A 72089-nucleotide genomic window follows, 5' to 3' on the forward strand; every position below is an offset into this window, starting at 1 on the left:
TCCGTTCCAGAGACTTTTGATTTCCAGATCGCAAGGTCTTCAGCAGAGATACAGGCACTCAAACGTACGAACTGCCCCTTCCATTTCACAGAAATAGTAAATCGTGTCTTTACCATGTCTGATACGACGAATATAGTCCATCTATTTAAGAACATAGGTTCAGGACTGTTAAGCACCGTTCAGATGGTTCTCTGAGTTATACCAAACTTTATACACTCTGTGTTTGGAAGCATTTTTGGAGGACATTTTAGTCACAGCTCCTGTTGGAATGGATACCGGCTCCTCCACTGACAACCCAGGCCTTGGACGGCGCACAGGCTGCCTCACCATTGGCTGCAGGCAGTATAGAAAATCATCTGTGCTCAATTGACGTAATCTGTGAGGTGTTACAGGGATCGTCGCAGGCAACAGTAATGTTGCGTCTACCAGCCAGGACTCATAAACAATTGGCTCATTTGGTGCTGGAAGAAATTCTTTAAACAAACTAAAATTGAAACTCAAAAACAAATTGACACGTTTATGGACTTGCATGGCTTTCAGACGCTTGTAGTAGTTGGAACTATACATACCAATATATTAGAGCTATAGCTTGAGTGACAATTTCCTTTTTCATTTTTAAAGATTTTTAGAATTTTAAAAACATCGTATTAGCATGATTACTATTTTTTTACTATAGTTATTTCCGTGCCAATGCCTAGTCAGCCTAGTAGTACGTTTAGAATTTGAATTCTGTTGTCCAGTCGGTGGAGGGGTAGGTGTTAAATTCTATATGGATACCCTAATATAAGCTCAGGTAACAGCCTCCCTCCGCACAGCACCACCTGTGCCCGTTCTCTCCCTTGCTGTCCCCGTGTCTCTCTGCCCGTTTTTTCCTTCTGCTCCCCTCGCGGCCCCCGTGTCTCTCTGGCCGTTTTGCCTTTTGTTGCTTAGCTGCCCCTACATTTCTGTGACCTTTTTGCCCTTTCTTGGGACCTTTCGGCCTCTGTGCCACTCGTTTCCCCCCGTTTTTTTTTTACCTTTCTGCCCTTTCTTGTGAGCTTTCTGCCTCTGTGCCACTCGTTTCCCCCTGTTTTTTGTGACCTTTCTCCCTTTCTTGGGACCTTTTTGCCTCCTGTGCCACTCGTTTCCTCCCGTTTTTTTGTGACCTTTTTTGCCCTTTCTTGTGAGCTTTCTGCCTCTGTGCCACTCGTTTCTCCCTGTTTTTTATGACCTCTTCTGCTCTTTCTTGGGACCTTTCCTCCTCTGTGCCACTCATTTCCCCCTGTATTCTTGTGACCTTTTGCCTTCTGTTTCCTTCATCGCCCCTCGCCCCTCACTCCATCGTTTTCACAGTAGTCTCACCGCCATGAAAACTGTGGCAGTGAGGAAACTCGTAATATGCTTTGTGGTGCTGCAGCGGCACCACCAGCATTATTGCGGGCCTCAGACCTCTGCAGGACCTCTAGGGATCTGTGATCCCTGTCGGTAGCAGCGACAGGTAAAACAAGTGTGTTCAGACGCCAGCTTCAAAGTACCGACGGATAGAGCGGTGCTTCACTCTACTCCTGAGCCACTGCCAGGTGGGGTGAGGTCTTCACTTCTTACAAGCTATGTGAACGACATAATCTGTAAGAAAAAGACAAGACTCTTCACCTGGAGACTGCAGGTGATCTCAGTACTTGTCTGTGAACTTTGTTTCTTAGTTGTCACTTATTATTTCTTTTATACTTGCAGTAGCATTTATTTGTTGTAAGGTCCTGAAGAAAGCAAGGACAACTGTGTCCACGTATTGCTGAAACATGTCGACCTGGTTCCATTTCTAGACAGCGCATTTTTCAAACTGTCTTAACAAATTTTTAATATTGGCGGAGTGAGTATCATCCGAATAAAATCTGTTCTATGCTCCCTCATCCAATTTTAAACACACCTTTTTATTTTATTTTTTTCACGTACAGGTTTTTCTGCACTGCACTCACCCAGTCACACCATACTCTACCACTCACCAGTCTCAAGGAGTGGTATACCATACTATTGTTTTTTTCAGTGGAAGAGATCTATTAACATCTTGGTCTCTTTCTGTCTGAAAAAAACACATCTGTATAGATGGTTTTGGAAAAATCCCAGATGATGAAGGGCAGTTCCGAGTGGTGACTGATGGGCATCTCTGACCATCTATCAGGTTGTCATTGAATACCATTTTTAATAGGTCAGCATAGGGGTCGTTTGTTGTTTGTCTGTTTTTCGCACAATTCAACATTGTCACCTGAGGGATAGCGGAGGTGTCTGATGCCTGCCCTAAGGGTAGACGGAGAGATAGCTCAACTATGAGCCTGAACATATAATTTATGCCTAACCAGTGCCATGCCACTTCCTCCTTTAGCAAACACCTCTATGATCATTTTCTCTCTTTTTTAAAAGATTTAATTAATTTTCCATGCACTTTAACACCGGCAAGTGCAACAGAGTAACACTGCCTAACACAAAAATAGAGAAGAAAGGTCAAGAGGAGATGAGATGAGCAGCCAATTAGACCAAAAATCTAGGAACTCCCCCGCTTCAAGCCACAGCATGTATATCCACCTGCGCCCATATTTGCCTTAAATATTTCCTTGCAGGATTCCTCTTAGCAACAGACAGCTCTAACCCATAAATATACAGTAACTGCTTAAACCAACTAATCAGAACAATGTTGCGCAACTAGGATCCTAGCCATTAAAATAATTACAAAAGCAATACATTTAAAGCCCGAGGGAACTCCCCCAATGTTCCAAGAATAATCGGCAGAGCAGATAGTGAAATAAGACTTCGAATAATCTTGGAGATCTCATCACAAACCTCTTGCCAGTAATGATGCAATGCCCTACACTAGAAAACAGTATGCAAAGTGACTGCCCCCTGCTCACCACATCAATAACATTCTGAGTTAGTCCTATAACCCCAATTAAATAGTCAGTTCGGAGTATAGTAAATATCCTGAAGAATCTTAAAATGATGGATCTTCATCTGAGATAAATTTACAAATCGATTATTCAGCTGGTTTGATTCCTTGACTGTGTCAGTGCCCACTTATAATAATTTACGAGTCTATTTAGAGTATATCGTAGATACATTATCTGGCTGGTTCAGCATTAGTAATATGTAAAATTGACTAATCCTCCCTTTACTGTGAGCGCTGCACAGTAGTTCAACACACGGTGTACAATTCAGAATCCTAACTTGATTGTGCTATTGTGCTGCGTATTGAAAAAGTGGACAGATTAGCTTTTACAGTGGCAGAAGCACCGTCCACAGAATGGTTAATCCATGGCCATATAACTCTACTGGTCACAACTTTCCAATTCCAGAATATGAAGAAATGGGTAGGGAATTCATCAAGGAATCTTGGAATTACCATACAGATTTCGAGTCAGGAGTGGGGATCTAGAAGTGTTTCTAAGTGGTATAAACTGTGAGAACACTTTGCGTGGATCTCTCATATGCCCAAATATAAGGCTGCACAGGGCCTGTAATGGTTCATTTGCTAACTTATCCTGCCACTTGAGGGGTGCCCCGGCAGCCGTGATTACTCAAGTGTTCAGGCTACTTTTGAATGGGAGTTACTTGATTCTGAACAATCAAGGTTGTTGTGGGATGCTTCTGGGCATCGCATATCTGGTAACCGTGAGCTCCAGGGTTGCTTGCTGTATGCAAGTATTGTTTCCACCAACACATACAGTCAGGGAGGTACTGTTATGGCCTTCACTAAATGTTTCTTTAATATGGTTTGATACTTAGAGCAGAATGAAGGCCATGCTTCTACAGAAGACCGTGCCCTTAATATCCGTTTCAGAGACTTTTGATTTCCAGATCGCAAGGTCTTCAGCAGAGATACAGGCACTCAAACGTACGAACTGCCCCTTCCATTTCACAGAAATAGTAAATCGTGTCTTTACCATGTCTGATACGACGAATATAGTCCATCTATTTAAGAACATAGGTTCAGGACTGTTAAGCACCGTTCAGATGGTTCTCTGAGTTATACCAAACTTTATACACTCTGTGTTTGGAAGCATTTTTGGAGGACATTTTAGTCACAGCTCCTGTTGGAATGGATACCGGCTCCTCCACTGACAACCCAGGCCTTGGACGGCGCACAGGCTGCCTCACCATTGGCTGCAGGCAGTATAGAAAATCATCTGTGCTCAATTGACGTAATCTGTGAGGTGTTACAGGGATCGTCGCAGGCAACAGTAATGTTGCGTCTACCAGCCAGGACTCATAAACAATTGGCTCATTTGGTGCTAAAAGAAATTCTTTAAACAAACTAAAATTGAAACTCAAAAACAAATTGACACTTTTATGGACTTGCATGGCTTTCAGACGCTTGTAGTAGTTGGAACTATACATACCAATATATTAGAGCTATAGCTTGAGTGACAATTTCCTTTTTCATTTTTAAAGATTTTTAGAATTTTAAAAACATCGTATTAGCATGATTACTATTTTTTTACTATAGTTATTTCCGTGCCAATGCCTAGTCAGCCTAGTAGTACGTTTAGAATTTGAATTCTGTTGTCCAGTCGGTGGAGGGGTAGGTGTTAAATTCTATATGGATACCCTAATATAGTCTCAGGTAACAGCCTCCCTCCGCACAGCACCACCTGTGCCCGTTCTCTCCATTGCTGTCCCCGTGTCTCCCTGCCCGTTTTTTCCTTCTGCTCCCCTCGCAGCCCCCGTGTCTCTCTGGCCGTTTTGCCTTCTGTTGCTTAGCTGCCCCTACATTTCTGTGACCTTTTTGCCCTTTCTTGGGACCTTTCGGCCTCTGTGCCACTCGTTTCCCCCCGTTTTTTAGGTCTCGCCTAGACGAAAGCAAAAGCGAAGCTTTTGCTGTCTATGCGAGACAACTTATGTTGCCACTTTTCTGGGAATGGTGTGGACATCAGACTGTGACGAGCCTGTCCTGGAGATTGCAGCTCGTGAGCGCGCACGTCGCGTCGCCCTGCCTGCCATTCGCATTCACACAAAGGCTCCCGCACGCATGCGCACATACACACACTGCATACACACACGCACCCCCCTTTAACAGACACACGCGCAGACAGACACACGCACGCACAGACACACTACAACAGACACACGCGCACACCCCACCCCCACTCACCCCTCCTCCTCCGCAACACACTCACCTGTTCTGGCGGACCGGGACTCGATCAGGAGCCTACCACAGACACACGCGCACACCCCACCCCCACTCACACCTCCTCCTCCGCAACACACTCACCTGTTCTGGCGGACCGGGACTCGATCAGGAGCCCGAGGGCTCCTCGGACAGTGGCTTCTCTCTCGTCTCGCGCCGCGATGGGGGCAGGACTTCCGGTTGGGGCCGCGCTGCGATTGGCCGGCTGCCCAACCGCTTCCGGGTCGCCGCAGGCAGCGCGGCGGCCCGGCGGGAACTTGATGAAACTCCCTGGGCTGCGGTGGTGAATAGAAATTCAGCTGCGTGGCTGTGTCTATGGTGGTTTTGCGACTCCGCAAAGAATAGACTGCTGTAGAGCGATCTGGAGGACCTGGGCGTCAGAGAGCCCACAGACTCTCCTTTTGGTACCAGGAAGGAACCGAGACTCTGCAACAGTGCAAATGCCGAAGTGTGGTCGGGCTGTAATTGCAGGTACGGGGCTACAACTGCTTTAGCAGTGATCACTCGGTGCAGGACTGCAGCTACGAAAGTTGTGGCCGCTTGTTTTTAATCTAATGCACTTTTTTGATTGAATAATGGCTGTATGTTGCACAATTCATGCCCTAACAAGCCTGTGCGTGCCTCCATGGAGTAGGCCGAAGAGCACTTTCCTTTTAACTCCTTGCAGGGGCAGGTTGTGACAAGCGATATCCACGCTTCTTTTTTGTAGCAAGGAATTGGTTCTTCCTGCAGATATGAATGCAAGCCTGGCAGCAAGACATCAACTCTCTCTCCCACCAACCCCCCACCGCAGCCCCCCTTGCTACATTTTGTCCGTCCACCCTCGTGCAGCAGTCCTTGGTGAGTTACTGGGATGTGCTGCACACGTGTATTTATCATTCATGAACAGTTGTGGCATCTGATCCTGAGAACAATGGGAGAGGGTCAGTCCGTGTAGAAGCAGAGGCACACACGTAGCTCAAAAGAACAATTGTTAGCCTGTCACATGCAACTAACTGTATATTATAATGTGTAATGCACATACCTTAAATGATAAAAATGTTTTGTTCAGCTGGGAAAGCTCAGTCGGTTAATGCTATCACTTCAGACTTCTCTTTGAATAGTAAGAGGGTCAGCCTTTTTTGTTTTTTTTGTTTTTGAATTTTATATAGCGCAAACTAGTTCTGCAGGACATGAGACTATGCCTGACATGGTGGGTTCACACTTTTGTATGCTCACAGGCTGGCAGTGTTGGGATAGAGCTTTCGTTTTAGCTCTCCAGAGGTAACATTGTGGGACCAGGTGCAAAATGTATTTTTAAGATAAGCTTGCAGTTTTGTGCTATCGCTGAAGGCTGGGAGGTTGGGGAAGTAGTGTCTGGGGCGTCCTTTAAACAAGCATTTGCAATGCAGTAGGTCTCCCTTTTGCGAGAGTTTAAGCTATTAGCATTGTAAATGACAATGCCTTTTGTTTTAAATACCAAAGCATAAATAAAAGGCATTGCCGTTTACAATGCCAATAGCTCAAACTCGCGTAAATGCGAGACCTATTGCATTGCAAATGCTTGTTTTTTTACCTTTCTGCTCTTTCTTGTGAGCTTTCTGCCTCTGTGCCACTCGTTTCCCCCTGTTTTTTGTGACCTTCCTCCCTTTCTTGGGACCTTTTTGCCTCCTGTGCCACTCGTTTCCTCCCGTTTTTTTGTGACCTTTCTGCCCTTTCTTGTGAGCTTTCTGCCTCTGTGCCACTCGTTTCTCCCCGTTTTTTATGACCTCTTCTGCTCTTTCTTGGGACCTTTCCTCCTCTGTGCCACTCATTTCCCCCTGTATTCTTGTGACCTTTTGCCTTCTGTTTCCTTTGTTGCCCCTCGCCCCTCACTCCATCGTTTTCACAGTAGTCTCACCGCCATGAAAACTGTGGCAGTGAGGAAACTCGTAATATGCTTTGTGGTGCTGCAGCGGCACCACCAGCATTATTGCGGGCCTCAGACCTCTGCAGGACCTCTAGGGATCTGTGATCCCTGTCGGTAGCAGCGACAGGTAAAACAAGTGTGTTCAGACGCCAGCTTCAAAGTACCGACGGATAGAGCGGTGCTTCACTCTACTCCTGAGCCACTGCCAGGTGGGGTGAGGTCTTCACTTCTTACAAGCTATGTGAACGACATAATCTGTAAGAAAAAGACAAGACTCTTCACCTGGAGACTGCAGGTGATCTCAGTACTTGTCTGTGAACTTTGTTTCTTAGTTGTCACTTATTATTTCTTTTATACTTGCAGTAGCATTTATTTGTTGTAAGGTCCTGAAGAAAGCAAGGACAACTGTGTCCACGTATTGCTGAAACATGTTGACCTGGTTCCATTTCTAGACAGCGCATTTTTCAAACTGTCTTAAAAAATTTTTAATACTGGCGGAGTGAGTATCATCCGAATAAAATCTGTTCTATGCTCCCTCATCCAATTTTAAACACACCTTTTTTATTTTATTTTTTCACGTACAGGTTTTTCTGCACTGCACTCACCCAGTCACACCATACTCTACCACTCACCAGTCTCAAGGAGTGGTATACCATACTATTGTTTTTTACAGTGGAAGAGATCTATTAACATCTTGGTCTCTTTCTGTCTGAAAAAAACACATCTGTATAGATGGTTTTGGAAAAATCCCAGATGATGAAGGGCAGTTCCGAGTGGTGACTGATGGGCATCTCTGACCATCTATCAGGTTGTCATTGAATACCATTTTTTATAGGTCAGCATAGGGGTCGTTTGTTGTTTGTCTGTTTTTCGCACAATTGAACATTGTCACCTGAGGGATAGCGGAGGTGTCTGATGCCTGCCCTAAGGGTAGACGGAGAGATAGCTCAACTATGAGCCTGAACATATAATTTATGCCTAACCAGTGCCATGCCACTTCCTCCTTTAGCAAACACCTCTATGATCATTTTCTCTCTTTTTTAAAAGATTCAATTAATTTTCCATGCACTTTAACACCGGCAAGTGCAACAGAGTAACACTGCCTAACACAAAAATAGAGAAGAAAGGTCAAGAGGAGATGAGATGAGCAGCCAATTAGACCAAAAATCTAGGAACTCCCCCGCTTCCAGCCACAGCATGTATATCCACCTGCGCCCATATTTGCCTTAAATATTTCCTTGCAGGATTCCTCTTAGCAACAGACAGCTCTAACCCATAAATATCCAGTAACTGCTTAAACCAACTAATCAGAACAATGTTGCGCAACCAGGATCCTAGCCATTAAAATAATTACAAAAGCAATACCTTTAAAGCCCGAGGGAACTCCCCCAATGTTCCAAGAATAATCGGCAGAGCAGATAGTGAAATAAGACTTCGAATAATCTTGGAGATCTCATCACAAACCTCTTGCCAGTAATGATGCAATGCCCTACACTAGAAAACAGTATGCAAAGTGACTGCCCCCTGCTCACCACATCAATAACATTCTGAGTTAGTCCTATAACCCCAATTAAATAGTCAGTTCGGAGTATAGTAAATATCCTGAAGAATCTTAAAATGATGGATCTTCATCTGAGATAAATTTACAAATCGATTATTCAGCTGGTTTGATTCCTTGACTGTGTCAGTGCCCACTTATAACAATTTACGAGTCTATTTAGAGTATATCGTAGATACATTATCTGGCTGGTTCAGCATTAGTAATATGTAAAATTGACTAATCCTCCCTTTACTGTGAGCGCTGCACAGTAGTTCAACACACGGTGTACAATTCAGCATCCTAACTTGATTGTGCTATTGTGCTGCGTATTGAAAAAGTGGACAGATTAGCTTTTACAGTGGCAGAAGCACCGTCCACAGAATGGTTAATCCATGGCCATATAACTCTACTGGTCACAACTTTCCAATTCCAGAATATGAAGAAATGGGTAGGGAATTCATCAAGGAATCTTGAAATTACCATACAGATTTCGAGTCAGGAGTGGGGATCTAGAAGTGTTTCTAAGTGGTGTAAACTGTGAGAACACTTTGCGTGGATCTCTCATATGCCCAAATATAAGGCTGCACAGGGCCTGTAATGGTTCATTTGCTAACTTATCCTGCCACTTGAGGGGTGCCCCGGCAGCTGTGATTACTCAAGTGTTCAGGCTACTTTTGAATGGGAGTTACTTGATTCTGAACAATCAAGGTTGTTGTGGGATGCTTCTGGGCATCGCATATCTGGTAACCGTGAGCTCCAGGGTTGCTTGCTGTATGCAAGTATTGTTTCTGTTGGACTTGGCCCGCAGGGCAGGTTCACCCCTAGACTTTTTGCCTTATGTGTGACCCTGTGTCAGTGATTTTTGGGTCTCTGCGCACTTTCCCCTGAGTCCCAGAGTGAAAGTGCGTGCGTGTAGTATGGCTGGCCTGCCCTCCCATAGGAATGCATGGGGAATGTGTGTATCCCTGGTAGTTTCTGATGCGTGGGGAGTACAGGCTCGAGTTTGGTATGCTTAAACTCGTGAGAGTGAATGCTGCTAGATGGTGTCTGCGGCATGTATGTGTCTAGTTGGGAAGTGCTACTTCTGGACATTGAGATATGTGTGCAGTGAGGGTGCTGGAGCGTGATTGGCTGGAGCTGGCTGGCATGCCAGGCTCCAGGACGTCTAGATGGGTTTGCCCGGTGGTGAGTGGGAGATTAGCATGAGTGATGTGTGGGAGGAGTGTACCTGGGTCCTGGATGGGCTGGGTTTTCCCCACACAATGCTGGCTCCGCCCCCCTGTGGTGTGTCTAACGACCCTAGCCTCCCCAGTGAATGAAATGGGTGGTTGGGCCATCAAGAGTGCTCCAGAACCAGCTGCGACTGGTTTTCCCCCCACCCTGCACATTGTAACAAAGGATTTACTGTATAAAAAGGGGCTGTGTCCCCTTGGAAAATGTTCTACCTTTGGATCCTGCCAGAGGGGGCTGTGGCTGCTGCTGGGGCCAGAGGACCGCCACTTGGGGAGTCTCCCTGCCTGGAGACCCAGTGTGCTGGCTCTTGGCCCAGCCCTGCCCCCCCTGCCCCTTGAAAGGACTTTTGCTGGGCTTGTTGGCCCCTAGCGCCTGGGAGCGCTTTTGATTGCTGGTTAGCGCTTAAGAGCGCTTTATTGTGCCTGCAGCGCTTGGTAGCGCTGTGGTCACCCCTCTAGCGCTGGGAGCGCTTGGTCTGCAGAGGCCGGTGCCCACCCGGCATTGTCCGCCCCGAGCGAGGGCCACCGCGCTCCTTAATTGAATTGGAGGCCGGTGCCCACCCGGCATTGTCCCCGGATCACCGCCGCAGCCCAGGAGTGTGCTGCCCCCGCCGGGCCGCCGCCCTGCCTACCGCGACCCGGAAGTGCTGGGTCGGCGGGCCAATCGCTGCGCGGCCCGGGAGAAGCCGACCGGAAGTCCCGCCCCGCTGCCGCGACCCGGAAGTCAGGCAGGCCGGGGGCAAGACAGAGAGGCAACCGGAAGCGGACGGGAGGCCACCCCGCGCTCCGGTGGAAAGAGAAGCCGGCGTCTTCCCGTTTTCCTCCCCAGGCTCCCAAAGAGAGGGAGAGCCCAGGGAGGAGTATCCAGAGAGCCCCGAGGAGTGGGAGCTCTCGAAGAGCAGAGCCTGCCACGTCGTGCCTGGGACACCGGGACGAGAGGAGAGGAGCCCCGCCCGCAGCCCAGCTGATCAGCCGGTGAGTGCGAGGGCGGGTTCCGTGTGTCCTGCGAGTGGCCCCAGTGAGGGAGGGCCGCTCCCCTGAGAGGAGCCCGTTCAGCATTCCTTTTTAGCCACGAGGTGCCCCGGGGGCACCAGTTGAGTTAGAGCCCAGCGAGGCTCTTGGCAAGCTTCATCCCTTTGGGTCCCCAGAGAGGGGGACCCCACAGCCCAGCGAGGCTGCACCCTTTTGTTGCTGGAGCCCTGAGAGGCTCAGCAGCACCCTTTTGTTTAAGAGCCTGAGAGAGGTTCGCCCGTGCCATAGTGGTGGTTCTTTGAGCCCAGAGAGGCTCCAACGTTGCCCTAACTTTCCCTGCTCCAGTTGCCCAGCACTTTGTGGGCAACTGCCACGTTTAGGCCCTGACATTGGGACACCGGGACAGTCACAGGTGGTGACTTGTGAGTTTGGCGCAATTGTATTTTCTCTGCACCTCTGAATGTATTGTTTATGCGTCATGTGCCTTTACACCTCTGAATGTTACTGCATCATGTGTTTTGCTTTTACACCCCTACAGGTAGTGTGACATGTAGGTGGTTGTTTTCTCCCTAGTACAGGTGGTGCTAGTGAGGTCCTGTTACCAGTGATTACTGGTTGTATGCTCTACTTTTTATAGTGTGTGCTATTTGTGAGAAGTTGGCCCGATATGCAACGTTCGCTATTCTAGCGACCGCTATGTATCGTTCCAACGACCCTTATGGTGTTTGGTTGTAAGTCAACCTATAGACCAGCTATCCTAGTAGCGTGGATACGAGCAGTCTAAGGCTAAAGACTCGAGAGGGCGCGTTAAGCCAGCTGTTTACCACACATGTACCCCTTGAACACCCAGTGAAAGGACACCACACAAGTGTTATGAAAATAAACAGTATATTTATTAAGAATCACAACAGCCCTGTACTCTTTATGAGGACAGGGTACTAAGCACAAACCAAATCTCTTTAGCAAATACTTCAAGTGCACAATTAAAACAAGTGTCCGAGGACACGGAAAGTTTAAGGTCTCGGGCGGACCCGATAAGGCAAGTCGGAAGCGAGGGACTCGGGACCCTAGAGTAAAGAGGCTATGCAGGCACCGAAATGCCGAGTTACCTAGCCACGAGGGCTGCGGCTGCACAAGTCTTACAGGCGTCGGGGTCTTCGCTGACGAGCCAGGAGCCGGAAGAAAAGGAGTTGCTGGCCGGCGACCAGTGATGAATAGTTCGTAGAGATCCAAGCCTGGATCAGAGATTGTTGATACCTGAAAGCAGAGGGGACCAAGTTCGTACTACTAGCCAGTAGTCAGAGGGTACCAGGAGGGCACCGGTTGGCCGTCACCTCGACCAGGTGAGTGGGCGACGCTAGGCTCTGCAGTCTCACGGACCAGGAGGCGTTGTCGGCGACCACGGTGGAGGTGCGAGCTGTCCCACGAAGGATGATGCTGTCGGCGTCGCTGGGCCCAGGATGGGGCAACAAGCCTTGGCAAATCTCAGGGCCACGTGGTGGGCCTAAGATGGCGTCTTGAGTGGACCAGGAGGGTCCGGGGTGCTTCTCGAAAAGGTGGAAGCAAAGGCCAGTCTAGAGCAACCAGACCAGCAGTGTTGATTTCCGGATGTCGTCACAGAAGGGCACAAGCCAGCGGCTAGTGACCAGACAACGTGCTGAGCAGCGAGCAGAAGGGCCCCACGCAGATCGTGGAGATGCTGGGAGACTGCACTTCGGTGCTGGAGCGGCTCAGGGTCGGGGCTTCTCGGACCCCAGAGCACTCACCAGGGAATTGCTTCGATGGTCGTGCTGGTTAAGAGCGTGCAGGTTCTGATGATGGCCGGTCCCTCGAGGTCTCGTCGCACCCACCGATCACAGCTGAGCTGATGACGTGGGTAGAGGTCAGAGGTGCCAGGGAAGCCGGTTCTCGTCGAGCTGGGCCGTCGGATTCCTTGAGGAAGGACTTACAGCAAACCGCAGAGTTCTTAGATGGTGCCCGCTGATGCAGGGTGACTACTCCTTAGTCACAAGGGAGAAATCTTGAGAAGAGTCTTGAATGTCCTTTCGTAGAAAGTAGTTCTTGAATCAAAGATGATCTAATTTGGAAGGGTCCCCGCTCCGGCCTTTATTCTAAAGAAAGGGGTGGGTACATGACTAGGTCCTGCCCTAAGGGTGGGACCAGGAAGGGGGGTAGTTACACCCCTCTCCCCTGCCGGACTTTCCCCAGGCCAGGGCTGTCGCCCCTGGAACTGGTTCTAACCGGCAGATGCGTAGTGAGCACCGGGGTGCCACTCCGCAGTCACCTTCTCGCAAAAGCCCTACCTACCCAGAATACACAAACCCTGTCTGGGACGGTGCGAACACCGCCCTCGACAGGAAACCCTTTGTCCAAGCTCTCCTCGCTGGAAGGACTCCCAGCAGCAGGAGGTCAGACTCGTGTCTGTGGTGGCAGCATCCATTTTGTGGAGCTGAGGCTTTAGTTAACTTTAACCGGGGTTCACAGTTACGTACATGTCGTGTCCCTCTAGAAGGGCGGAATGCTAACCTCGTCGCCAGAGTTGGTGAGAGGGCAGCATCCCGATTCGTATGACACCTTACTCGACATGTCTTGATAACGCGACACCGAAGTTACCGATGTGGTACGCGTTATCATGGAACAGCCATTGGGTCTTGATTCCGCAAGCTGCAACCGGGCTCGGCTCGGGCCAGAGTCTAGTTCACACGAGCCCATGCACTCTGCCTTCAGGATTGTCAAGGCCTGCTATAGGAGTGACTGATAGGAACTCGAGTGTCCATTGTATGGTTAGATATAGGGCTACTATATCTAAAGCAAAGTGTGTTTACACGACTTCGCCCCAGCTGTCACGAAGCCAGTTGTGTCAAATTTAGGAGGCCAGCCAGGGGTGGCATACTACATGCTGCAGCCCCTGGCGGCCCTGGGTACACCTATGCCCTGAGTTACAGGGTCTGATAAGGTGGCCCAGTACCAATTGGTAAATGCACCTAGGGTACATGTCATAATTTAGAAAGAGAACAGCCAGGCTGTGGGTCTGATTAGCAGGCCCACAGCCAGAGAAAGTCGTAAACCAGTGAAACAAAAGCAAAAAATCTGGGTGATCATGGGATTGCAGACCCTACTCTCCTACATGACCCCCCCCCAAACGTCGGAACACTAAGCTAACCTTGACCAGGTGAGTCTTCTTGTTCTAAGTGGAAATATCTGGAGAGCCCATCGGCATTGCCATGATCAGTACCAGGTCTATGTTCCACTGTAAAGTCCATCCCCTGTAGGGAAATGGACCACCTAAGCAGTTTGGGGTTTTCACCCTTCATCTGATTTAGCCACAAGAGGGGCTTATGGTCGGTCTGAATCTTGAAGTGAGTGCCAAACAAGTATGGCCTCAGCTTCTTCAGGGCCCAAACCACAGCAAAGGCCTCCCTCTCAATAGCTGACCAATTCTTCTCTCTAGGGGTCAGCCTTCTGCTTATAAAAGCAATGGGCTGGTCTTGACCATCAAAATTCAGTTGAGAAAGAACAGCTCCCACACCCAACTCAGAAGCATCTGTTTGGACAATGAATGGTTTGGAGTAGTCCGGACTCTTGAGGATAGGCGCCGTGCACATGGCCTGCTTTAGGTCATCGAATGCTTTTTGACAGCTCGCTGTCCACTGAACCTTTTTTGGCATTTTCTTACTTGTCAGTTCATTTAATGGTGTCACAATTGAACCATAGTTCCTGACAAACTTCCTATAGTAACCAGTCAGGCCCAAGAAAGCTCGAACCTGAGTCTGGGTGGTTGGAGGAGCCCAGTCCCTGATTGACTGTATCTTGCTCTCCAGTGGCTGAACCTGGCCTCCACCTACAAGGTGGCCCAGGTATACAACCTGTGTCTGCCCTATCTGGCACTTGGTGGCCTTGATAGTGAGGCCTGCCGCTTGCAGAGCCTCTAACACTTTCCGCAGGTGGACCAGGTGATCCTCCCAGGTGTAGCTAAAGACAGCAATATCGTCAAGATACGCCGCACAGAAGTCATCCAGCCCAGTAAGGACTTGATTCACCAACCGTTGGAAGGTGGCAGGTGCATTTTTCAGACCAAAGGGCATCACCACGAACTGATAATGCCCACCAGGGGTCGAAAATGCGGTTTTAGGCTTGGCGTCCTCAGCTAACCTGATTTGCCAATACCCAGCTGTCAGGTCAAACGTACTTAAGTAGTTGGCCGAAGCCAATCTATCGATAAGCTCGTCTGCCCTTGGTATTGGGTGGGCGTCAGTCTTAGTGACTGCATTGAGACCCCTGTAGTCTACGCAAAACCTCATCTCTCTCTTACCACCCTGGGTGTGAGGTTTCGGCACTAGAACTACGGGACTAGCCCACGGGCTATCCGAGGGTTCAATGACTCCCAGCTCCAACATTTTCTGCACTTCACTCTTGATGCAGTCTCTAACGTGATCAGGCTGCCGGTAGATTTTACTCTTAACGGGCAAGCTGTCACCAGTGTCAACCTCATGGGTGCACCAATCGGTCTGACTGGGTGTTAGAGAAAACATATGTCTGAACGACTGAAGAACCTGTTTACAGTCGCTCTGTTGATGTTCGGAGAGGCTGCCACAAAAGACAACACCATCTACCGATCCATTGTCAGGATTCTGAGTGAGCAGGTCGGGGAGAGGGTCACTCTCTTCTTCCTGTCCCTCATCTAGGGCCATGAGCAAACTCATGTCCTTCCTGTCGACATATGCCTTGAGCCTGTTGACATGAAGCACCCTGTGGGGGCTCCGGGGAGTTCCCAGGTCGACCAGGTAGGTGACCTCTCCCTTTTTCTCCAGGATGGTGTGTGGCCCGGACCATTTGTCCTTGAGTGCTGCTGGGGCCACTGGCTCCAACACCCACACCTTCTGTCCGGGCTGGTAAACAGTCAAGACAGCCTTTTTGTCATGCCAAGCTTTTTGGAGTTCTTGACTGGCCTTAAGGTTTTCAGATGCCTTCTCCATGTATTCAGCCATCCGCGAGCGGAGGCCAAGCACATAGTCCACTATGTTGGCTGCAGGCTTTTTGAGAGGTCTCTCCCATCCTTCCTTCACCAAACACAGGGGTCCCCTTACAGGATGTCCGTACAAAAGTTCAAAAGGGCTGTAGCCAACCCCCTTCTGTGGGACTTCTCTGTAGGCGAACAAGAGGCAGGGGATCAGGACGTCCCATCTACGCCGAAGCTTTTCTGGTAGTCCATGAATCATCCCTTTTAGGGTCCTGTTGAATCTCTCAACAAGCCCATTGCATTGTGGGTGATAGGGTGTAGTGAACTTGTAGTTGACACCACATTCCTTCCACATAGCAGTTAAGTAGCTCGACATAAAGTTTGCACCTCTGTCGGAGACGACCTCCTTAGGGAAGCCCACTCTGGAGAATACTCCAACTAGGGCTCTTGCCACAACAGGTGCTGTAGTGGTCCTAAGGGGAATAGCTTCAGGATACCTGGTGGCATGATCCACTACCACCAGTATAAACTTGTGCCCTGACGCTGTTGGTGGTTCCATGGGACCGACGATGTCGATCCCCACCCGTTCAAAGGGCACCCCCACCACAGGCATTGGTATAAGGGGGGCCTTTGTCGTGCCACCTGACTTACCACTGGCTTGGCAAGTGACACAGGAGCGGCAAAACTCCTTGGTATCTTCGTTCATATGAGGCCAGTGAAAGTGTGAGACAAGCCTGTCCCACGTTTTCGTCTGGCCTAAGTGGCCTGCTAAGCGAATCTCGTGGGCCAAGGTAAGTAGGAAACCACGCTGAGACAAGGGTACAACCAGCCTCCTGGTCATGCCAGGCTTGGGGTCTCTTGACTCAGTGTACAGGAGTCCATCTTCCCAGTATACCTTGTGGGTACCTGTGGCGTTCCCAGCAGCCTCAGCAGCAGCCTGCTGTCTGAGGGGTTCAAGAGAAGGGCAGTCTAACTGGTCCTTCCCCAGGTCTTCCCTTGAGGGTCCCCCTGAACCCAAGAATTCAACTTGATCAAGTTCGAACTCCCTCGGCTCAGTTTCCCTCAATTCCTGTAGGTCAGCCTCCTCTGAGACTTGATCCTCGACCTGGGGCAAGGGGGAAGGCGCAGCCTTAACCCTACTGCTCTTCTTCTTGGGCGGTGTCTGGTCCGTTGTTCCAGGATCCAGCACCTGTTCAGTGGGGCATTTCCTGACCTGTGACCTGGTCACAGCGAACACATGTGCTGGCAAACCTAACATTTCCATGTGAGTCCGGTGCTCCACTTCTGACCATTGTGATGACTCCAAATCATTGCCCAACAAACAATCCACTGGGAGGTCTGGACTAACTACAACCTTCTTTTGGCCAGTTACCCCTCCCCAGGAGAAAGCTACAATTGCCATACTGTGATTGGTAGTGACATTGCTTGCATTGGTCACCAGGAATTCTGTACCTGGCATGATCTGTCCAGGGTCCACAAAGTTAGGCGTCACCATGGTGACGCTGGCACAAGTGTCCCTATAGGCCTGAGCCATCTTTCCATTTATGAAAGGCGTCTGTCGGTATTTGCCCAAAGTATTGGGGCTTACGTCAGGGGACACGTCCACGTCCCCTGTACTGACAAGGACAGCCTGAGTGAGTGTGCCAACTAAGTTGTCACGCCCCTCAGAACCCAGGGTTAACCCTACTAAACCCTTGGGAGGCGCACTACCACTGCTGACTGTACTAGGGGGCACAGGTGCCTTAGGGGCTGCAGTGGCAGGAGTCTGCCCTCCTCCTTTCTTGGTGCACTCACTAAACCAGTGAGATTTACTTTTACAGTACTGGCACCATCTTTTGGATTGGCCTTCTTTCTTCTTTTGGGGAGCCTGACCCCCACCCTCTTTGGGTTGTTGGGGACCTGTCGAAGACTTCTGGTCATTTTGTTCCCCTTTAGAATCTTTACCCTTCTGGTCTGCTTTCTTCTGACCACCTTGATTCTGGCCCTGGTTCTGTTTAACTCTCGTACGAACCCATCTGTCTGCCTTCTTTCCCAATTCTTGGGGAGAGGTCAGATCCGAGTCGACAAGATGCTGATGCAACAACTGGTTCTGACAATTGTTTAAAATTTGTTCTCTCATCATCAAATTATACAATCCTTTGTAATCAGTAACCTTACTGCCCAGCAACCAGCCCTCAAAAGCCTTAGTGGCACAATCGACAAAATCAGACCAATCTTGAGACTGCGTTTTCTGGGTATCCCTGAACAGCACCCTGTACTGCTCAGTGGTTAGGCCGAACCCTTCAACGAGTGTATTTTTCAAGACTTGGTAATCGTTAGCGTCCTCCACCCTTGTGGTGAGGAGCTTGTCTCTTCCTTTTCCTTCAAAGGAGAGCCACAAGATAGCTGCCCACTGACTCTGGGGAACACCCTGCACAGTGCAGGCCCTCTCCAAAGCAGTTATCCATTTGTGGATGTCGTCCCCTTGTTTAAAGGGGGGCACTATCTTACCAAGGTGTTTCGTATCGAAACTCTTTTCCCTATTGCTAGGTACGTTGCTGCCACCAGTGGGGACTACCCCACTTAACTGTTGCTCTCTAGCAAAGGCAAGCCTCTCTTTGGCCAGGGCAAGTTCTTCCCTTTCGATCCTCAGATTAGCTGCCCTTTCCTTAGCTTCGTACACTCTCCTCTGAGGGGACGTCATCCCTCTTTGAGACGAGTTGTGAGAGCCATTGGTTTGAAGGGATCTGCCCGAGTCTCTTGACAGAGATCGGGCTCGTCCATTCCCAATGTTAAGCGGACCTGACAGTAGCGCTGGGGGCGCCCCAGTACCACTATCATGTTTGCTTAAGTTGGACCTGCTTAGTCTAACGACTTCTACCTGTCCCTTCTCTGCCTCATCCCCAGAGGGATCCTCATCCTCATCATCCTCCACATCTTCGTTCTCAGTTGCGAGGTGGATGAGGTCAGGATCGTCTCTGGTTCCCTCGAGGGGAGGCATGTCTCCTTCTGGATTAGAATGGCTAAGAAGCTTCTCAGCCTTTCTGGCATCATAAGTCTCTAGGAGACCAATCAGAAAGGAGGTGGTGGGGTTAGCCCCTTGCTTAATCTTCCTAGAGGTACATACTTGTCGTAACTCATGGAAGTTAAGCGCAGTATATCTTGAGGAGATGACCTGTGGAGGGTCGACTGACACAAGGGGAGACTCAGAGTTTCCTCCTTTGTCCGACATACTGCTTCTAGTGTGGTGTAAGTGATGCACCTACCTACACTACGTGTTTACCTACTGTTCCCTTGCTAAGAGTTGCAGCCAAGGTGTGCTAAGCCTTGAGGAGCTACAACAGCTGGTTCAGTAGAACTCAGAGTATTCTAAGCTTTAGTTATATGTACTAACAGTACTTGTGTGATCTTTCAACAAGATATTCTTAGGATACGTGTGGTAAAACAACAGCAAGCTCAAATCCCAACCGCTGCTCACCAATGTGAGAAGTTGGCCCGATATGCAACGTTCGCTATTCTAGCGACCGCTATGTATCGTTCCAACGACCCTTATGGTGTTTGGTTGTAAGTCAACCTATAGACCAGCTATCCTAGTAGCGTGGATACGAGCAGTCTAAGGCTAAAGACTCGAGAGGGCGCGTTAAGCCAGCTGTTTACCACACATGTACCCCTTGAACACCCAGTGAAAGGACACCACACAAGTGTTATGAAAATAAACAGTATATTTATTAAGAATCACAACAGCCCTGTACTCTTTATGAGGACAGGGTACTAAGCACAAACCAAATCTCTTTAGCAAATACTTCAAGTGCACAATTAAAACAAGTGTCCGAGGACACGGAAAGTTTAAGGTCTCGGGCGGACCCGATAAGGCAAGTCGGAAGCGAGGGACTCGGGACCCTAGAGTAAAGAGGCTATGCAGGCACCGAAATGCCGAGTTACCTAGCCACGAGGGCTGCGGCTGCACAAGTCTTACAGGCGTCGGGGTCTTCGCTGACGAGCCAGGAGCCGGAAGAAAAGGAGTTGCTGGCCGGCGACCAGTGATGAATAGTTCGTAGAGATCCAAGCCTGGATCAGAGATTGTTGATACCTGAAAGCAGAGGGGACCAAGTTCGTACTACTAGCCAGTAGTCAGAGGGTACCAGGAGGGCACCGGTTGGCCGTCACCTCGACCAGGTGAGTGGGCGACGCTAGGCTCTGCAGTCTCACGGACCAGGAGGCGTTGTCGGCGACCACGGCGGAGGTGCGAGCTGTCCCACGAAGGATGATGCTGTCGGCGTCGCTGGGCCCAGGATGGGGCAACAACCCTTGGCAAATCTCAGGGCCACGTGGTGGGCCTAAGATGGCGTCTTGAGTGGACCAGGAGGGTCCGGGGTGCTTCTCGAAAAGGTGGAAGCAAAGGCCAGTCTGGAGCAACCAGACCAGCAGTGTTGATTTCCGGATGTCGTCACAGAAGGGCACAAGCCAGCGGCTAGTGACCAGACAACGTGCTGAGCAGCGAGCAGAAGGGCCCCACGCAGATCGTGGAGATGCTGGGAGACTGCACTTCGGTGCTGGAGCGGCTCAGGGTCGGGGCTTCTCGGACCCCAGAGCACTCACCAGGGAATTGCTTCGATGGTCGTGCTGGTTAAGAGCGTGCAGGTTCTGATGATGGCCGGTCCCTCGAGGTCTCGTCGCACCCACCGATCACAGCTGAGCTGATGACGTGGGTAGAGGTCAGAGGTGCCAGGGAAGCCGGTTCTCGTCGAGCTGGGCCGTCGGATTCCTTGAGGAAGGACTTACAGCAAACCGCAGAGTTCTTAGATGGTGCCCGCTGATGCAGGGTGACTACTCCTTAGTCACAAGGGAGAAATCTTGAGAAGAGTCTTGAATGTCCTTTCGTAGAAAGTAGTTCTTGAATCAAAGATGATCTAATTTGGAAGGGTCCCCGCTCCGGCCTTTATTCTAAAGAAAGGGGTGGGTACATGACTAGGTCCTGCCCTAAGGGTGGGACCAGGAAGGGGGGTAGTTACACCCCTCTCCCCTGCCGGACTTTCCCCAGGCCAGGGCTGTCGCCCCTGGAACTGGTTCTAACCGGCAGATGCGTAGTGAGCACCGGGGTGCCACTCCGCAGTCACCTTCTCGCAAAAGCCCTACCTACCCAGAATACACAAACCCTGTCTGGGACGGTGCGAACACCGCCCTCGACAGGAAACCCTTTGTCCAAGCTCTCCTCGCTGGAAGGACTCCCAGCAGCAGGAGGTCAGACTCGTGTCTGTGGTGGCAGCATCCATTTTGTGGAGCTGAGGCTTTAGTTAACTTTAACCGGGGTTCACAGTTACGTACATGTCGTGTCCCTCTAGAAGGGCGGAATGCTAACCTCGTCGCCAGAGTTGGTGAGAGGGCAGCATCCCGATTCGTATGACACCTTACTCGACATGTCTCGATAACGCGACACCGAAGTTACCGATGTGGTACGCGTTATCATGGAACAGCCATTGGGTCTTGATTCCGCAAGCTGCAACCGGGCTCGGCTCGGGCCAGAGTCTAGTTCACACGAGCCCATGCACTCTGCCTTCAGGATTGTCAAGGCCTGCCATAGGAGTGACTGATAGGAACTCGAGTGTCCATTGTATGGTTAGATATAGGGCTACTATATCTAAAGCAAAGTGTGTTTACACGACTTCGCCCCAGCTGTCACGCAGCCAGTTGTGTCAAATTTAGGAGGCCAGCCAGGGGTGGCATACTACATGCTGCAGCCCCTGGCGGCCCTGGGTACACCTATGCCCTGAGTTACAGGGTCTGATAAGGTGGCCCAGTACCAATTGGTAAATGCACCTAGGGTACATGTCATAATTTAGAAAGAGAACAGCCAGTCTGTGGGTCTGATTAGCAGGCCCACAGCCAGAGAAAGTCGTAAACCAGTGAAACAAAAGCAAAAAAATCTGGGTGATCATGGGATTGCAGACCCTACTCTCCTACACTATTACTGAAAGTATTATTTCTAAAAGTGCTGATACCCTTGACAGTGGTCCAAGAGGCCCTGTCCTGTACAAATATCCCTTGTAAATTCCGCCCGTGCCTGTTGGCACAGTGTAACAAGATGTGTGTTTTATCTGATGTATATTTATTATAATACAAAGGCTATTTTTACATAACCTTGTGTGGAGTGTTTCTTTGTGGTGGGCCTTTGGTTGTTGTTGCTGGGGTGCGTGCGCAAATACTTAACTTACATCGCCTCCAAGTTTAGCCTTGACTGCTCGCGCCACGTTACCTAGAGGGCGAGTGGGGGTTGCCTTGGTGTGTGACTCCCTTGCCCTGACACTTAGAAATGGCGATCCCTGACTGACCTCGACGCGAGTCTTGGCCGGCCAGGGTCCCGTTTCTAACAGTTTCCACCAACACATACAGTCAGGGAGGTACTGTTATGGCCTTCACTAAATGTTTCTTTAATATGGTTTGATACTTAGAGCAGAATGAAGGCCATGCTTCTACAGAAGACCGTGCCCTTAATATCCGTTCGAGAGACTTTTGATTTCCAGATCGCAAGGTCTTCAGCAGAGATACAGGCACTCAAACGTACGAACTGCCCCTTCCATTTCACAGAAATAGTAAATCGTGTCTTTACCATGTCTGATACGACGAATATAGTCCATCTATTTAAGAACATAGGTTCAGGACTGTTAAGCACCGTTCAGATGGTTCTCTGAGTTATACCAAACTTTATACACTCTGTGTTTGGAAGCATTTTTGGAGGACATTTTAGTCACAGCTCCTGTTGGAATGGATACCGGCTCCTCCACTGACAACCCAGGCCTTGGACGGCGCACAGGCTGCCTCACCATTGGCTGCAGGCAGTATAGAAAATCATCTGTGCTCAATTGACGTAATCTGTGAGGTGTTACAGGGATCGTCGCAGGCAACAGTAATGTTGCGTCTACCAGCCAGGACTCATAAACAATTGGCTCATTTGGTGCTGGAAGAAATTCTTTAAACAAACTAAAATTGAAACTCAAAAACAAATTGACACTTTTATGGACTTGCATGGCTTTCAGACGCTTGTAGTAGTTGGAACTATACATATCAATATATTAGAGCTATAGCTTGAGTGACAATTTCCTTTTTCATTTTTAAAGATTTTTAGAATTTTAAAAACATCGTATTAGCATGATTACTATTTTTTTACTATAGTTATTTCCGTGCCAATGCCTAGTCAGCCTAGTAGTACGTTTAGAATTTGAATTCTGTTGTCCAGTCGGTGGAGGGGTAGGTGTTAAATTCTATATGGATACCCTAATATAGGCTCAGGTAACAGCCTCCCTCCGCACAGCACCACCTGTGCCCGTTCTCTCCCTTGCTGTCCCCGTGTCTCTCTGCCCGTTTTTTCCTTCTGCTCCCCTCGCGGCCCCCGTGTCTCTCTGGCCGTTTTGCCTTCTGTTGCTTAGCTGCCCCTACATTTCTGTGACCTTTTTGCCCTTTCTTGGGACCTTTCGGCCTCTGTGCCACTCGTTTCCCCCCGGTTTTTTTTTTACCTTTCTGCCCTTTCTTGTGAGTTTTCTGCCTCTGTGACACTCGTTTCCCCCTGTTTTTTTTTTACCTTTCTACCCTTTCTTGGGACCTTTTTGCCTCCTGTGCTACTCGTTTCCTCCCGTTTTTTTGTGACCTTTCTGCCCTTTCTTGTGAGCTTTCTGCCTCTGTGCCACTCGTTTCTCCCCGTTTTTTATGACCTCTTCTGCTCTTTCTTGGGACCTTTCCTCCTCTGTGCCACTCATTTCCCCCTGTATTCTTGTGACCTTTTGCCTTCTGTTTCCTTTGTCGCCCCTCGCCCCTCACTCCATCGTTTTCACAGTAGTCTCACCGCCATGAAAACTGTGGCAGTGAGGAAACTCGTAATATGCTTTGTGGTGCTGCAGCGGCACCACAAAGCATTATTGCGGGCCTCAGACCTCTGCAGGACCTCCAGGGATCTGTGATCCCTGTCGGTAGCAGCGACAGGTAAAACAAGTGTGTTCAGACGCCAGCTTCGAAGTACCGACGGATAGAGCGGTGCTTCACTCTACTCCTGAGCCATTGCCTGGTGGGGTGAGGTCTTCACTTCTTACAAGCTATGTGAACGACATAATCTGTAAGAAAAAGACAAGACTCTTCACCTGGAGACTGCAGGTGATCTCAGTACTTGTCTGTGTACTTTGTTTCTTAGTTGTCACTTATTATTTCTTTTATACTTGCATTAGCATTTATTTGTTGTAAGGTCTTGAAGAAAGCAAGAACAACTGCGTCCACGTATTGCTGAAACATGTCGACCTGGTTCCATTTCTAGACAGCGCATTTTTCAAACTGTCTTAACACATTTTTAATATTGGCGGAGTGAGTATCATCCGAATAAAATCTGTTCTATGCTCCCTCATCCAATTTTAAACACACCTTTTTATTTTATTTTTTCACGTACAGGTTTTTCTGCACTGCACTCACCCAGTCACACCATACTCTACCACTCACCAGTCTCAAGGAGTGGTATACCATACTATTGGTTTTTTCAGTGGAAGAGATCTATTAACATCTTGGTCTCTTTCTGTCTGAAAAAAACACATCTGTATAGATGGTTTTGGAAAAATCCCAGATGATGAAGGGCAGTTCCGAGTGGTGACTGATGGGCATCTCTGACCATCTATCAGGTTGTCATTGAATACCATTTTTTATAGGTCAGCATAGGGGTCGTTTGTTGTTTGTCTGTTTTTCGCACAATTGAACATTGTCACCTGAGGGATAGCGGAGGTGTCTGATGCCTGCCCTAAGGGTAGAAGGAGAGATAGCTCAACTATGAGCCTGAACATATAATTTATGCCTGACCAGTGCCATGCCACTTCCTCCTTTAGCAAACACCTCTATGATCATTTTCTCTCTTTTTTAAAAGATTTAATTAATTTTCCATGCACTTTAACACCGGCAAGTGCAACAGAGTAACACTGCCTAACACAAAAATAGAGAAGAAAGGTCAAGAGGAGATGAGATGAGCAGCCAATTAGACCAAAAATCTAGGAACTCCCCCGCTTCCAGCCACAGCATGTATATCCACCTGCGCCCATATTTGCCTTAAATATTTCCTTGCAGGATTCCTCTTAGCAACAGACAGCTCTAACCCATAAATATCCAGTAACTGCTTAAACCAACTAATCAAGACAATGTTGCGCAACCAGGATCCTAGCCATTAAAATAATTACAAAAGCAATACCTTTAAAGCCCGAGGGAACTCCCCCAATGTTCCAAGAATAATCGGCTGAGCAGATAGTGAAATAAGACTTCGAATAATCTTGGAGATCTCATCAGAAACCTCTTGCCAGTAATGATGCAATGCCCTACACTAGAAAACAGTGTGCAAAGTGACTGCCCCCTGCTCACCACATCAATAACATTCTGAGTTAGTCCTATAACCCCAATTAAATAGTCAGTTCGGAGTATAGTAAATATCCTGAAGAATCTTAAAATGATGGATCTTCATCTGAGATAAATTTACAAATCGATTATTCAGCTGGTTTGATTCCTTGACTGTGTCAGTGCCCACTTATAACAATTTACGAGTCTATTTAGAGTATATCGTAGATACATTATCTGGCTGGTTCGGCATTAGTAATATGTAAAATTGACTAATCCTCCCTTTACTGTGAGCGCTGCACAGTAGTTCAACACACGGTGTACAATTCAGCATCCTAACTTGATTGTGCTATTTTTTTAAAATCTGTAAATACTTTTAAAAAAAACCTGTGCTGCGAACTCCTAACTGGGTAACTAAATCAGAAAAATAAAGAATCTGGGTCGCCCGAACAGCTGGCCTACTGATTGTAGGCACGACCTAGACCAGTCTATTGAGTGCAAACAGTAAGAAAAAGAGGGAATATCTAGGTTGAACCATAGGAGCATATATCGAATTAAAGGGGTGATTGAAAAGCTAATGTTTAAACTTTGCCAAACCTGATAGAACACCAGAAGGGTCTTAAAGCGAGTGTACTTGAAGTATGATGGGTCGTGAAACCTCACCCTTGGACAACATTCAAAATATAGGGACTGTAAGTGCCAAGACTCATGAAAAATCATCACTTGAGACATATGCTCCGAAAAAGCTAACCAGAAATAATACTTTAACTTTGGGAGCAATTATCCACCTTTATCTTTGGTGAGTTGTAAGATCCAAATTGCACAACAGGGATACTTATATTGCCAGATGATCTGGGCCCAGAACCTTTCAACCTGAGAGAGGAAAGCAAATGTTAAGTATAAAGGAATAGCTCTTAAGTAAGTATAAAAATTAAGTAAGGATCACCATTTTGATCAAATTGCAGCACCCCAAAAGCAGTAGTAATCTATTTCAATGTTCATATACATGCCTAGATTTCTCCAGAACAGGTTTATAATTTAGTGGCACAATATCCTTAACCGCTTGAGAGAGCTAAACTCCCAATCATTGTACATATTCTACATATCACTGATCACCTTATGGGCTAGGTTGGATTAAAAGAATTTGCATCTATGACATAATAGGGCTACAAATATTAGAGCCTTGTTCTCGATTGTCACCAAGGACACAGGTGGATAAGATGTGAACACTGCCAAGTTCTCTGCATAAGCTGCAATACTATTTGTTAAGGCACTGATCCTTAGCAGCTCCAGCTGCCCTGACTTTCGTAAATGAAGTAGATATGGTTCAAGATACAGCGCGGATCATTGTTGGGATAAAGGACACCCCCTGGTGAATTCCCCCTTTTTTATAGCCAAAATTTCAGAGATGAAACAAACCACCCGCGCTGACAAATTGGAATAAATAGTCTGAATTCTAGCCGTCATCTGGGATCCAGCACCCATTGTGGAGAGCCTTGCCAATAAAAAAGGCCAGGATACCCGATCAAATGCTTTTCCAGTGTTGACCATAATCATACCAACAGGTAAACCTAATTTCTGTGCACATCAAATATTGCAGCTACATTAGGTATGAGCTGTGGTCTCTCGATGTGAAACAAACCCATGCTGCATGCTGTTCACAAACCCTGCAATTCTGGAGGCAATACAATATGCCAGAATTTTGGTACAGATTTTGGTATTGCAGTTAATCAGAGAGATTAAGTAAGAAGAGCAATACAGTGGGTCTTTCCCTTTCTTCAAAAATACAATTATAAAGGTCTTGCACCAAGATCATGGGGCTGCCCCTGTCTCCTCAACATACTTTGCCAGCTGCAAAACATAACTTAAAAGGATGCTCAAGAAAACTTTATAGAACTGATGAGGGTATTGCAGCTGGCCCAGCCGCTTTACCAGCCAGAAGTTGTTTGACAACTCTCAAGATCTCTGCATCCCGCAATAGGTGAGTCCAGATCTGATCGAAGTAATATTGCCAAAAGGGGCCTGTGGGAGCGATGGGCCGAAATAGAAACTAGAAGGTTTAATATACTTCGCAATTTTGCATTCTTTATTGTTAAAGTCAATTCTCTGCCTTATGAAACGGTAATCTCTTATTCTTTTGATGTCCAATTGTTTCTTTCTTTTAAGGCTTCACTGATTCTCCTGTTCGTCACTTTTGTGTAGGTTGCCCTTCTCTCGATGGCCGGTTCCCTTCGGTTTCCACGTGGTGGTCCCCAGGAGTCTCAGGAGAGAGGAGAAAATGATGGCAAGTATTTGGGTGAGTCTGTTTTCTCTGGGAAGTTGTTGATATAGTAGCCTTTACCACCCTCAGTTGTGAACAGGTAGGGAAGAGACACATTCACACATTCTCTGTGGTTTGGATGGGAGGAGTGAAAAGTGCTCCGGGAGGGTTACAAGTTGACCGTTACCCTATCTTCCCATCCACACTCTACTAGGATGTATGACGGTACAACGGGTGGTATTACAACGTGTACCGTTACAATGCTGGTTTTACAACGCTAGTCGTTACAAGGACTTGCGTTGGGGGCGCTGGATAGTGAATAGTTTAATTTTCTATTCCAACTCCAGCCCCCGTGGATAGTAGGGAAGGTGTTGGATAGTAAATTAAACTATTCCCTATCCTAGAGCGCCCTCCAGCGAAAGTTGTTGTAACGACTTTCATTGTTTAATCTGCGTTGTAATGGTACAGCGATGTAAGGGTTTCGTTGTAAAGGATGTTCCCCCTCTACTAGCTATTCTGCTGAGAACAGACCAAAGTGGATCTTAAAGAAAAGAATATCCCCACAAGAATTCTGGTGTGTGACAAGAGACAGTATTTCCTTCTAGCAATGCGTCCAAAATATAATGATATTGATTACCCTTCTTATTATGCAAAACAAATCATCTCTTAATGTCCTCAATAAACCTAGCACTCAAACTGGACCTGTGCTTGAGTGGTCTTTTGAATCTGGTTCCTCATGCTACCGTCGAGTGCAGGTGCAGTACACTAGGGGAGAAAAGAAATGGGGAAAAAAAGGCACATAACATTAACAGCAATTCCCCACCCCGCTTCCCTACTGATGCACACTCACCGCCACTGCCGCAGCTCTCCTGAGTTGCAGCGGCAATCTGTGCCTCTCATGGGGGGAGTCCGTAAGTCCTCACTCCAATCTTCACTCGTTTTGTCCTCTTTGTTGCATTCTCACTCGGATCTTTCCGCTTCGGGTGATTGTGTCCTGCCTTCCTCTGGTTTTCCTGCGGTGCACAGCGTCTCCCTCCCTCCCGGCGTTCTCTGGCTCCTTTTCGTTCCGCTTACTGTCCTCAGCCTCCTCCTTTTCTGATGTTGTGCCGTCTTTGTCTCCGCCCAACAACGCCACTGATTGGTTCTCCAGCGGGTCTTCTTCCTGTCCGGGAGAGTGTAGGAGGCACTGATTAACCTTTTCCTCTCTCTTCTACGACTGTGATGGCTGCTGCGTTCCTTCAGGTCGGGGAGTACTTGCCTTTTTCCCTCAGATCCCCCTTTCCTAACTTTGTTGCTTGCAAGAAACAAATCCAAGGGGTACCTAGAGAGGTAATCGGTGTGTTGTAAAAATGAAGGGTTGCGGGACCACAAAGCAATGTAAAATTCTATCATTATGTCCTTTGTTCCATGCGAGCCACTCTAGGGGAGCGTGATCTGTGTATAGAGTGAAGTTCTGACCCTCAAGATAATACCTTAGGGGTTCCATGGCCCATTTGATGGCCAAAGCTTCCTTCTCCACTACTGCGTAATTTTTCTCTTGTGGAAACAGATTGCGACTTATGTATAGAATGGCTTTTTCATGCCCTTATGAATCTATTGAGAGAGGACAGCCCCTAAGCCACATTCTGAGGCATCTATTTGTAGAATGAAGGGTTTAGTATAATCAGAACTGAGGAGCAGGGGCTCGGTTGTCAGGGATTGTTTTAATTGTTGAAAGGCTCGTAGGGTCTTTGTAGAGGGTTGTTTGAGTTCTTTCTCTGTTTTTACATCTTTTTTTAGGAGGTCAGTTAGAGGGGCTGCCATTTGGGAAAAGGGGGAAATAAACCCTCTATAATAGCCCAGGATGCCCAGAAAGGCCTGAAGATCCTTTTTTGTGTGAGGAAATGGTAGATTAGAAATGCCCGCTACTTTTTCCTTGTGTGGTTTGATGTACCCTTCACCCAGGAGGTATCTAAATATTTCACTGTTTGGCTGCTAAGTGACTATTGGGGGTGTTTATTATTAAACCACCGTCCTTCAATGCCTGAACTACTTTTGAAAAATGGGCCAGGTGCTGTTCCTAAGAATCACTAGGATGACTATCTCATTTATATAGGTGGCTGAGAAAGTCTCATAAGGCTTAAGGTTCATGTTCATAAGCCTCTGAAAGGTGGTGGGTGCTCCGTGGAGTCAAAAAGGGAGCAGGTAAACTGGTATAGTCCCCCAGGCGTGGAAAAGGCGTTTTTTTTCTTTGTCCTGTCCTTGTAAGGGCACTTGCCAGTATCCCTTACATAGGTCTAAAGTACTGATGTATTGAGCCTTGCCTAACCTCTCAATCATCCACTCGGGGTAGGTGTCAGGCACCCCACAAGGCTTACCTTTGCTTGTGAAGTGATTCCGCAGAGACCACAAGAGCTACAGCCCCTGTACCCACCTGACCCCGTATGGAAGGATGTACCCGGCAGGGATGAGATGGAACTAGGGAAAGGAGCCAAATAATAATGGGAAGTAGGCTTGAGGAAGCGGTTCTGGTAGGACCGTGATGTCAACGAAGGGGAGACAAGAGAGACCCGATTAGAAGGAAAACCATACCACCCTCTTCCTATGTACATCTCTAAACACACTCAGAAGAGACCCAACTGATAGAAGACTCACCATGGCTTATGAAGACCTCGCAGCCAAGGAAAGTATAGGTGCTCCTGAAAGATAAGGAATCAAATGCAAGCACTCCTGCGCAGCAATGACCAAACCAAAGATAAGGCACGTTGCTATGTACTCCAAGAACTGCGCTCCTGCGCAGCAATGTCATGTGAACATAAAGCACTCCTCCGCTGAAACAAAATGGCAATTATAAGCGCTACAGCGTGGAATTGCCATAAAAATCTAAAGCGCCCCTGCGCGTGAATAATAATCAAGGATAAGCGCTCCAGCGCGGACTAGTCGTGAAACAAATATAGCGCTCCTGCGCGGAAACAATATGCCCAACACAAGCGCTCCAGCGCGGATTCACCAGAGAACCACAAGTGCCCCTGCACGTGCATAACCAATCAAGTACAAGAGCGTCAGGCGCGGCAATGTCAGGAAGATTGAAAGCGCTCCAGCGCTGGGAGAAAAACGGGTGATTCCGAAGAAGCGGAAACCAAGAATGGACGCGGTGAGCCAGGCGTCCTCTGTCCTACCTTTAGAAGCAAGGCTTCTTCGGACAGGAACTCGAACCAGGATTTCCGGCAAGAATCCGAAGCATCAAGCCGGCGGGAAACGCAGAGTTTATGCGAATCCCCCGGAAGTGCCTCGTTGGAGAGGGAGGTTCTTCAAAGACTAGACCGATTCTCGGCTTCCACCCGGAAGTGAGGATCTCGGTCTTCTGATCCTGTCTAGAGGTAACTACGGAATGGCAAGGCGCCGTAACCATGATAGTAGGGGATATGCATCAAATTGAGATATTTTGTTAATCTCCCTGAAGTCAATACAAAACCTAATAGAGCCATCAGGTTTGGGTACTATTACAATGGGCAAATTCCATTCGCTATTGGATGGCTCGATTCTTCCCATTTTTAACATTTGTTGTACTTCTTTTTCAATGGCTTCCCGCCTGGATTCGGGAATATGATATGGGTGCAATGGTACCTTTTTCATAGGGGCGCATGTATAGCGTGCAAGTCACGGTTGTTTTTCCAAGGGTTATCGAAAATAAATTTTGTAAAGGTTATAGTCTCTCATCTAGCTCTTGTTGTTGTTGGATAGGCAAGTCAGGATCTATGCTTTGTTGATACAGAGGAGTAGTATTTTCTGTTTTTTCTAGTATGGTAGGCTTGGGCCCTACGCATTTTTTTAATAGGTTGATATGATAAATGTGTGTTTTCCTTTTGTTCTTAGGATCAAGCTCAAGGCGATAAGTCATGGCCGTCACATTAGCAAGGACTTTAAATGGACCCTGCCACTGTCCTGGTAGTTTATGGTCTGATGTAGACATCATTAATAAGACCAGGGCACCTATTTCAAGGGTTCTTTCTTGGGTTTTTCTCGTCATACTGGCGTTTCTGGGCTTCTTGGGACAGTTCTAATTGGGTTTTAACTATACTTCTAATTTGCTGGAAGTGGGACTTTAGGTTACAGACATACTCAGGGAGAGAGGTCTAGCTCCACAGATTCATCTTCCCAGTCTTCTTTTATCATGTCTAACAATGTGCAGGGCTGCCTCCCATACAAGAGTTTGAAATAGGAGTAGCCCGTACTCTTTTGTTGTTTACGACAGATGGCAAATAGGACAAATGGTAACATTGCTTCCCACTTCCGGACTTCCAGTTCTCGTAATTTCTTGAATGTGGTTTTGAGGGTAGCGTTATACCTTTCCACCAATCCGTCTGTCTGGGGATGGTAAGCTGCTGTGCGTATTTGTTTTATGTTCAGCTGTTGACAAACCTGTTTCATTAAGCGTTAGACAAAGGGTGTTCCTTGATCGGATATGATTTCCTTCGGAAATCCCACCCATGAATAAATGTTAATCATTGCCTTCGCGATATGTGTGGCATTTGGTTGTTTTAAGGCTACGGCCTCAGGGAATCGGTTGCATAGTCTACCAGAGCTAGGACATATCAATGTCTGCTACGTGAGGGGAGAAGGTGTCCAATTATGTCCATTCAAACTCCTGTGAATGGTTCATCTATTACAGGTAAGGGTTTTAGTGGCACTTTCATAGGGGCTTATCGTCTATTTTTTACATCCCGGACAATCTTGACAATATTTACTGACCTGGTGGTAGATTCCAGGCCAATAACATTTTTATAGAATAGTTTTTGGGTTGTCTCTCCCCCAGGTAGATGACTATGAGCGAGAATTAGGACCTTTCCCAGTAGGGCTGTGGGACAAGTAACTGTGGTAGACTGTCCTTCCCCCCCTTTCAATATAACAATCTCTTTTTTAAAAAAGAACTGTGGACCTACTGGACATGGGTTTTTGTGGGAGAAGCTTTATTCTATGCCTCTCGCAATGTGGGATCTTCCTTCTCGGGCTGCATGAAATCCGCGATCGTGCTCCCAAATGTTGGAAATGTTAGACTGTGCTAACGCAATCCGTGCCCAGGCTCTCTTTTCTTTTTTCTTTTGTCCTTTACCATTTCAAGGCTTTCCTTGGGGACATTCTTAATCCGTTAGTTGAGAAAAGGGAGTTGTTTTACTCCATTCATTCCCTTCTACCTAGTTATTCTGTATCAATCGGTCCATATATGGGAAGTCAGTACCCAGAACATGAGGCTCAGGCAGTTTGGAAATCAGTCCTACTTTGAGAGACACCAGGTCGATCGAAGGGTCATGCTAAACAGATATGTCCCTGGTAGGGTATTGTCTAATGTCTCCATGCTCACACTATGTGTTCACAGTTCCTGTGGTGTTATTTACTCCTCCCACAAGAGCCTGAGGTTGTATGACGCTTTGGAGACATCCAGTGTCTATCAGAGTTTGTCGTGCCTCTCCGGATAAGGAGAGGGTTTCTCCAGTATTAGGGTGTTTTTCATAGATTCACATGCTTGAATATTCCCCGTCGTCGGAGTGGGAGTCCCACGGTAAATAAAATAGCAATAACATACCAATAATATGTAAATGTAAAACATAACAGATGAAATACATATTAGAAAACAGGCAGTAAATGCCTAGGCCTATTTCCTCATAGGAATCCATGAATAGAGAAAAACACTTGTAGCCTATTCCTGTCATCATGTTGGTCCAAACTGTAGCCAATCAGGCGCCAGCAGTCCTCCAGAACCTTCTCCTCAGAGCTCAACACCTCAGATTTTCTACCGCACGTCGTGTGTAAGGGAGTCTCCCTGAGCTCTGCTCAGTTTTCTCAGTTTCTTCAGGTTTTCCTGTGCTTTTCAAAATGTCTACAAGTAAGAAGTCTCTCTTCAGACCTTGCTCTTCTTGTGGGAAGCTGTGTCTTTATTCAGAGGATCCACACAGTAAGTGTATTTACTGTCTTTACCCCGACCATGAAGTGGGAAAATGTAAGTTCTGTAGAACTTTCTCTACAAAATCTCTAAATGACAGGGAAGGCCGCATTCTCTTATGGCTTCAGAGACTCAAGGACAAGGATGGTGTACTTTCGGATGCCGAAAAAAGCAGTATCTAAACGCAGTAGTGTGCAGGAGTTGCCCTCACCTTTCATCAAGAAGAGGAAGATGTCTCTTTCTTTGGCCCCTGCGGTGTCTTCACCTCTACCTACTACGTCCACACCTACGAGACCTGGCTCTTAGGTGTCTACTGCATCTTCTGCTCATGTTTTTGTGAAAAAACATGCTTCTGCGTCGACGGGACCGTCGACAGTCGTTCCGACGATGAAATCTGCCGTCTCCGGATCATCGACGACGACGGTGACGACGTTTGCTTCTGGATCGTCGACGTCTGTCTCGTCCACGTCTTCGTCGTCGATGAAGGTAACACTTAGTTTCAAGACTGTGCCTTCTATCATTCCAATTGCATCGTGGTCAACGAAGAAGCCTTCCCGGTGTCGACCAAGTCATCGTCGACGAAAGGTGTGAAGAAATCACATTCGTCGACAGCCTCGTTGCCGACTGCACCGCCGACAACCGCGCCGTCGACGACCGCACCGTCGACGACCGCACCGTCGACGACCACACCGTCGACGACCACACCGTCGACGACCACACCGTCGACTGTTCCGTCGACAAAAAAGAAGTCATCTTCATCGTCAACTCCGTTGACGCCATTACCGTCGACGGCGGTACCATCGACTATACCGGATGCTGCCAGTGTGGCTCCATCGACGACTTCTTCTACGTTTGCCTCACTGCCAATGTTGCCATTGTCGTCCACTGCATCTGCCGATGTTCAATCTCTTCACCAACGCCGCAAGGTGCCTGTGGACCAGATTTCCATCTCCAGTGATCCGCAACCTCCCTCGCCTTTGTTTGCCACAGACTCGGAGCAAGACTCTGAAGAAGATGTTCACAAATCATTTAGAGCAGCACGTAGTCCATCTGATTTGGTCATCAAATGCCAAGATTACATTAACGATGAGGAGGACCAATATTTTAAGCAGGACTGTAGGAGAGTAGGGTCTGCAATCCTATGATCACCCAGATTTTTTGCTTTTGTTTCACTGGTTTACGACTTTCTCTGGCTGCGGGCCTGCCAATCAGACCCACAGCCTGGCTGTTCTCTTTCTAAATTACGAGATGTACCCTAGGTGCATTTACCAATTGGTACTGGGCCACCTTATCAGACCCTGTAACTCAGGGCATAGGTGTACCCAGGGCCGCCAGGGGCTGCAGCATGTATTATGCCACCCCTGGCTGGCCTCCTAAATTTGACACAACTGGCTGCATGACAGCTGGGGCGAAGTCGTGTAATCACCCTTTGCTTTAGATATAGTAGCCCTATATCTAACCCTCCAATGGACACCCGAGTTCCTATCAGTCACTCCTATGGCAGGCCTTGACAATCCTGAAGGCAGAGTGCATGGGCTCGTGTGAACTAAGCTCTGGCCCGAGCCGAGCCCGGTTGCAGCTTGCGGAATCAAGACTCAATGGCTGTTCCATGATAACGCGTACCATATCGGTAACTTCGGTGTCGCGTTATCAAGACATGTCGAGTAAGGTGTCATACGAATCGGGATGCTGCCCTCTCACCAACTCTGGCGACGAGGTTAGCATTCCGCCCTTCTAGAGGGACACGACATGTACGTAACTGTGAACCCCGGTTAAAGTTAACGAAAGCCTCAGCTCCACAAAATGGATGCTGCCACCACAGACACGAGTCTGACCTCCTGCTGCTGGGAGTCCTTCCAGCGAGGAGCGCTTGGACAAAGGGTTTCCTGTCGAGGGCGGTGTTCGCACCGTCCCAGACAGGGTTTGTGTATTCTGGGTAGGTAGGGCTTTTGCGAGAAGGTGACTGCGGAGTGGCACCCCGGTGCTCACTACGCATCTGCCGGTTAGAACCAGTTCCAGGGGCGACAGCCCTGGCCTGGGGAAAGTCCGGCAGGGGAGAGGGGTGTAACTACCCCCCTTCCTGGTCCCACCCTTAGGGCAGGACCTAGTCATGTACCCACCCCTTTCTTTAGGATAAAGGCCGGAGCGGGGACCCTTCCAAATTAGATCATCTTTGAATCAAGAATACTTTCTACAAAAGGACTTCAAGACTCTTCTCAAGATTTCTCCCTTGTGGCTAAGGAGTAGTCACCCTGCATCAGCGGGCACCATCTAAGAACTCTGCGGTTTGCTGTAAGTCCTTCCTCAAGGAATCCGACGGCCCAGCTCGACGAGAAACCGGCTTCCCTGGCACCTCTGACCTCTACCCACGTCATCAGCTCAGCTGTGATCTGTGGGTGCGACGAGACCTCGAGGGACCGGCCATCATCAGAACCTGCACGCTCTTAAAAACCAGCACGACCATTGAGGTAACTCTCTGGTGAGTGCTCTGGGGTCCGAGAAGCCCCGACCCTGAGCCGCTCCAGCACCGAAGTGCAGTCTCCCAGCATCTCCACGATCTGCGTGGGGCCCTTCTGCTCGCTGCTCAGCACGTTGTCTGGTCACTTGCCGCTGGCTTGTGTCCTTCTGTGACGACATCCGAAAATCAACACTGCCGGTCTGGTTGCTCCAGACTGGCCCTTGCTTCTATCTTTTCGAGAAGCACCCCGGACCCTCCTGGTCCACTCAAGACGCCGACAGCGACACCCGTCGCGGGACAGCTCGCACCTCCACCGTGGTCGCCGACAACGCCTCCTGGTCTGTGAGACTGCAGAGCCTAGCGTCGCCCACTCACCTGGTCGAGGTGACGGCCAACTGGTGCCTTCCTGGTACCCTCTGACTACTGGCTAGTAGTACGAACTTGGTCCCCTCTGCTTTCAGGTTTCATCAATCTCCGATCCAGGCTTGGATCTCTACGAACTATTCATCACTGGTCGCCGGCCAGCAACTCCTTTTCTTCCGGCTCCTGGCTCGTCAGCGAAGACCCCGACGCCTGTAAGACTTGCAGCCGCAGCCCTCGTGGCTAGGTAACTCGGCATTTCGGTGCCTGCATAGCCTCCTTACTCTAGGGTCCCGAGTCCCTCGCTTCCGACTTGCCTTAACCTTTCCGTGTCCCCGGACACTTGTTTTAAACTGTGCACTTGAAGTATTTGCTAAAGAGATTTGGTTTGTGCTTAGTACCCTGTCCTCATAAAGAGTACAGGGCTGTTGTGATTCTTAATAAATATACTGTTTATTTTCATAACACTTGTGTGGTGTCCTTTCACTGGGTGTTCAAGGGGTACATGTGTGGTAAACAGCTGGCTTAACGCGCCCTCTCGAGTCTTTAGCCTTAGACTGCTCGTATCCACGCTACTAGGATAGCTGGTCTATAGGTTGACTTACAACCAAACACCATAAGGGTCGTTGGAACGATACATAGCGGTCGCTAGAATAGCGAACGTTGCATATCGGGCCAACTTCTCACATTGGTGAGCAGCGGGTGGGATTTGAGCTTGCTGTTGTTTTACCACACGTATCCTAAGAATATCTTGTTGAAAGATCACACAAGTACTGTTAGTACATATAACTAAAGCTTAGAATACTCTGAGTTCTACTGAACCAGCTGTTGTAGCTCCTCAAGGCTTAGCACACCTTGGCTACAACTCTTAGCAAGGGAAAAGTAGGTAAACACATAGTGTAGGTAGGTGCATCACTTACACCACACTAGAAACAGTATGTCGGACAAAGGAGGAAACTCTGAGTCTCCCCTTGTGTCAGTTGACCCTCCACAGGTCATCACGTCAAGATATACTGCGCTTAACTTCCATGAGTTACGACAAGTATGTACCTCTAGGAAGATTAAGCAAGGGGCTAACCCCACCACCTCCTTTCTGATTGGTCTCCTAGAGACTTATGATGCCAGAAAGGCTGAGAAGCTTCTTAGCCCTTCTAATCCAGAGGGAGGCATGCCTCCCCTCGAGGGAACCCGGGACGATCCTGACCTCATTCACCTCGCAACTGAGAACGAAGATGGCGAGGAGGATGAGGATGAGGATCTCTCTGGGGACGAGGCAGATAAGGGACAGGTAGAAGTCGTCAGACTGACACGGTCCAACTTAAGCAGACATGATAGTGGTACTGGGGGACCCCCGGCGCTACTGTCAGGTGCGCTTAACATTGGGAATGGACGAGTTAGGTCTCTATCAAGAGGCTCTAACAGATCCGTTCGAACCAATGGCTCTCGCAACTCTTCTCAAAGAGGGATGACGTCCCCTCAGAGGAGAGTGTACGAAGCTAAGGAAAGGGCAGCTAATCTGAGGATCGAAAGGGAAGAACTTGCCCTGGCCAAAGAAAAGCTTGCTTTTGCTAGAGAGCAACAGTTAAGTGGGGCAGTCCCCACTGGTGGCAGCAATGTACCTAGCAATAGGGAAAAGAGTTTCGATACGAAACACCTTGGGAAGATAGTGCCCCCCTTTAAGCAAGGGGACGACATCCACAAATGGATTACTGCTTTGGAGAGGGCCTGCACTGTGCAAGGTGTTCCCCAGAGTCAGTGGGCAGCTATCTTGTGGCTCTCCTTTGAAGGTAAAGGAAGAGACAAGCTTCTCACCACAAGGGTAGAGGACGCTAACAATTACCAAGTCTTGAAGAATACACTCGTTGAAGGGTTCGGCCTAACCACTGAGCAGTACAGGGTGCTGTTCAGGGATACCCAGAAAACGCAGGCTCAAGACTGGTCTGATTTTGTCGATTGTGCCACTAAGGCTTTTGAGTGCTGGTTGCTGGGCAGTAAGGTTACTGATTACAAAGGATTGTACAATTTGATGATGAGAGAACAAATTTTAAACAATTGTCAGAACCAGTTGTTGCATCAGCATCTTGTCGACTCGGATCTGACCTCTCCCCAAGAATTGGGGCAGAAGGCAGACAAATGGGTTCGTACGAGAGTTAAACAGAACCAGGGCCAGAATCAAGGTGGTCAGAAGAAAGCAGACCAGAAGGGTAAAGATTCTAAGGGGGAACAAAATGACCAGAAGTCTTCGACAGGTCCCCAACAACCCAAAGAGGGTGGGGGTCAGGCTCCCCAAAAGAAGAAAGAAGGCCAATCCAAACGATGGTGCCAGTACTGTAAAAGTAAATCTCACTGGTTTAGTGAGTGCACCAAGAAAGGAGGAGGGCAGACTCCTGCCACTGCAGCCCCTAAGGCACCTGTGCCCCCTAGTACAGTCAGCAGTGGTAGTGCGCCTCCCAAGGGTTTAGTAGGGTTAACCCTGGGTTCTGAGGGGCGTGACAACTTAGTTGGCACACTCACTCAGGCTGTCCTTGTCAGTACAGGGGACGTGGACGTGTCCCCTGACGTAAGCCCCAATACTTTGGGCAAATACAGACAGACGCCTTTCATAAATGGAAAGATGGCTCAGGCCTATAGGGACACTTGTGCCAGCGTCACCATGGTGACGCCTAACTTTGTGGACCCTGGACAGATCATGCCAGGTACAGAATTCCTGGTGACCAATGCAAGCAATGTCACTACCAATCACAGTATGGCAATTGTAGCTTTCTCCTGGGGAGGGGTAACTGGCCAAAAGAAGGTTGTAGTTAGTCCAGACCTCCCAGTGGATTGTTTGTTGGGCAATGATTTGGAGTCGTCACAATGGTCAGAAGTGGAGCACCGGACTCACATGGAAATGTTAGGTTTGCCAGCACATGTGTTCGCTGTGACTAGGTCACAGGTCAGGAAATGCCCCACTGAACAGGTGCTGGATCCTGGAACAACGGACCAGACACCTCCCAAGAAAAAGAGCAGTAGGGTTAAGGCTGCGCCTTCCCCCTTGCCCCAGGTCGAGGATCAAGTCTCAGAGGAGGCTGACCTACAGGAATTGAGGGAAACTGAGCCGAGAGAGTTCGAACTTGATCAAGTTGAATTCTTGGGCTCAGGGGGACCCTCAAGGGAAGATCTGGGGAAGGACCAGTTAGACTGCCCTTCTCTTGAACCCCTCAGACAGCAGGCTGCTGCTGAGGCTGCTGGGAACGCCACAGGTACCCACAAGGTATACTGGGAAGATGGACTCCTGTACACTGAGTCAAGAGACCCCAAGCCTGGCATGACCAGGAGGCTGGTCGTCCCCTTGTCTCAGCGTGGTTTCCTACTTACCTTGGCCCACGAGATTCCCTTAGCAGGTCACTTAGGCCAGACGAAAACGTGGGACAGGCTTGTCTCGCACTTTCACTGGCCTCACATGAACGAAGATACCAAGGAGTTTTGCCGCTCCTGTGTCACTTGCCAAGCCAGTGGTAAGTCAGGTGGCACGACAAAGGCCCCCCTTATACCAATGCCTGTGGTGGGGGTGCCCTTTGAACGGGTGGGGATCGACATCGTCGGTCCCATGGAACCACCGACAGCATCAGGGCACAAGTTTATACTGGTGGTAGTGGATCATGCCACCAGGTATCCTGAAGCTATTCCCCTTAGGACCACTACAGCACCTGTTGTGGCAAGAGCCCTAGTTGGAGTATTCTCCAGAGTGGGCTTCCCTAAGGAGGTCGTCTCCGACAGAGGTGCAAACTTTATGTCGAGCTACTTAACTGCTATGTGGAAGGAATGTGGTGTCAACTACAAGTTCACTACACCCTATCATCCACAATGCAATGGGCTTGTTGAGAGATTCAACAGGACCCTAAAAGGGATGATTCATGGACTACCGGAAAAGCTTCGGCGTAGATGGGACGTCCTGATCCCCTGCCTCTTGTTCGCCTACAGAGAAGTCCCACAGAAGGGGGTTGGCTACAGCCCTTTTGAACTTTTGTACGGGCATCCTGTAAGAGGACCCCTGTGTTTGGTGAAGGAAGGATGGGAGAGACCTCTCAAAAAGCCTGCAACCAACATAGTGGACTATGTGCTCGGCCTCCGCTCGCGGATGGCTGAATACATGGAGAAGGCATCCGAAAACCTTAAGGCCAGCCAAGAACTCCAAAAAGCTTGGCATGACCAAAAGGCTGTCTTGACTGTTTACCAGCCCGGACAGAAGGTGTGGGTGTTGGAGCCAGTGGCCCCAGCAGCACTCAAGGACAAATGGTCCGGGCCCCACACCATCCTGGAGAAAAAGGGAGAGGTCACCTACCTGGTCGACCTGGGAACTCCCCGGAGCCCCCACAGGGTGCTTCATGTCAACAGGCTAAAAGCATATGTCGACAGGAAGGACATGAGTTTGCTCATGGCCCTAGATGAGGGACAGGAAGAGGAGAGTGACCCTCTCCCCGACCTGCTCTCTCAGAATCCTGACGATGGCTCGGTAGATGGTGTTGTCTTTTGTGGCAGCCTCTCCGAACATCAACAGAGCGACTGTAAACAGGTTCTTCAGTCGTTCCGACATCTGTTTTCTCTGACACCCAGTCAGACCGATTGGTGCACCCATGAGGTCGACACTGGTGACAGCTTGCCCGTAAAGAGTAAAATCTACAGGCAGCCTGATCACGTTAGAGACTGCATCAAAAGTGAAGTGCAGAAAATGTTGGAGCTGGGAGTCATTGAACCCTCGGATAGCCCTTGGGCTAGTCCCGTAGTTCTAGTGCCGAAACCTCACACCCAGGGTGGTAAGAGAGAGATGAGGTTTTGCGTAGACTACAGGGGTCTCAATGCAGTCACTAAGACTGACGCCCACCCAATACCAAGGGCAGACGAGCTTATCGATAGATTGGCTTCGGCCAACTACTTAAGTACGTTTGACCTGACAGCTGGGTATTGGCAAATCAGGTTAGCTGAGGACGCCAAGCCTAAAACAGCATTTTCAACCCCTGGTGGGCATTATCAGTTCGTGGTGATGCCCTTTGGTCTGAAAAATGCACCTGCCACCTTCCAACGGTTGGTGAATCACGTCCTTACTGGGCTGGATGACTTCTGTGCGGCGTATCTTGACGATATTGCTGTCTTTAGCTCCACCTGGGAGGATCACCTGGTCCACCTGCGGAAGACGTTAGAGGCACTGCAAGCAGCAGGTCTCACTATCAAGGCCACCAAGTGCCAGATAGGGCAGACACAGGTTGTATACCTGGGCCACCTTGTAGGTGGAGGTCAGGTTCAGCCACTGGAGAGCAAGATACAGTCAATCAGGGACTGGGCTCCTCCAACCACCCAGACTCAGGTTCGAGCTTTCTTGGGCCTGACTGGTTACTACAGGAAGTTTGTCAGGAACTATGGTTCCATCGTGACACCATTAAATGAACTGACAAGTAAGAAAATGCCAAAAAAAGTTCAGTGGACAGCGAGCTGTCAAAAAGCATTCGATGACCTAAAGCAGGCCATGTGCACGGCGCCTATCCTCAAGAGTCCGGACTACTCCAAACCATTCATTGTCCAAACAGATGCTTCTGAGTTGGGTGTGGGAGCTGTTCTTTCTCAACTGAATTTTGATGGTCAAGACCAGCCCATTGCTTTTATAAGCAGACGGCTGACCCCTAGAGAGAAGAATTGGTCAGCTATTGAGAGGGAGGCCTTTGCTGTGGTTTGGGCCCTGAAGAAGCTGAGGCCATACTTGTTTGGCACTCACTTCAAGATTCTGACCGACCATAAGCCCCTCTTGTGGCTAAATCAGATGAAGGGTGAAAACCCCAAACTGCTTAGGTGGTCCATTTCCGTACAGGGGATGGACTTCACAGTGGAACATAGACCTGGTACTGATCATGGCAATGCCGATGGGCTCTCCAGATATTTCCACTTAGAACAAGAAGACTCACCTGGTCAAGGTTAGCTAGTTGTTCCGACGTTTGGGGGGGGGTCATGTAGGAGAGTAGGGTCTGCAATCCTATGATCACCCAGATTTTTTGCTTTTGTTTCACTGGTTTACGACTTTCTCTGGCTGCGGGCCTGCCAATCAGACCCACAGCCTGGCTGTTCTCTTTCTAAATTACGAGATGTACCCTAGGTGCATTTACCAATTGGTACTGGGCCACCTTATCAGACCCTGTAACTCAGGGCATAGGTGTACCCAGGGCCGCCAGGGGCTGCAGCATGTATTATGCCACCCCTGGCTGGCCTCCTAAATTTGACACAACTGGCTGCATGACAGCTGGGGCGAAGTCGTGTAATCACCCTTTGCTTTAGATATAGTAGCCCTATATCTAACCCTCCAATGGACACCCGAGTTCCTATCAGTCACTCCTATGGCAGGCCTTGACAATCCTGAAGGCAGAGTGCATGGGCTCGTGTGAACTAAGCTCTGGCCCGAGCCGAGCCCGGTTGCAGCTTGCGGAATCAAGACCCAATGGCTGTTCCATGATAACGCGTACCATATCGGTAACTTCGGTGTCGCGTTATCAAGACATGTCGAGTAAGGTGTCATACGAATCGGGATGCTGCCCTCTCACCAACTCTGGCGACGAGGTTAGCATTCCGCCCTTCTAGAGGGACACGACATGTACGTAACTGTGAACCCCGGTTAAAGTTAACGAAAGCCTCAGCTCCACAAAATGGATGCTGCCACCACAGACACGAGTCTGACCTCCTGCTGCTGGGAGTCCTTCCAGCGAGGAGCGCTTGGACAAAGGGTTTCCTGTCGAGGGCGGTGTTCGCACCGTCCCAGACAGGGTTTGTGTATTCTGGGTAGGTAGGGCTTTTGCGAGAAGGTGACTGCGGAGTGGCACCCCGGTGCTCACTACGCATCTGCCGGTTAGAACCAGTTCCAGGGGCGACAGCCCTGGCCTGGGGAAAGTCCGGCAGGGGAGAGGGGTGTAACTACCCCCCTTCCTGGTCCCACCCTTAGGGCAGGACCTAGTCATGTACCCACCCCTTTCTTTAGGATAAAGGCCGGAGCGGGGACCCTTCCAAATTAGATCATCTTTGAATCAAGAATACTTTCTACAAAAGGACTTCAAGACTCTTCTTAAGATTTCTCCCTTGTGGCTAAGGAGTAGTCACCCTGCATCAGCGGGCACCATCTAAGAACTCTGCGGTTTGCTGTAAGTCCTTCCTCAAGGAATCCGACGGCCCAGCTCGACGAGAAACCGGCTTCCCTGGCACCTCTGACCTCTACCCACGTCATCAGCTCAGCTGTGATCTGTGGGTGCGACGAGACCTCGAGGGACCGGCCATCATCAGAACCTGCACGCTCTTAAAAACCAGCACGACCATCGAGGTAACTCTCTGGTGAGTGCTCTGGGGTCCGAGAAGCCCCGACCCTGAGCCGCTCCAGCACCGAAGTGCAGTCTCCCAGCATCTCCACGATCTGCGTGGGGCCCTTCTGCTCGCTGCTCAGCACGTTGTCTGGTCACTTGCCGCTGGCTTGTGTCCTTCTGTGACGACATCCGAAAATCAACACTGCCGGTCTGGTTGCTCCAGACTGGCCCTTGCTTCTATCTTTTCGAGAAGCACCCCGGACCCTCCTGGTCCACTCAAGACGCCGACAGCGACACCCGTCGCGGGACAGCTCGCACCTCCACCGTGGTCGCCGACAACGCCTCCTGGTCTGTGAGACTGCAGAGCCTAGCGTCGCCCACTCACCTGGTCGAGGTGACGGCCAACTGGTGCCTTCCTGGTACCCTCTGACTACTGGCTAGTAGTACGAACTTGGTCCCCTCTGCTTTCAAGTTTCATCAATCTCCGATCCAGGCTTGGATCTCTACGAACTATTCATCACTGGTCGCCGGCCAGCAACTCCTTTTCTTCCGGCTCCTGGCTCGTCAGCGAAGACCCCGACGCCTGTAAGACTTGCAGCCGCAGCCCTCGTGGCTAGGTAACTCGGCCTTTCGGTGCCTGCATAGCCTCCTTACTCTAGGGTCCCGAGTCCCTCGCTTCCGACTTGCCTTAACCTTTCCGTGTCCCCGGACACTTGTTTTAAACTGTGCACTTGAAGTATTTGCTAAAGAGATTTGGTTTGTGCTTAGTACCCTGTCCTCATAAAGAGTACAGGGCTGTTGTGATTCTTAATAAATATACTGTTTATTTTCTGTTCACAAATCATTTAGAGCAGCACGTAGTCCATCTGATTTGGTCATCAAATGCCAAGATTACATTAACGATGAGGAGGACCAATATTTTAAGCAGGACACTACGCCGGTTCAAGCTCCTAAGGTGACGCTACCCTTGTCGCTTATTTCTAATCTTCAACATATGTTGGACGACTACAACAGATGTTTTCCGTCCTCTTCACAAGTGCCTGCAGCCCCTGCTATTCTACAACGGGTTACTATACCGGCTCCGACTCCTTTGTTCGGATACACACGACGGTGTATGCCGACAATGAGGAGGTTTCTCCTGACTGCGAAGATGGTGAGGTTCGTGATGATGATGAGAATGATGATATGGCGGAGTGGGATAATTACCAAGTTCAGACACCGTCCCCATCTCCGGCCACACCAGGGGATTCTCCTCCTGTAGATATTGCGAGTTTCCATCAGTTAATGGATAGGGCAGCTCAACGCTTCAAATTGCCTAGAGTCCAAAGAGAAGAGGATTGTTTTCTTTATGACTTTAAAAACCAGCCATTCAAACAAGTCCATACTGTGCCTATACTTTATTTGAGCCGAAGGAGTAAAATTGATGCAGACTCCTAATACACTTCCAGCTCAGATGCCCAGGTTGGAAAAGAAATACAAGGCACCTGTTGGCACTCCAGTGTGCCTCATTAGACAGCCAAAGCCCGATTCAGTGGTTACACAAGCAGCTCAGCGTCGTTCACACAATCCTGCATCGGCTGTTACTGCACCACCAGATCGCGATGGTCGTGGCATAGATGCTATAGGCTGCAAGTTTTCTACAATGGCTTCCACCACATTGAGAGCGGCCAATGCTTTGGCCATTTTGGGGCATTATGACCGCCAAATGTGGGCGGACATGACAGCTTATGTGGCCTTAATTCCGGATGCTTCAAAGGCGGAGGCTTTGCAAAATCTCCAAGAAGGGGAGAGAACATGGGAGGAGATAATTGATTGTGCTGTTGACATCGACTGCACTGGTTTTCGGCAGCTCGCTGGAGCGGCGGTTCTACGTAGGCAAGGTTGGTTGCGTTCCACATCTTTCCGACAGGAGGTACAAGCAAAGATCCTGGACATGCTGTATGACGGCGAGTCTTTGTTTGGGGTTCATGTTGATGAAGCTTTACAGTCCATTAAAAAAGACACGGACACTGCTGCTCTCTAGGAACTTTGCAATTTCTGAAACAGCCCGTTCGGGGTGCACGTGGACGCGGCACCTCATCTACTTTTCGAGGTGGAAACACTCAATACCGTTCCTACAACCAAGGCAACCAACGCTATTCAAACAACCAGCAGCAGTCTTCCCGACAACAGTCTTCTAAAACCCATAGGGGGAAATCTTCTAACAGGGGATCTGCTCCCAAGCGACAAGGACTTGCCTTTGCCCCAAAAAGTTGGAGGTCGAATATCCCTGTTTTGTTCTCAATGGTCCTCCATCACTTCGGACCGTTGGGTTCTGGACATCCTAGAGAAAGGCCATGCTCTGGAGTTCGTCAAATTTCCTCCGCCCACCCCACGTTCCGGCCCGCCACCAGCACACATAAGGGAAGTATTACATCAAGTTTGTCTTATGATACAGAAGGGTGCCGTCGAAGTGGTACCAATGTCTCAACGGGGAATGGGATTTTATTCCCGTTTTTTCCTTGTCATGAAGAAGACGCTGGATTGGAGGTTGATACTGGATTTACGAGCACTCAACAAATATCTCAAGTGCCAACCCTTCCGCATGTTAACACTGGTGGAGATCTTACGGCTACTCTCAGTGGGGGGTTTCATGGCAACTATTGACCTCCAAGACGCCTACTTCCATGTCCCTAATCTACCGCGACATCGGAAGTATTTACGTTTCCGAGTGGGACGGAGGGATTTCCAGTTCAAAGTATTGCCTTTCGGCCTACGTTCAGCCCCTCGCGTCTTTACGAAGGTGTTGGCTCCTGTGGTAGCTTATCTACGTCTTCAGGGTGTACAGATTTTTCCTTACCTGGACGACTGTCTCCTAAAATCTCAGTCTCGTACACAGCTGCTTCAGGACACTCGCCTTTGTCAGGAGGTGTTTCGCTCCCTCGGTCTATCCATCAACATGGCCAAGTCCCAATTGCATCCAGCAACCTGCTAGAACTTTTTAGGGGCCATGTTAAATACGGCTCTTGCAAAAGCATTTGTGTCTCAGGAGCGACAACAAAAGATTCTTCAATTGGTGTCTCTCCTGCGCGCAAGACAGTCCGTTTCTGTCCGACTATTAAAATCATTTCTGGGAATGGCGTCATCCTGCATTGCATTGATCCCCAATTGCAGATTACAGACACGTCCCATTCGAGAGGAACTGGATGCACAGTGGCGCTAGGTCACCGGTTCCTTCAATGACATAGTCTGTGTCACCGCCCACATGAGAGCAGCCCTCAAATGGTAGGCGCGGCCATCCAATCTGTCGACAGGGTCGTCGTTCCTTTCCATCACTCCGGAACTGATTCTGACGACAGACGCCTCGTTGGAGGGATGGGGTGCTCATCTTCAAGGCCTGTCCATAAAGGGCAAGTGGACTTTGCCTCAGAGAGCCTGGCACATCAACAGGCTGGAGCTGATGGCCATTTTTCTGGCACTCAAGTCATTTCATCTCTTGATCCAAGGAGAGTCAGTCCTTATTCAGACGGACAACACAATGAGCATGCACTATATAAACAAGCAGGGCGGAACAAAGTCTACAATCTTGTCGCAGCTGGCATAGTCGATCTGGGACTGGGCTCTAAGTCATCAAGTCACTCTCACTGCAGTCCATCTACTAGGGGTTTCCAACATCCTAGCGGATTCCCTGAGTAGGTCCACGTCATCGACCCACGAGTGGGAGTTGCAGCATCAATCACTCAAACTGATTTTTCAGAGATGGGGGCATCCACCGCTGGATCTCTTTGCCACACCACAGAACTGGAAATGCCAATTTTATGCAAGCTGGCATCCCCACGAGGATCACAGGGCAATGCCCTTTTGATGAACTGGTGCAATCTCTTTGCTTACGCTTTTCCTCCAATCCCTCTGGTGCCTCGGATATTGTGGAAAATGCGGAGACAGCCTTGCCACATTCTTTTGATCGCCCCCAGATGGCCTCGTCAGGCGTGGTTTTCAGAGCTACTCCTTCTATCCCAGTGCGAGCCCATCCGTCTTCGTCCTCGAGTGGACCTTCTAACGATGGACAGGTGTCAGATTTGCCATCCAGACCCCTCCTCTCTGAATTTGTCAGCTTGGAACCTGAGCACCTTGAATTTGCTCACCTAGCCATCCCACCAGACTCTAGAGACATCCTCGCTCAGGCTAGAGCTCCGTCAACTGTTAAAACCTATAAACTTAAATGGAAGAGATTCTGCCAATGGATCCATCCCATTCATTCCACGCCTGCGCGGCTCCTCCCATTCTTTTTGCAACTTGCTCAGTCTGGACTCTCGCATTCAACTTTGAGAGTTTTTCTGGCGGCAATGTTCCGCTTCTGTCAGGATGGCGTCACTTCCCTGTGTTCTTCCAGAATTATACGCCAATTTTTCAAAGGATTATTTCACAAGTTCTCACCGATCCGGTGCCCTCCTCCTACTTGGCACCTCAACATCGTGTTGCCACAACTTATGAAAGCACCTTTCGAACCTATACACAAGGCAGACTTGAAGTTTGTCACTTGGAAGGTTGCACTTGCTCCAGTATTGGAACTTTCATAGATTCCCATGCTTTGTATAATTCCCCGTCGTCGGACTGGGAGTCTCGGTAATAAAAAATATCATAGTAGTAGGTACAAAAGAGAAAGGAAAGGCCTAGGGCTCATTCCCTTTTGTAACATATCAGCCTCTTTTTGTAAAAGAGACCAAACTCTAGGCGTCAGCCAATCAGAAGAGCCTCACCCATAGAACCTTCCTGAAGGAACCTCAGAGCCTCAGATTTTCTACCGCACGTTGTGCTAGGGAGTCTCCATTGAGCTCTGCTCTATTTCTACTCTTTAAAACTCATTTCTACAGATATTTCTTCAGGATTTCCTTCAGATTTCTTCAGGAAACTCTTTCTTCATCAAAATGTCTGAGGTTGAGAAGAAGAAAGCCCTTTTCAAGCCCTGTTCCACCTATGGGAAGAAAAGGCTGTTTGTGGTAAACAAACACAAGGATTGCATCTACTGCCTGTATCCAGATCACAAGGCAGAGGACTGTAAGATTTGCCGCACTCTCTCCACCAAGACCTTGAGAGATCGTGCTGGAAGGCTTCTTACATGGTTGCAGAGGCAGAAGGAAAGGAAACATGGAGTTTCCAGTGATGAGGAGGAATCAGCGTCCTGTGCTTCCTCTAGAAGGTCAGTGAAAAGGGGTAGAGATTCCCCATCTTCCTCTATTGGGCGCCCCTCTAAGGCTTCAAAGAAGACCCCCAGGGAGTCTGATGGCCAGGGTTCAGGAGGTTCCCCCCACCACAGTGGGTCGGGCAAGGCAGAACTGGTTTCGCCTCCTAAGGGTGAGAAGACAGACCCAGCCTTCAAGAGACCCTCTTCACACTCTTCAGAGAGGAGTTCCAAGTCCTCTACGACGAAGACTTTGTCGACGGTGGCTCCGTCAACGACGAAAATGAAGCCCAAGATCCAATTGGTCCCGTTGACGGGCTCGTCGACGGGAGCGTCGACGACGAAAGCTTCGTCGTCATCGAAGAAGAGCTCGACGACTGCGGCGTCGACGGGAAGTATGCCGACGACATCGTCGACGAAGACGAAGACATCGTCGACGAAGAAACCATCATCGTCGACGACGACATCGCCGACGGTGTCGACGACGGTCATGTCGTCGACGAGTGCTTCGACGACGACAACAATTTCTACATCGACGGCGGGCTCGTCATCGGTGGCGTCGACGACGACATCTACTATTCCTATCTCGTCGATGAGGATTTCACCGGCGTCGACGGACCAACCAACGATACTGGCTGCGGAGAGAAGGGTAACAATTTCTCTCACAAGGATCACGCCTGAAATGACATCCCCAAGGAGGGTGACCTCATTACCCCCCACGATGTTGCTAGACCAGGAGGACTCTGAGGGAGACGGTCAGGATGGCTTTGATTATGCGAATAGCCCATCTCAGCTTCTCATTAAAAGTCAAGAGACGGACTCAGAGGAGGCATATGAACAAGGTGGAGGTGACTACCCACAAACAGACCACTCAAGGGACTGTGAATCACAAGACATGGTTTCAGTCCCGACGTCCTTCCTGCATGACCTGCACAAGATGTTGCAAGACTACAAGTCCAAAGCCGAGCGACCAGCGCCGAGGAGGTCTACTCCGTCAACACCAGTGAAGGACCACTCTTCAGTTGTCCCTCCTGTACACCCGGTACAGACTCCTCCTCAACCACAGCGGCCAGTGCCCCAGGCTGCGTCTGAATCAGCGGATGATCCGGATGGGGATCATGATAATGATACGGATGTGTCATCCGGTGGTAATCAAGACTCGGATCAGGAAGGAGATGAATACAATGACTACATCATCCCAGATCAAGCTTCGCCCCACCAAGACCTAGGTGATTCTCCTCCTGCTGACATCGGCAGTTTTCACCAACTGATGGAACGTGCAGCCGGCCAATTTAAGTTGGTATTGCCTGCGCAAACCACAGACTGTTTCTTGTAGGATTTTAAAGACACTCACCGCAAGACTACGAGGTCCATTCCGATTGTGGAACATCTATGGGAGGAAGGTTTGAAGACCATGAAAAACCCAGCGACGATGGTCCCTGTGCTACCGCGCCTTGACAAAAAGTATAAAGCGCCGGAGGATGGACCGGCAGCTTTGACAGGTCATCCCAAGCCGGACTCTGTAATCTCACAGGCAGCGCAAAGGAAGTCACGGAACCCTTCTGCTCCCTTGACGGCCCCTCCTGACAAGGATGGACGACGGCTGGATAACACAGGCAAGAGATTTTCATCCATTGCTAGCTTTCTGGTTCGCGCCGCCAATGCTTTGGCAATATTGGGACGATATGATCGCCAATTATGGTGCGATATAGCTCCCTATTTGGATCAACTTCCACCAGAATCAGGGCTGGAAGCCAAGAAAACCTTGCAAGAAGGTGAAGCGGTCTCCTTAGAGATAATAGACTGTGCCATGGACATTGCCACAACGTCCTTTAGGGCTTTGGCAGGAGCGGCAGTGTTAAGACGCCAAGGGTGGCTAAAAGCGACTTGGTTTAGGCCAGAATTCCAAAACAAGGTCCTTGATCTACCTTTTGACGGCGAAGCACTCTTCGGCAAATTGATCGACGACACACTTCAGGAGATCAAAAAGGACACGGAGACAGCTAGATCGCTGGGAACACTCCAGTACCGCAAAACTCCGTTTAGGGGCGCAAGAGGGAGAGGTGGCGCCTACAGAGGCGCATACCAACAACAGCGCTATTCTTCGAACAGCTCTGGATACCAGCCGAACCGCCAGTCATACCAACAGAGACAGGGCCAGTCCTCTGGTTACTCACGGCCTTACAACAAAGGCAAGCAAGCTCCCGTGGACGAGACTCGTCCAAACGCCAATAGCGGCCTTCTGGCTCTGCCTACTGCTCCCTCCTCCAAGAGATCATCAGTTGGAGGCAGGGTGTCAAAATTCCTTCTGAACTGGTCCCAAATTACATTGGACCGTTGGGTGCTCAACATCATCAGACGGGGACATACTTTGGAGTTTACGGAAGTCCCTCCCCCCAGACCCCCATCAGCCATCCCATCAAAACATCTGCATCTCCTACGGCTAGAGGTACAACAAATGCTCCGCAAAGGAGCGATAGAGCCGGTCCCCTCCAATCAACAGGGCCACGGTTTCTATTCCAGGTTCTTCCTGGTGAGAAAAACGCAGGAGAAATGGCGTCCCATCCTGGACCTCAGGGAGCTAAATGCCTATCTCATCTCCTTATCCTTCAGGATGGTATCCCTACAGGACGTTTTGAAGATGGTCAACCCGGGGGATTATATGGCCACACTCAATCTGGAGGATGCGTACTTCCATGTCCCGATTCACCCAGCGCACAGAAGGTTCCTACGCTTCACAGTAGGCAAGAGCCATTTTCAGTTCAGAGTCTTGCCGTTCGGCCTTCGCTCTGCTCCAAAGATTTTTACGAAGGTGCTGGCACCTGTAGCAGCATTTCTGCGGAAAAACCACTTCCAGGTCTTCCCTTACCTGGACGATTGGTTACTAAAGGCCCCGACCAGAGCATTAGCGCAGGACGTGGTGCAGGCTTGCACCACTCTGTTCCAAAATCTGGGTCTCACCTTGAACATGGAGAAATCCACGCTGCTGCCGTCACGGACAGCGCGGTTCCTGGGAGCGATGTTGGATTCGCAGCTCTCAAAGGCATTTCCTACTCGAGAAAGGGTACAGAAACTGCAAAGATTAGCAGGAAGCCTTCAAAGAAAAAAGTGTCTTTCTGTACGCAGCTACAAGTCGCTGTTGGGGGTGATGTCTTCATGTATTCCCCTGATCCCGCACTGCAGGCTCCGGATGCGCCCCCTGCAGGAGCAACTGGACCTCCAGTGGCAGCAAGTGCACGGATCGTTCGACGACAAAGTAATGGTCACTCGAGAGATGAAGGAGGCAGTGCTTTGGTGGTCGAATCAACAAAACTTATGCCAAGGTCTATCCTTCGCAAGCGTTCCATCACCTCACATACGGACGACGGATGCGTCATTGGAGGGATGGGGAGCAGTGATGCAGGACCTGCAGGTCAGCAGCCATTGGTCTCCAAGCGACCAAAAGCTACACATCAACCTGTTGGAGCTGAGAGCGATCAGGCTAGCCCTTCAAGCATTTCTTCCGCGTCTCCAGGGTTCACAGGTGCTAGTCAGGACGGACAACACCACGGCTATGCATTATGTGAACAAGGAAGGAGGGACAAGGTCACTCCCCTTGTCGCGAGAGGCTCAACAGATTCTGGAATGGACAATTCTTCACGGAATTTCTCTAAAGGCGGAGCACTTACCAGGAGTGCTCAACGAGGGCGCCGACAGGCTGAGCAGGCTTGCCTCAGTCAGTCACGAGTGGGAGCTGAAACAACAGGTTCTAGATCTACTCTTTCAAAAATGGGGCACACCAGAGGTGGACCTTTTTGCGACGCCGACCAACAGAAAGTGCCGAGCCTACGCCAGCAGGTTCCATCATCAAGGCTCATTGGGCAATGCCTTATCGATAGCCTGGACGGGGAGGTTTCTCTATGCATTTCAACCGATTCCCCTGCTTCCTCGTCTCATCAGGAAAATGAGGACGGAACCATGCAAGCTCATCCTTATAGCCCCGGCATGGCCAAGACAATTCTGGTACACCGAGCTCCATCTGCTATCGCTAGTACCTCCGATAAAGCTGGAGGATGTTCCGGATCTCCTGGCAATGTCCGAAGGACAAGTTTGGCATCCAGACCCAAGATCGTTGCACCTGACTGCATGGCTCCTGACCAGCGAGAATACATGAATGTTCCTCTTTCCAATGAGGTCAAAGACATCCTCTCTCAGGCAAGGGCTCCGTCCACAAACAAAACATACAGACTCAAGTGGAAAAGATTCTGTATTTGGTGCAAAAAAGAAAAGATTGATCCTTTCACGTCAAAACCTCATCAGCTCCTACATTACCTACTCTCGCTAGCTAAGTCTAATCTGTCCCATTCTACTATCAAGGTTCATTTAGCGGCGATTTCGAGATTCATAAGATCTGATTCTGGTCCTTCGTTGTGGTCTGCAAGAATTGTCAAACAATTCCTCAAGGGCCTGTTCAGGGTCTATCCGCCAGTGCGATCTCCTCCTCCAACATGGCATCTCAATTTAGTCCTGGCTCAACTAATGAAGGGACCTTTTGAGCCGATTCACCGCTCAGACCTAAAATTCTTATCATGGAAGTTAGCTTTACTCTTGGCCCTCACATCAGCGAGGCGAGTGGGGGAGATGGAAGCCCTAACTATCCAAGAACCGTTTTTGCAGTTCAAAAAGAACACTACCATCTTAAGGACGAACCCAAGGTTCATTCCCAAGGTCCCCACTGACTTTCACCTAAATGAGCCTGTCATACTAAAGACATTTTTTCCGAACCCAGTCACTCCAGCAGAAAAGACATTGCACACTCTGGATTTGTAACGCTGTCTAAAATTCTACATAGACCGAACCAAAGACTTTAGAAAATCTTCGCAATTGTTCATTGCTTTCGGCGTTCCAAACATGGGTCTCCCTCTGTCCAAACAGGGGATCTCGAGATGGATTTCAAGTGCCATTCTGCATTGCCACAAGTTAGCAGGGAAACCTCTAGTGGGCAAGATCCGAGCTCACTCGACGAGATCAGTGGCTTCTTCTACGGCCCTCTTTGCGGGGGTACATATCAAGGACATCTGCAGGGCTGCTACCTGGAGCAGCGTGCTCACGTTCACTAAGCATTATTGCTTAGAGTCATTGCAGCAGGATGACGCGGCTGTGGGCCAGGCTGTCCTGAGAAACCTCTTCCAGTGATGGGTGAGCTTTCCTTTCTATCCCACCTTCCATGGGTGACACATTTTGTAATTTTCTTGCTAATGTTATGATATACTTCTTTACAAAATGTGTTTTTGGTGTTTACTGCTTGCTATTCTGATACAAAGCATGGGAATCTATGAAAGTTCCAATACTGGGGCAAGAAAATAAGTTACTTACCTGTAACTTTGGTTCCCCAGTATTGGTAACTTTCATAGATTCCCATGCGCCCACCCACCTCCCCGGGGAAAGCTCAGCCTTCAGCAAGTATGGTGTCTAGCACACTACGGCTACGAAAATCTGAGGCTCTGAGGTTCCTTCAGGAAGGTTCTAAGGGTGAGGCTCTTCTGATTGGCTGACGCCTAGAGTTTGGTCTTCTTTTACAAAAAGAGGCTGATATGTTACAAAAGGGAATGAGGCCTAGGCCTTTCCTTTCTCTTTTGTACCTACTACTATGATATTTTTTATTACCGGGACTCCCAGTCTGATGACGGGGAATGATACAAAGCATGGGAATCTATGAAAGTTACCAATACTGGGGAACCAAAGTTACAGGTAAGTAACTTGTTTTCTTCTTGCGCTGACATCTTCTCGTCGCGTTAGTGATATCCATGCCTTCACTATAAGTCCTCCATTTCTGCAGTTTCAACCTGACTGTGTAGTGCTTCGTACTAATCCCACATTCCTGCCTAAGGTGCCTTCAGATTTCCACATTAACGAACCTGTTTTCCTAAGGACTTTCTTTCCTAATCCACAGTCTCCAGCGGAGCAGCGTTTGCACTCCTTGGACATTAAGAGGTGCCTAAAGTTTTACATCAGCAGAACAGCCCCTTTTCGTAAAGCTGATCAACTGTTCATAGCTTATGGACGTTTCCACAAAGGGCGTCCGGTTACCAAACCTACAATTACTCGATGGGTTTCCTCGGCCATCGCTTTCTGCCATCAACAGGCAGGCAAGCCTCTTCAGTCTTCAGCAAGGGCTCATTCGACCAGAGCGATGTCATCTTTAACTGCCCTGTTCGCCGGTGTGCCGCTGCATCAGATCTGCAGAGCAGCCACGTGGTCAAGCAGGCACACGTTTACGAAACATTACTGCCTAAGTGCCATCAACGACGCAGACACTGCAGTGGGGCAGGCTGTGCTTCACAATCTTTTTCAATAAGGTGAGCCTCTGTCTTCCCTCCTCCATTATGGTTTACCTTATTACTGTATGTTTTGCATGACTATACGCATATTGGTTTTATGAGTCTATGCATGTTTATCATGACTGGGAAGTTTTCTTCCGATATTACTGCTTTCTATTCTATATTCAAGCATGTGAATCTATGAAAGACACCCTAATACTGGAGAAGAACAAATGTTACTTACCTGTAAACAGGTGGTTCTCCAGTATTGGTGTCTTTCATAGATTCACATGCGACCCACCCTCTTCCCCTCAGAGGCTCTCTTCTCCACATAGACTCTGTGGTCACTCTTGTGCTATGAAAATCTGAGGTGTTGAACTCTGAGGAGAAGGTTCTGGAGGACTGCTGGCGCCTGATTGGCTACAGTTTGGACCAACATAATGACAGGAATAGGCTACAAGTGTTTTTTCTCTATTCATGGATTCCTATGAGGAATTAGGTCTAGGCATTTACTGCCTGTTTTCTAATATGCATTTCATCTGTTATGTTTTACATTTACATATTATTGGTATTTTATTGCTATTTTATTTACCATGGGACTCCCACTCCGACGACGGGGAATATTCAAGCATGTGAATCTATGAAAGACACCAATACTGGAGAACCACCTGTTTACAGGTAAGTAACATTTGTTCTTATATCCTAACGATGTGCAATAAAGATTTCTTGCTAGACCCACCTCTATGGGTTCTTCTTTCTGCAGGCATACCCGGGTGATGTGTCCAAACGTACCGCAATGAAAACACTGAGATCCTGAATTAGTGGGAGGTCATCCCGGTGTCTGTAGTGGACCTGGCAATAGGGTCACCACTTCTGACCTGTTTATGGGATGGTTTATTTTTTTACAGAGTTTTATATAACACAAACTTGACCCGAATCAGCCATCAGAGCACTGTATATAGCACCAATTGCATTACATGAGGACACAGTCATTTTTGTTAGACAGGCGGAGATGAAGTGATTTGCCCAGAATCTCAGGATGTTCAGCGTCATTGCCGAGACTCAAACCCAGTTCCCCAGATTCAAGACTGACCGCCCTAGCCTTTAGGCCAACTCCTCTCAGGGGTTCTATGTGATTTGGGTATGGCTCCCCCAGTATCTCTCCCCTGGTGTTCTTCCTGCCTCTTTTATAATTCTTGGGCTCAACTGAAGGCACCTGCAATTAATTATTTTATTTATTTATTAAGGAGTTTTATATAGCGCTGGCCAGACCCGAGGGCATCAGAGCGCGTTACAACTGTTTAAATGCAAGAGTCACACAGTAAGGCAGAGGTATACTTATTGGTTCGGAAGTCCCAGCGTACTGTACAACATTGGATAAGGAAGCCCTGAAATAACCTCAATGAGTGCACATTGTCTTGGGCTGAACCTCTTCCAGGGAGGAGGGAACGAGGAAGGGGTCGGGAAGCAGGGAAGAAGTAGGTCTTAATGACACAATGTCAGGGTGCTGCAGAGCGCAGGCTTGTGCGCTTTGGCGTTGGATATCGGTTCTGGTAGGCACGGTTGAGGAAGAGGACTTTTAGGAGTTTTTTTAATTTTACAAAGGAAGGGATAGTCCTGATATCAGCTGGGATGGAGTTCCAGATTTTTGGCGCGTTCCCAGCGAAGGCTCGTGCAGCGTTTTTTTGTTTGCGTGTTTTCATAGAGATGAGTAGTAGCGTGTTGGAGCTCCTAAGGGTTCCTTGTCTGACCAGCCTTTTTGAGTTTGGAGGCCAGGTAGTCAGGTTTCCTGGTGGGCAGGGCTTTGGGCATGAGCCAAGCACTTCTGAAACTGGCACGCATTTTGACTGGGAGCCATTTTAGTTCTCTGAGTGCGGGTGAGATATGATCATATTTCTTAACTCCGGTGAACATTGTGGCTGCTGCATTGAGAGTTGTTTTGAGGGAAGCTAGGTGGGATTTTGCTGTACCGGTGAGGACTGCATTTCCATAGACGAGTCTAGATAGCACCAGTGATTGAGTGGCTTGTTTGAGGTCCTTGGGCGAGATGAAGGGTTTTATTTTGTTGAGTAGCTTCAGATTGAGGAAGGCACTCTTTGCTGAGTTCTTAATGTGTTTGGACATGTTGAGTTTTGGGTCTAGGGTGATTCCTAATGATTTTACAGAGTTAGCCAGAGTGAGATTGCCGTTGAGAGCATCGATTGCTTTAAGCCATTCTTCGATTTGAGACTTTTCTTCTTTGTTGGAGATGAGGAGGATTTCTGTTTTATCTTGCTTGAGTTTTAGGTGGTTTATTGATAGCCAGTGTTGGACTTCTCTTAGAGTGTCATTGAGTCTCTGAATGCCATCAATGGAGTAGGTTTCCAGATAGATCTGGGTGTCATCAGCATAAAGGTGGAAGAGTAGGTTGGTGAGGAGTTGTTGAACAGTTGGGGGAAAGCATTGAGCCTTGGGGGACACCTCTGCTGTAGGTTGGACGTAAAGTTTTTGATTTTTATCCTTTGGGAAAAGTTGTATAGGAAGGAGGAGAACCAGTGTAGGACCACCTCATCTGCAACTACCCTTTTTTGGAGAGCCTTGATGAGTAGCTTGTGATCAACCGTGTCAAAAGCTGCCAATAGGTCCAGGCGAATGAGTAGGCAGCATTGGTCAGTATCTAGAGACTTGTGGATGTCGTACACGACATTAAGGACCGCGGTCTTAGTGCTATAGCCTTTTCTGAAGCCCCATTGGTCGGGATCTAGAAGGTTGATGATGTCCATGTGCTGAGTCAGTTGTAGGACAATGCACTTTTCCAGGATTTTGGATTAGAGGGGGAGATTGGAAACAGGTCTGAAGTTGTTTAGATCATTGGTGTTAAGGCCTGGTTTCTTCAGTAGTAGCGTGACTTGGCTGACTTTCAAGCGGTCTTGTATGACGCCGGTTCTCAGGGAGCGGTTTGTGATCATGCACCAGAACAGGGCTAGGGAGAGTTTCAGCTTTTGGTCAATTAGGTGGTTATAGGATCTAGGACATGAGATGCGGGTTTGGAGGTGGAGATCAGTTAGTGAATCTCAGCTTCAGGGATGGGGTTGAAGGATTTCCAGGCCTTCATGTGGTGCTTGCGTGTGCTGACTTCGGTCTCTGTGGCTGGGCTGTTGCAGGAGGGATTGAGGTTGATGTCAAATGAGAGCTCAATATTGGTGATTTTGTCGTTGAAAAAGTTGGCGAAGTTCTCGCACAGGTCTTTGGAGGCCTGACCTGAGGTTGCAAAGGGCTTAGAAGTTTGTTGCCTGATGATGTTAAAGATTTCTTTGGACCTGTTTTTCGCGTTGTCCAGAGCGGTGCAGAAAAAGGTGCTTTTTTCATTGTTGATGGGTTTTTGGTATTTCCTTTGGGCTGCTTTGAGTTGTTCATGTAGGCTTGTGGAGGAGTTGTTCATCCATAGTTTTTCTGTAGCTCTTAGTTGTCTTCTTTCGGGGTTGAGGTTTGTGTTGAACCAGGATCTGGATGGAATGTTACTGTTTTTTTTTTATTTCAGGGGGGCTTATTGGTCTAGGATGGACATCATACCTGTGTTATAGTGAGAGGTGAGTTCCGTTGTGGAGAGATCATCTATGGAGATAGGAAGGAGCTACCTTATCCTTTCCTCTATGTCGGCCATGGTGATCTGAGTTAGATTTCTCGTCCATTTGGGGGGGGTCTTGGATGGGAGGTTGATATGTGATCGGTTGGGTGATGTGGAATAGGATTAGGTGGTGGTCGGACCAGTCAACGGGCAGGATGTGATAGATTGTGACTGGGTCACGTTGGACGATAATGGCATCTAGGATTGCTCCTTTGTTATGGGTTTCATCTGAGCAGTGTTGGGTAAGGTTGTTGCTGTGTAGCAGCTCGTTCAGGTTTTGGATTAGCGAGTTGTTTTTTTCATTCCAGTGTAGGTTGAGGTCGCCCAGAATTAGATTGTTGGTGTCTCAGAGTGATCAATGTGCAATCAGGTCGGACAAGTATTCGGTGAATGTGGTGGTGTTGCCAGGGGGATGGTATAGGAGATGGCAGTGTAGTGTTTTGTTGTCGGTTGTGTTAATGTTGGCGGTTAAGCATTCAAAGGTGTTATAGTTAAATGTGTCAATTTCCATAACTGACATGTTGTTGTTGTGAATGATTGCTATACCCCCACCTCTTTGGTCTTATCGCTCTTTGTTGATGATTGCAAAGCCTGGGGTCATAAGAGTATTCATGATTGGTAGCGAGCAGTCATTTAGCCAAGTTTCGGTGATGAAGGCTATGTCTATCTCATTGGTGAGGATGGATTCTGCTAGCTCTGTGGCATGTTTGGTGGCTGATCTGCAATTTATGAGCATGCAGTTGGTGGAGGGTGCCACTTTTTTTTCTTTTTCTTTTTTTTTTTTTTTTAGGGGGGCCATGGGGTTTTATGTAATTTCTCTTGGTCCTCCTAGGCTACCGCCGAGAATCTTTCCCTTAGTTTACCCACCTTCTCTTGGCTTTCTGCCATCTTATTCATAACGGCCTCCATTTCTGTATATCCCACTTCTGACACCACCTGTGGGAGGGATGGGCAGAAATTGACACTAGGAGACTTAATATGCTTGGCAATTTTAAATTCTTTATTGTAAAGTCGATTCTCTTCCTTACGAAACGGTATACTCTTATTCTTTTGATGTTCAATTGTTTCTTTCTTTTTAGGCTTCATTGATTCTCCTGCTCGTCTCTTTAGTATAGGGTGACTTTACTCGTACCTGGCGATTACTTTGGCAGCCCTAACCCTAGCTCTCACCTTCTGTCCCCCCTTGTGAGCCTGCCCAGTTGACAGCACGCCTGTGACCTCGCTCTCGGTCTTCCCCTGCCGCCGCAGCTCTCTGACATCGGAGCGTGGCCACAGTTGGGGGGGGGGGGCGCGAGCAGGAGGACTACTAGTCCCATCAGCCTTAGCGGCCGGAAGCCGCCAACGCACGATCCACGACTGGAGGCGCATAAAAACAACGTCATCTCCCTGTGTTGTGGGAGCGCGCGGGAGCGTCCCGGGAGAACCCGGGACAAGGGCGGGGCCATTTGTGACCATTCGTGACTGTTCGAGACTGGACTGGGCCACATTATTAACATCTACGGGGGTATGTACTGCCTATAACATTTCCTAAATTATCTGTTCCACTATCAAGGTTATGAGTATACGAAATGATCTGGTGCGAGGGAGAGGGGTTGGAGGTAGCATTACGGGTACATTAGACAATTTCATCATCAGAGCCGCTAGTGTACTCGAAAATGAAATTGCCCTAACTGAGAAACGCCTGTCTATGGAATCTCTATTTAACAGGCGTTCATCGATGGGAATTATAGCAAAATCTAACACACCCAACCAAGTTAAACCACCAATAGGGGGGAACCACCTAGCAATTAATAATGAGGGCTCGCTTACCTCCATGCCAAACTTAGAACTACTACAAAGTAGTGACTCTGCAGAAGAACTAGGTGAGACTAGTGCCTCAAGTAGTGTAATCAGTAACAACACCCCACCTCCTAGGACTAGGTCTAAAACTAAAAATATCCCTAACAAAGGAGGGAAAACAAACATACATAAGGATGCCCCTACCAACAAACTTAAAACACAAAGGAAACCAAGGGCTGATAAGATTAAACCTACATCACACAATAAGACTAAACCACTGAGGTGTGTAAATAGAACAGTACAAACTATAACTATGACATCTATGGATCATGCCATGGTAATCACCCAGGAAACCATAGGTCCTGATACTATAGCGGTAGACCAGGCAAGTCAGACAGTGGACAATGACAATGTAAATTATGGAGAGGGATTCTTGCTGAAGACAGAACACCTGATGAGGTCGCTTATGTTACCCCTGTACGAAAGGGTAAAGGGGATAGGGGAGAAATTGGGGAAAATGGAAGAAGTCGCACACCTAACAACGAGCTGTTGATGAAGTATACAAAATCGACACATACACTGACCCCAAACACCAGGATACCATTACATCCGCCTAAAAACATAAATAGTCTACCAGCTGTACCCGATGTACGTAAATCAGTTGAACGCACGCAATTGCATGAAGGATCCCCCGCCGGGCACACAAATGTATTGAATAATGCCCTAACAACTTCAGGGGCAGAGAGACCGGAGACACCTACAGCCCCCCAACCAAGGGTAATAGAAACTGGAAATATTCAAACTAAGCCCGGGGATAAAAGAGCAGATGAGGTGAAGAGCAAGAGTCAGTCGAAACAATCTGACCATCTCAACAGGGTAAGACCAATGGACAGACATATGATTATTAATCTGCCCCCGAATCATTTCCATATACTGTGGTTTTAATAGGGGTACTAGTTCTGGGAGAGGGAAAGCCAGAGAACTACTTTGAACTAAAGAACAAGGTCAGTCACTGGCTAAACAGATACAGGCCGATTCCAATGTTTTTAGACGGTGGAATCCTTCATGTCCGCAGACTAAGTTGGGTAGGTCAGAGGAAAAAAGACCACAATGGAGACTGTGTTGTAGTGAATTTTAAAGATAGTCGGGTGGTACATCATATTTGTGGCTGGCGGGCGAGAAACCTTGAGAGCAGGATACAAACAGTAGACCTGGGTTATTTCTACCCCCCACCACCCATGGCTCAACGCAATAGGTATTTACACCATGTACAGGGGCAGTGGTATAGGGATTCCTGTAACAACCAGTTTAATGTTCCTACCCATAATCGTTTTGCGGCTCTCTATGAACAAGAAGGTCTTGAGGGAGTAGACTGACGGTGTGAGGAAACTCCCATCTCACCTACTCAGAATCCCCCTGTCTTGTGTGGAGATGTAGTAACTATGGGAAAGGGTGACGAAGATCCGCCCTTGGTCATAGTAGCAACTGCTCCTGAGGACAGTTTGGAATTGATTGTACCTAACATTGTGAGGGATAGCCAGGAGGATAAGATTACCCAAGGGCAATTGGGAATAGGCATGGGGACAGATACTCAAAAAAGCTTAACCAGAGAACTAACTGTACTAGCAAGCATCCCTAATAAAGTCATAGCGACCAAGCTGAACAATGACTATGATCTTAAAATACTCTGTTGGAACGTCGCTGGCCTTGAACCCAGATTAAGGGATAAAGACTGGGTAACCTTTTTTTATTTTTTTATTTGCAAATCTTGAAAGCAACAATTACATCATGAGATCAAGTAAAATGTACAATAGGCACGTGTAATTCGGCGATGTTGCTCAGTTGTACAAAAAGGATGCAATTTTTCTTTTTTTTAAAACATTGCTAACAGTAACATAGGTGTTCGTCAGTGTGATCAATAATTAAATCAATCCTGGCAGCATTAATGTGAGAAAACATAAATACATCATTGCGCTCTGTCGGGTCTAGAATGGCAATAAGGCAGGGCTGTGGCTCGATGACATCAGACTGAGGGGGGATTGTAGGTTGAATCGTGTAACGACCATGGGTGCCGCAGGGTTGTGCAACAGACACCACGATTACCCCGGCTTCTATGCAAATTGTAGCATTGTCTGGCAGACATTGTAAAGGCATGCACAAAAGCGTATACAAAGGTTAGGAGTGCACAGCCAGGCTCCCAGGAGTAGTCACGGGTGGAGACGGCCTGTCGCGTGACCACTGTAGGAATGGTTCCCAAATATCTCTCGGTCGCGCATTTGACGGCATTAGTTCCCAGAGCCCAGCTGTGCATGTCCGTATGTCACATCAGATATCCAGTCGTTGAACTTCGATTTAGTTCTACGCCCCCAGACAATGGCGACCCTCCTCTTGGCATACAGCAGCAGCAGTGCATGGAGCTTTCGGCTCCTAGGTGCAGTGTCCGCGACCCAGCCAAGAATCCCCAGCAGTGGCGTCGGGGCATCCGTCCTCCCAAGGATTTGATTAATAGCATCAAATATTTCATTCCAGTACTCAGAGAGCACTGGGCAGTGCCAAGCCACGTGTAAAAATTATGCCCCTTCCGCACCACATTTCCAACACCTGTCATCTTCTCTGAGGCCCATGCGGTGGAGAGAGGTCGGGGTGCGGTAGTATCTATGCAGGAACTTGAAGTGTACAAGTCTAAGGTTATAGTTCGGGGAGAGCGCCAGCAGCTGCTCACAGCAGAACGACCACTGCACGTCCGTCAGTGGCTCCTCTAGCTCGCTGCTCCATAGTTGCTGCGACTTGGGCACCACTAAGGGGGATTGTTCCTGCATAGAGTTATATAACCTGGACACAAGTTTTTTGCGGGATGCTCTAGCTAGTATGTTTTGCAGTGCCAGTAACTGCGGTGGTTCCTCAGGAAAGCGATCCCCGAGTGCCCTGCATGCAGCTTTGAGCTTGTGGTGTGTAAACTTGTCAGCAAAAGACACCGGGTTTTCTACTGTCTCAGTGGGCAGCTCAAGGAATGTAACTTCTGGGTATATGTCTGCAAATGTGCGCAATGTGGTGCCTGCAATTGAGACATCGCCACCGCTGACCTCTAAGCATGGAAACACGGGGTTCTGGGTGAGGGGTATCGCAGGCGCATACAGCAGAGGGAGGGATGACCGTTTCAATAGCTCTCTCCAGGACCAGCGGAGCACGTCTGCTGTGTTTATATCCTGCGATGGCCTAGGAGCTTTCTGGTATAAGGCCACATTGAGCTGAAGCGGAGAGACCATGTCGATTTCCACTGCCACATGCGGCTGGTAAGGCGTGGGGTAGGTCCAGAAATATAGGTGTTGGGCCTGCGCGCAGAGTGCGTACAGATGCATGTCTGGTGCTCCCAAACCCCCCTGTCGCAGCGGCAGTGTCAGCAGTGCCCATGATACTCTGGCTTGACCCCCCGCCCAAACAAGTGGCAACAAATTGGAGCGCAAGCGTGCAAACAAATGTTGTGTCAGTGGAATTGGCACATTGGCAAATAAGTAGAGGAACTTGGGCAGCACAATCATCTTTCGAAGCGCAATCCTACCCGCCATAGAGAGGGGAAGCTTGGACCAGATCGCTACTTTGCCTTCTAGCCAGGTGATCGCTCTGCCAAAGTTAACGTTCCAGATCTCCTGCATCTGTCTGCTGACCCAAACCCCCAAGTATTTCACTTCGTCTGCCTCCCATCGGAGGGGATAATCTGAGTGTACCTCGGTCGTGCTATCAGTGAGAGGAAATATAACCGACTTAGACCAATTTATGGAGACGCCGGATAGGCCCCCAAATTTAACAAATTCACGCAATAGTGGGTTTAGACTCTCATTCGGATTTTTTACATAAAAGGTCACATCATCGGCGTATAGGGAGATGAGTAGGCTGCGGGAGCTGAACGCAATGCCTCTTACTGTGTGATGTTGTCTAATCCTGGCAGCTAGTGGCTCCATGGCAATGGCGAATAGGAGAGGGGACAATGGGCAGCCCTGTCTAGCCCCTCTAGAGATCGGAAATGGGTCAGAAATCATGCCATTTAGTCGTATCCTGGCTCTAGGGGCGGTGTACAGTAAGCGAATCAAATTTATGAACAGTGGGCTGAATCCCATGCGTGCCAGTATGGTGAACAGGAACGACCACTCAAGGGAATCGAAGGCTTTTGTTGCATCAAGAAACACCACAGCAGCCTGAGTGTCCGGGTGGAGGTAGTGCAATGCAGAGAAAACCGTGCGTAAATTATGCGTGGTGGAGCGGCCCGGTATAAACCCCGACTGATCTGGCAGGGCCACATGTGGGAGCAAAGGCTGGAGGCGGTCAGCTATTATCTTAGAGTAGATCTTGACATCTACATTAATTAAGGATAGGGGCGGTAGAAGTCCATGCTTTTCTCATCTTTGTCAGGTTTAAGTAGCGTGACAATAAGGGCCTCCCTCATCGAGTCTGGCAGTATTCCCACTTCTTGCGCTTCAACAAACACAGCGTGCAGGCGGGGTGCCAGTTCCTCCGCATATGTTTTGTAAAAGGCTGCCGTTAGTCCGTCTGACCCCGGCGCCTTGTTCAGTGGTAGGGCTTTGATGGTGGTTGTAATCTCCTGTACTGTTACGGGGCGGTCCATATACTGCCTATGGGCATTGTTGAACCACACTAGCGCTATAGATTCTAGAAAAGTTTCAAGGACCTCTTCCGATGAACTGTGTGCGGATTTGTATAGTGTGGCATAGTAAGTGGCGAAGGATTGTAGTATCTCCTGTTGGTCAGTCAATGTCTTCCCTGTGTTGTCAACCACAGTGTGCACTCGTGTGGCAGGGGGAGTGGATTTAATCAGCCTGGCTAGTGTGCGGCTCGGTCTATCTCCTTCACCATATCTGCGGGCCTCAGCTTGTTTCCCCAAGAATTTTAGCTTGCGCTGCGCCTCTTCAGCAAAGTCCAGCAGCTTGGCTTTAATCTGTACCGCCGGCGCAGGTGTCGGAGTCTCACAAAATGATTGTTCGAGGACCCTCAGTTCACCTTCTATCACTGCCAGTGTGTTTCTGATGGACCTCAGGACCCCGGCCCTGCGCGCAATACACTGCCCCCGTATCACCACCTTGAACGCGTCCCAGAGGACAGCGTCAGTCTTGACCGAGCCAGCATTAGTAGCGAAATAGTCAGTAATGTCTTGTCTTATTTCCTCAGTGAAAGCGGCATCTTGGAATGCATCAGGCGGAAGACGCCAAGAGAAGGCGCTGCTCGAAGTGCCTGGAATGTCTAGCTTCAGTAAACAAGGGGCATGGTCAGATAGGGACCGGGCGAGTATATCTACTCGCGTGGTCCAAGTCTGCTGAGATTAACCAATAGTCCAGTCTAGACCAGGCAACGTGGTGTGCGGAGATACATGTGCCCACTCTCGCATCTGCGTTACATGCTCTCCATATATCAATAAGGGAACCCTCACTTATGACATCCGTCAGTGCTTTGTGCGCTTGTGGGTGCAGTTGTCTAGACGCGCCTTTTCTGTCAAGTGTGTCCTCTAGCACAACATTAAAATCTCCACCCCATATAATAGTGGAGCAGCCAGTTACATCAATTTTCGCCCAGGTTTCTCTGAAAAACTCCGGGTCGTACACATTTGGACCATATATAGCAACCAGCACCACCTCTTTGCCCATAAAAACCCCGTGTAGTACAACATATCTGCCCGTCTCGTCTATTAGTGCAGATTCCTCCCTCCAATCTACGCCGCGGCGCAGAAGAATAGCTACACCTCTGGCATAGTTGGAGTAAATGGCCGAATACACCGAACCCCACCTGGAATGTTTAAGCCTTGGAGAGCATGATGAGTTGATGTGTGTTTCCTGGAGGAAAAAAAATCTATGTTATGTCTGAGTAGGTAGCTGTGCATCAGTCTGGATTTTCTGTGGTCACCTAGGCCCCTTATGTTCCATGTTAAGAATCTGGTCACCCCCATTGATTGTGATAGCCAAGTATCTGCCCTACCATCACTTGACCCAGAACTTGCATTCTGTTTGACAATATAACATGTTGAGTACAATACATTTGATGATACACCAAGGAACTCCCGGTCCAACACCTCCCACCACCCACAGCAACCCCCCAAATAGGTTTTGTCAAGACCCCCCCCTAATGCACCATGGGCGCACAAACAACAGAACAATGTGAATACTGGAGACACCCCTTGGGGGCGGGACATCTCGAGCGTACACCCCGGCTCACACAGGGTGGCCGCATATAGGAGTGCTATTCCCTTAACAGACAAAGTGCGGTCGAACTACAGGTGTACTACGCATCTAGGTAGGTTGTACAGTATTGCCGCAGACCGTGGACCTTACTCAACGTCACTCATTTGTGCCTCAATTTCGGCTCCAGTGTTAGATTGTTTTTTGGACCTAGGATGACAGATGTGTTTTGCAAATTTTAAGGCGGACTTCGCATCCAAAAAGTGGTGTGCCGTGCCTTCATGCACTACACGCAATTTAGCTGGGTACCTGAGGGAGTACGGAATCTGAGCCTGGAGTAACAGTTTTTTGGCCGGCAAGAACTCCTTGCGCGCAGCTTGTACCAGCGGCGTGAAATCTGGAAAGAAAGATATGTTGTCTCCTTTGTGCGTAATCTTCCCTTTCTCCCGTGCCAACCGAAGAACCAAATCCCTGTCTTGATAATTGAGGAGTTTAGCAAGGATTGGTCTGGGTGGAGTGCCCAGTGGGGGCTTTTTTCCCAGGGATCTGTGTGCACACTCTACAGTGAACACCGGGGAGAGGTGTGGGTCGAAAAGTTTGTGTAGAAGATCAGTCACAAAGGTCTCCATTTTCCCCATCGCCGTAGTTTCCGGTATGCCCGTAATTCGGACATTACATCTCCGGGAACGCGCTTCAAGGTAATCTGCCGTTGCACTAAGCGTCTCGATCGTTTTCTCCAGGTTTGCGATGTGGGCTTTCGTGTCCTGCTGAAACTCACAGCACTCCGTGGTCTGTTTTCGAGGCTGTCTAGGCGGGTTACGTGGGCAGCTACCTGCATTCGCACCCCCTCGAGCTGGGCAGCCATGTTGTCAAGCTTTGGGTCTATGCTTTTCAGGCTGGAGCGCACCTCCAGCATCAGGGCCGCTACATCTATATCTGGGGTCAACTGTTGTTGCGTTCCGCCAGAGGCCCCGGCGTCAAACGTGAGCCTTGGTTGGCGGACGTCGCCTTTTCCCATGTTTAGACACACGCCACCAGTCTGGGATTAGATGGTCCGAAGCTTCACTGCAGATATTAGGCAGATTGAAGCGCTCGCAGATTTTCGCAGGTGTTTGGAGGAGGTATCCACTAAGCGCCCCCAGGCCCTCAGCCGCGGTATATATATAAGAAGAAGTCTGTGGATTCTTAGGGCAGCTGCTCTGCAGTCCGCGGTCTGGCGCAGGCTGAGCCGCGGATAGAAAGTAGTCGGCGGTCAGTACAAGTCGTGTGGCAGGGACACCCCGATCTCAGCGATTTAGTCGTGTCTAATCAAGAAGGGCCCAGTGCTTTGCTATCACTTGGGTGGCCTGCAAGGTTGTTCTGGGCCACGAGTGCATACAGGCTGGCAGGCTGGGGGATGCGCAATTTACAAGAAGAGTCCATGCGCCTGGGCCCACATCCAGGAAGAGTCCCCAGCCGGTGCGCCTGTACTCGAGTATTCTGTAGGAGAATACCGGGCAGTCTCTAAGTGGGCTCCGCCAGGACAGCTCGCAGGACAGCAATCCCCCAATCCAAAATGGCGGCCGCGGCCTTCAATACCCCATGCTGAGGCATACAAAACGTTCCCTGCATCAGCGCCTTACCCCACCAGTAGTCGTGTGCGAGTCGGGGCTCCTCGCGCTGTGTCGCTCTCTTGCGGTCCGGCCTCTGAAGCCTCGGTCTTGCGTAGCTCTCGCCCTCCGCCCTGCCCTCCGGGGGCGCCTGGGGACCACTCGGGCTCCCTCTGGTCAGCAGATCCGGGCGAATTATTGTGCTATCCGAGCGTCTACGAGGGCCAGGATTTCAGGTGTCAGTGCCCCAGGACCTCCGCCGCCGACACAAGCTTATTTCATGAGCGTCTGTTGGGGAATCTGAAGGATTTCCGCAGGATAAGTGATGCAGCCGGCGGAGCTCGCTTTTTAGGCGGCCATGTCGCTGCTCGTCCGGCCACGCCCCCCCACCCCCCCAAGACTGGGTACACTTAATTTCGAGGTACGACATAGTATTGTTCCAAGAAACATGGACACCACACGACTTGCATATTGACGGGTTTCACTGCTTTAATATAGCAGCTCGCAAACCCCACTTTGGCCGAGCAGTGGGAGGTTTGTTTGTTGGGTTTAGTATACTGGCTGGAGGGAGCTATAGGAATATAAACACTAATAATCCTAACATACATGTTATTGAATATAAACGCCAAGTCCCCTTTTTCTTAATACATTTTTTTAATAATGATTTTATCTATGTTTCAAACAAAAACTTTGTAGCACTTTTTAAATTCATCACTAATTTAGAGGATAGACGGGGTAAAGGTGAAAGTCTGGAGATTGTACTGGGTGGAGACTTCAATGCAAATCTTCCAAAGGATACAAGGGTTATGGGATTAAGTCAAGGGAACCAAGCCAAACGGAGGGGTCTTGAACTTGGAGCCCTGTTAAATGAACACATCATGAGTAATGTAATGGATTTTGGTCAACAACTCACATCTCAGCGGGTACCGACGCATAGAGGAAGAGTCGGGACGTCAACTATTGATTTTATTTTTGTTTCCCCCGGCTTGGCGGACCGCATATTAGCGACGGACATTGTGGCAACAGATTTCGGGGACCACAATCCAGTGACAGTTACACTAAAACTAGCGAAACGACCTGTCTACGGTACTACGCAGGGGGCGAGGGACATATGTGTAACCACGGATAGACTGAGGCTGAAATGGAGAGGTATAGACAAAGATGAGACCACCAAGTCTTTATTAAGGGAGGAGCAGATATCAATTCATTTATGCTCAAACACAACAACCAGAAGCCATGAAGTAATCACATATTTTACTAAAATATGTTCCACGGTTAGTACCCTATTGTCAGTACCTGTACCTCAGGGACAAAAAGATTCGAAGTGGTTCGACCATAATTGCTCTGAAGCAAACAGAAACTTGCGCAAGGCCCTCATAGAGACCCCCCAAATCAGGACAAAAGTTAGCGCGGCTAGGAACGCCTACAAATTAGCACTAGACACACGGAGGGCCCCACTTCTGGACACTTGCTGGGAAATCCTGACTGAAAATGCAGGAGGGAAATGTAGTAACCTATTTTGGCCAGCGGAAAAAGAACTATGGAACATGGGCCAACAACTAACATCAATGCACTATTGCCAGCAGTGCTTGGGAACTACATATCGCAAAAATGTATGCCCAACCGTTAAATAGCCCAAGTTTTTAAGCTCCAGACCAGTTTGGTCATCTACAGATATCCCTGGGGGAAATGGAAGAAGCAATTGCCCAGAGTATTGGTAACAAGGCACCCGGACCTGATGGGTTGCCCATAGACTTTATTAAATGAAAACCTGATCTTTGGGCCCCAATACTTGTAAATGTTTTTAATAGTCTACCTCAATCTACGATGCCCGAAACTTGGGGAACTAGTATAATTGTTCCGATATACAAGAAGGGAGACAGGTCTGACCCCGTAAATTACAGACCAATCTCGCTCCTAGATAATACCCTAAGGATTTTGGGCGGCGTTATTTACAATAGGATCATTGAATGGACTGAGGAAAGCGGCATCCTGTCACAATGTCAAATGGGATTCAGAAGCAAGGTCGGCACTGTCGAACAATGTTTAAATCTTAAATTAATTATTGATAAATATAACATTGCTCGCTCCGCCCCTATTTATTTAGCGTTTATGGACCTGTCATCTGCTTTTGATTTAGTTAACAGGTCCAAGCTTTGGTCTATTTTATTGGGTTACGGATTAGATGACACCTTGGTTTATTTTGTAGCTTTTTTACACACAGATTTAAAATCACGAGTGAGGATAGGAATGGAAGGGGAATTATTTGGGTCAATCAAGATAGGAAGGGGAGTCAGGCAGGGGTGCGTTTTAGCACCTCTGCTTTTTATTATCTATATCAACGGTCTTAGCAACTGCCTTGAAAAATCTACCCCGAATGTACCCATTATAAATGGTAAATCGTTACCTGCCCTCCTCTACGCAGACAATGCGGTCCTAATGGGCCGCACACCTAATTCGTTGCGTATTTTAGTAAAACATTTTAAGGATTTTATGGATGATCTAGATCTACGTGTAAATTAAAAAAAATCTTTTATAATGTTATGTGGCCCAGGGAAAAGTCAACTGACATCTATACAGGTAGGAGATGAAAGAATTACTGCTACTCATATTTTCCCATATCTGGGAGTGTCCTTTGCTGCGAATGGTTCGTGGACTGGGCATTTGGCCCAGGCCACGAACAAATTCTCAAAGGCCACTAATTCTATTTTAAGCATCCCCAGACCCAAAAGATCAGGTGCCATTAAAGAAATTGATAACATTTTTAAACTACAATGTGTGCCAGTAGCCACCTATGGGGCAGACGTATGGGGCATTGGAGACAACTGTCTCATCCAGCAGGAAGAAAACCGGTTCTGCAGGAAGCTGTTAAGCATACCAATTTCTTCATCTACTTATATTATGCACAGCGAACTAAACTTATACTTCGTTTCGGACTATATTTGTGCCCGACCAGTGCTATTTTGGCATTCGATATGGAGAAATAATTCAGCCACTTTGACCCAAGATATAATATCTGACTGCCTAAAATGCGAAAGGGGGATGGAGATTCCATGGCTTTCGTTTGTTCACAAAAGCTTATGTAAGATAGGCAAAGACAATATCTTTGCCAATCCAAGCGATGCTAACACAGTGAACAAAACTGAACTGAAGGAAGCACTTTATGCACTTTATACAACGGGTAGAATTGGGATAGAATTGGGAAAACTTACAGTGGCAAAGTACATGGATATGGGATTACATAGATACCCCTTAGCACGGTACCTAACCCTACCGATGACACATTGGGAAAGAAGTCTCTTGTTCCGATTTAAGGCTGGTTCTATTAGATATCTGTTGAATTTTCCCTTGGGGCACCAACCAAGTACGAACAAAATAAGTTGCCCTTGTGATGGGCTAAGTAATCAAAATGATTTACATTTTTTCTTCTCTTGTAATTATTATTTGAAATATACTAAATGTTTTTTAATTTCTCTTTTTAAAAAATGTAGACCAATCACTTTGAATGAATCCTATCAGCTGCTGCTTTCATTGGACAATGAGGAAATAATCTGCCGCACTTGCACTTTCCTAAAAACTGCAGTTCGTGTTCGAAATATGATGGAAAATGCCTAAATTAGAACTGCTAGTGACTCATTGTAAATACCTGTATTTTTTACTATTGTCATGGATTTAATGAATTGTATAATTATATATGTGCTTTTATGGATTCTTAAGAATTCGAATAAAGATTTTGAATTGAATTGAATTATAGGGTTTCCTTCTCTTGATGGCGGGTTCCCTTCTGTTTCCATGTGGTGGTCCCCAGGAGTCTCAGGAGAGAAGAGAAAATGATGGTAAGAATTTGGGTCAGTCTGTTTTCCATGGAAAGGTGTTGAGATAGTAGCCTTTACCAAACCTGGTTGTGAATAGGTAGGGAAGAAGAGACACCTTCACACATTCTCTGAGGTTTAGGTGGAAGGAGTATAAAGTGTTCGGGGAGGGGTACAGGTTGACTGTTAGCCTGTCTTCTCATCCACACTCTGCTAGCTATTCCGCTGAGAACAGACCAAAATGGATCTTAAAGAAAAGAATATCCCCACAA

This window comes from Lissotriton vulgaris, chromosome 1_1 (genome assembly GCF_964263255.1).
Source record: "Lissotriton vulgaris chromosome 1_1, aLisVul1.2, whole genome shotgun sequence".
Lineage (NCBI taxonomy): Eukaryota > Metazoa > Chordata > Amphibia > Caudata > Salamandridae > Lissotriton > Lissotriton vulgaris.